This window comes from Euprymna scolopes, chromosome 46, assembly GCF_053919585.1.
Source record: "Euprymna scolopes isolate OS-2025 chromosome 46, ASM5391958v1, whole genome shotgun sequence".
Taxonomy (NCBI): domain Eukaryota; kingdom Metazoa; phylum Mollusca; class Cephalopoda; order Sepiida; family Sepiolidae; genus Euprymna; species Euprymna scolopes.
This window is the reverse complement of record NC_136527.1, coordinates 69,422,804-69,483,751: the sequence shown is the minus strand read 5'-3', so window position 1 is coordinate 69,483,751 and position 60,948 is coordinate 69,422,804. Positions and strand designations below refer to the sequence as shown.

The 60,948-nt window shown below is 31.5% G+C and overlaps 1 protein-coding gene and 1 long non-coding RNA gene across 2 annotated transcripts; one reads left to right on the top strand and one right to left on the bottom strand.

Moving 5' to 3' along the window:
- Window positions 1-1,319: 1,319 nt before the first annotated feature.
- LOC145270895 (uncharacterized) lies at window positions 1,320-17,938 on the bottom strand. Its single transcript, XM_080126447.1, has 3 exons — window positions 17,853-17,938; window positions 12,204-12,272; window positions 1,320-7,224 (listed from the first exon to the last, which is right to left on the bottom strand). The coding sequence occupies exon 3, from the start codon at window positions 6,291-6,293 to the stop codon at window positions 5,097-5,099; it is 1,197 nt and encodes a 398-aa protein (XP_079982573.1). The 5' UTR covers window positions 6,294-7,224; window positions 12,204-12,272; window positions 17,853-17,938; the 3' UTR covers window positions 1,320-5,096.
- Window positions 17,939-22,555: 4,617 nt separating this feature from the next.
- On the top strand, window positions 22,556-34,567 carry LOC145270618 (uncharacterized). The gene is made up of 3 exons (XR_013865472.1): window positions 22,556-22,640; window positions 25,592-25,654; window positions 33,772-34,567. It is a non-coding gene; the product is annotated as an uncharacterized LOC145270618 (long non-coding RNA).
- The last annotated feature ends 26,381 nt before the right edge of the window (window positions 34,568-60,948 follow it).

Below are 60,948 nucleotides of genomic sequence, written 5' to 3'. Positions count from 1 at the left end.
ATCTCTCACTCTCGTTATTTATGCAATTCAAGAAAACATGTTTTCGTCCTGAGCTTGCATTTATCGCGTCTTTTGTAACCTTAATATATTTTTACTAATACTTCAAGTCGTATTGATTGAGGAATCTATATCCTGTAACCCTTGCGAAAAATACCATTCTTTATAGAGAGCTCGTTTCTATAAGACCACTACAATTAAATGTCTTTGCGTACTTCTCTACAAGGTTCTGATATTTTTCACTTGCCGGATGTGCATTCATTTCTCAACAGTAAATCGTATGAAGTCTACGTTAATGTCTAAAGTAATTCTTTTGTTCTTTTGGTGGGGAGTCTGTATAGTCCATCTGCTCGTAGCAACTTCTTGTCTGTACGCTAGTTGATGAACATATCCTATTACTGGAGGTTTCACAGCATTCGTTGAAGTTGTGGAGGTGCAGCGGTTTGGTTCTTTAGACAGACAACTTCCAAAAATCAATGATTATTTTCAACTTCGAACGAGCAGTCGCAAATATATATGCGAAATCGTTCACATCTGAATACTACAGCTACAAACTGATGTTGGCGTAGTGTAGCATTGCCTTGCATATCAAATCATATCTTTTGCAGCAATTTCTGGTGACTATTGCTCCACTCATAGTCAGCCTCAGGGAACTTCTTTAAAAGAAGTTTCCTGAGATTGGTTGTGTTTTCGTTGAAGAAAGCACCAAAGAATTTGACTTTTTATTGACAGCACATTCATTACTGTTAAATATGAGACGTGCAGTCTATACTATCTCCATCTACATTCGAAGGTTGTGGTTCTGTTCGTCTTATTTTGTTCGAAAACAATCACATAAGTTACCAGACTTTTTTCGCATGGGAAATTTTATTGATAGTACACACATGAAACCCTTGTCCAATTCGAAGTAATCTCCTCCGTCTGCAATGCAGTAGTAGCGTTCCAACAACTTCTGGAAGGCCAATGGAAGCCCTCTCGTGTGAATGTGTCACTGACCCTCGTCACAGCCTCTTTCATCTCCTCATTTCTCTCATAACGACAGCATCAAAGGTTTTCCCCGAGATGAGGGAATACGCAAAAGTAAGAGGGAGCAAGGCCTTGGTATAGGGGGGGGTGATGAACTGTCTTGATGCTCATCTTGGTCAAATAGTCTGTGATAAGGACAAAACACGCTTGGGAAAAATTCCCCGCAAATTGCATCATCTTCCGTTCCTCAAATAGAATTGTGTGTACAATTCTTAAACTGTGCACTTATTGTCTTCATAGACATGCAACTGTTTTCATCCATGTAATTGTGGGAGCACGTATAATATCCTTGTTTTTATCATTTTGGTCTAATTTTGCTGGTTCTCTTGCGCACAAAAACAATACTGTTAACTCTGTTCGTTTGTTCATGAACACTGCGGGTTATTCCTTGGGGTAGCATTTAATCCAAATCTGTTAAATTTCCTCCCTCATGTAGCATTTCATAAGCCTATGAACTATCGGGTGATTATTGCTCGAAGCACGATGTGATATTCTTCTTTAAAGTTTCAAATGCGATGAAATTGATCCGGATATGCTTTCGTCGAGTTGATCGATTGAAAGAGTAATTGGAGTAACTACTGTATAATTGACTGGGGCACAGTTTGTTCTTTGGGTGGAAAAGTGTAGGGAAACAAGCTTCAAGTACCGAAGATAGAGTAGTCCGAGTATAGGAAGTCCCCGTGAGGAGTATATTTCCTTCCGCACTTGTGTCCACCTGAATTGTCAATTTATGCACTCATTCCAGGTTTCATCGTATTACATGCAATATGACGAATACGACTGATCGAAGGGTTACTTTACGTGTTTTAAACTGAATCAAAACATTTTCTGAAAGTCGTCATTTATCTCGTCCTGTCGGTTTATATAAGCTTGATGTGTCAGTGTGAAGTTTGTTCTTGATATTTATCCTAAACTGCCGCTAGATCGTGCCTATCAGCGTCATCTTCAGAAGATCACCTTAAACACCCTTTTCTAGATAATAAAAGGATATAGTCAACTTGCCTGTCTTCGCGGTTACGTTTTACGGAAGTATACCCTTGTTAGAAAAAAATTGAGTTTTTCCACAAAATCTGACTTTTTTGTATTGTTTTGCACAATGAAAATTCGCTAAAAGAAAAAACACAAATGCATATATAGCTTACATGGAACACATCTGAAAAACATTCAGATCAGTTTTATTTAAGTTCAAGTAACTGCTCTTTAAGGAAGAGTAAGTCATGTCATGACACACGCAACCATTGTATCATAATAGTAAAAGTATCCGTCATGAAGTATGGACAAAAAGAAAATAAATTGTATCAATGAAAGAAAATAGGAAGAAGGTGTCGTTAATGTCATTTTTTGTCATGTTTGTTTCATGTTTTTTTTTTATAGCGATCACAATTTTTTATGAGGATGTTTTAGTTCTGTTATAAATGAATCGATCGACTCAGCTTTTTGATGAAATCGGACGTCAAATCTTCCTCTCTCGTTCACTGCACTTATGATAGTTGTAAAATGTTTGTTAACCTTTATTTAACCTTTTTTGAATGTATGCAATTCCTCTGGTGAAAGATTAAAAATGTTTAGTATATCGTCCGCTTTATCACACACGCACAAGATTAATGAGTCGGTTTGCTTCCTTGTTGTTTGTCTAATCTAGACACTGTTCGGTATCTTAAAAATATTTTTATCATTTTTTTTCTTGTTCAGGGTGACCAAAGTTAAACAGTTTCGACTGAGTAATTTCGTTCAATCTTATTCCGAATGGGGTTATAGTGGGATTATTACAAAATTAATGATACCAGTGTTATGTCTTTATGTTTTCCTGTTATGTAGTGTCTGTTCTACACTTGTTGTGTTTGATGATTTTATCCATTTTGTACAGCTGTTGACGAATATGATCACAATCTCTGGTTTTTAAGATGCTGGTATCACTAGGATCACAAGGTTTGCAGGGAGTTGATTGCAGACTGTTGTGATTATAATTCCAGTAATGAACAATTAGGAAATTCGTGTAATTTTTATGTTGTTGATGATGGAATAGATTTTCTTATAATCCATTTGATTGATCTTTATATAAGGTTGCAGATTTTCTTTAGTTATTTAAAGATATCGTTGTCAATACTGACATTGTATGGCGTTATTCTTCTTCCTAAAATCTGGACGAGTAGGCTACTTACATTTCCCTATTTGATTGGACATGTTTGTTTGGACATGTTTATTTAATTACTTAACAGAAATAGTTATGCGAACTCTACTTCAATTCTAAAACCAGCGTTGATTTTTTTTTTGTCAACCAACACATAATGTTGAATATTATTTGTTCTCAAACTGTGTAACATAACAGAAATATCGTAAAACAAATCATGAAATCTTAAATCTTCAACTTTGAACACCGGAAATAATTATAGGAAATTATATTTGACAAATGTGCAATTCATTTGTTATCATTATAAAGTTAAAAGTTTGTACATTTTTATTTTTCAGAAACTTAGGATTGAAATTAGATAAATTTTATATTTTATTACCAATTATATAAAATATTAAAATATGACTATTATACGAGACAATATTTAAGTCATTGTACAGATTAATATTTATCAGGCACTGTGCAAGAATTCTAAAAATAATAAACTCAAAATTTGATAGCGTGTTTATTTGAATACTAAACAGACATCATCGGCTCGTGGAAATATTTAAGATTATATACGAGAGTACTTGAACATTTATCTATACTATTATATAAAAAAAAAATCACTGTATGCGAGTTCCATCCTCATATACTCCGAAACGGCTGAGCCTATCTTTTGCAAAGTTCACGCAAAGCTAATTTATATGTCTGGCAGTGTTCTTAGATATGCTTTTTTTTTACAGAAACTCATTCGATAAATGGTGAGAATTGAAAAAATCCGATCTTAAAAATAGCTTTTCGTTGTCAAAGATAAAAAGAATAATTTTACGGGAAATATTTTACGTTACACCGGCCAAGGAAGATAATAAAAGTTTATCAAATCATTTCTTCTTAAAAAACAGATTTATTATAATCTGGAGATATAGCCTAGTGTTAGAACATTTCATTACAGATCGAATGATCCTTTGTTCAAGTTCAGGTGTACCTCACCATTTTATTTTTATTTTTTCTTATGAGTTTAATTTACGATAAAAGAAAAAGCACCACTTAAAATCGCTGCAAATCATTTCTTCGTGTGCATATTTTAAAACTAAACAATCAGCATCGTCAAGTCCAAATATCAGCTGATGTGATATTGTAAACAAACACAGACGGAATTTGATGAACGACATTATCATTATTATTTATTTATTTGCGAATTAGTCCATCGGGTGAATCATTCTTCGTAATATATAATAATAAAAAAATGATCGAGTCTGCAATAATAGATATGTATGCAATCTGCATAAATTAAAATATCATGTTTAAGCGTATTGTACAACCGGGCAATGCCGGACTGCCAGCTAGTATAAATATAACTAAGAGCCAAATAAAACAAGTAAATGTTTGTTCATTAAAGTTAAATTCTTTGTTAAAATTATCTTTAATTTATATTGCTGGAGATGAGGCATCTCTTCGAATGACAGACATTAACCCGCTTTTTAGAGATTCCAACTGAAATATTTTAGATTATTCTAACCGTCCACTTGTGTGAAATATTTTGTATATCTCCTTTGCATTTTTAACCAGAAAGGTTTGATCTTATTTCATAGGCCAATTTGCTGTCGTACATAAAAGTTTAGTATATTGTTAGTTTGATTCAGGAGTTCGACTAGAGTTTCTACATTATCCATAACACCATATGTAATATCTGTTTGCATGTCGACGTTTAAATTATTTGTAATAATGTGTAACCAGTGTGTCTTGAATTTGTTTTTGCTGCAATGACCGAGGTATGCACTTCACAAATAGAAGGTGTTTTATGCGTGTGTGTCCGTATATGTGTTTGTAATGATGATTTCTGTGTAAATGAAGAGTTACACTCCTCACAATACGGGTTTTCCTTTTTTTTTCATTTTTCTTAAACTTTTTCTTCTAGGGGATGGGACATCCAACCAGATGTCTGACATTTACCCCTATTTTAGTGAGTCCAACCAAGAGATCTTTTCAGGATTCTAGCCGTCCCTTTCAGTGCAATCGTTTGTATTTCACTTGCACTTGGTTCACCGGGTATGCTTGCTATGTACCTTTTAAAGTTCTTTTTCATAAGCCCAGTTGCACCTATGATGACTGGTATAATTGAAACGTCTTTTAATTTCCAATTTCGTTTCATATCATACATAAGTCCTTGATACTTTGTAATCTTTTCCCTCTCAACTCTGTTAAGCCCTGTATCATTGGGTACACTGACCTCTATTACGGTCGCTTTTTTGTTTGCTCTGTCCCAAATCACTATATCTGGTTTAACAGCTGCATCTTCAAGATATGTAGCAGTAGGGATTATGTAGTCATAGTGAATAGTGTAGTTGTCATTTCCAACTGTTCGTTCGGGTATATGTTCCCAGGAGTTTTTACAACACTGAATGTTGAGTTTCTTACATATCTTCCAGTGAAGGTATTTGCAAACTCCGTTATGGCCATCTGTATAATAACCGTCTCCAAGTAGGACTTTGCAACCAGAAATCAGGTGGCCCACACTCTCAACCTCAGTGCTACAGAACCTGCATTTATTATTGTTGCTTAGACCACACATCTTTTTGAAGGCGTTTGTCATGAGGCCCTGGTCTTGTGCAGCCAATATCAATCTCTCTTGGTCGTAATGGAGGGATCCTCTTTTGAGCCAGTCCAGGGAACCATCCCTATCAATATATTCAGTCGGTAGGTATTTTGCCCGTTTATGGTTGGTCCATTCTTCTGTTTTAACACTATGGAACTGGCTAGTGTATTTTTTCCGACTTTTTTGGGCTATGTCAGTGGCAGGCTTGTTTGGGTTCTCAGTATCATTTGTAAGGCAATCTTTTCCAAAATGTGTGGCAAGTTGTGTTATAGATGTTGTGCTACTTGCTCGATTCTGATAATTGTCTTTAATTTTCATAAGCTTCGGGTTACAGGAACTTATTATGTACTGACCTATGCTGACGATTGTGGCTCTGTGTTGATGATTGACTTCCGAGGGTCCCATACCTCCTTCTCGCCTGGGTAGGTACAAACGAGGCATGCACTGATTTCGATAAATAACTCGGTACAAGGTTAGCATTTTCCTTGTCTTTGTGTCAAGCCAATTTATGTCTTTCTGAGGCCAGTCAATAATGCCAAAACTATATGTTAGTACTGGCATGGCAAGTTGGTTAATTGCCGTAATTTTGTTCTTGTTTGTGATTTCAGTTTTGCAGATTTTTTCTTACCCGGCGTAAATATTCTTGGCTTAGTTTCTCTCTCATCTTTGAATGCTGGATGGACTCATTTTCATCAATGCCAAGGTATTTGTATGTTTCCTGTTCATCCAGTTCTCTGATTACACTATTTTCATCGTGCTGTATATTTTCAGTAGATATCTTCTTGCCAGCTTTCAGAGTACACATAGCACACTTATCCTTAGTGTGTGTCCGCATGTGTTTTGTTAAATAATCTTTTCTTGCAAACGTAGAACGACACACTTCACATTCAAAAGTTCTTTTTTCGTCAGTGTGTGTCCGCATGTGTGTTGTTAAAGTAAATTTTCTTGCAAACACAGAATGGCACACTTCACATTCAAAATTTTTCATGTGTGTCCGCATGTGTGTTGTTAAAGAACTTTTTCTTGCAAACGCAGAATGGCACACTTCACATTCAAAAGGTTTAGTGTGTGTTCGCATGTGTCCTGTTAAATACTTTTTTCTTGCAAACGCGGAATGACACACTTTACAAACAAAAGGTTTTTCAATTCCGTGTGCCCTGTTACGCCTTCTTCTTAAAGTAATCAGATTTGCTGAATTACACTTTTCACGTGGATAATGACTTACGTCAGTGTTTGTGGGCATGTCCATATTTTTAATATATTTTTTATGAATGTTTTAAAGTTTACAAATTGTGATTTTTCTTGTATTTGTTGACGCGTGACTAATATTCAAATGATGAGGTATACACCTCTGAATCGTAAGTTTCTATCCGTGGTTTATTTGTATTTATCGTCAAATATCTTCTTCAGAAAAATATTTTTCTCCTTAAAAACAAAGACACCGTTTTATTCCGTAGATATTTTTTTAATCCTTTTTTCTTCATCCATGAACCTGTGAATAAAAAGGAGTTTTGTTGATGAAAAATGTTACAAATGTACGTTTTTTCATTATTTTTTAACATTTATTAAATTCATTCATTTATACAAAAAAAACTGATTTTAATAATTTTATGAATTTGTAAGACTGTAATTGTTTGCACTTTCGTGGCCTTAGGGTAAGGATCAAATTGTAGTATCTGTTCTTCAGATGCTAAACTTCAATTTCTTGTTCTGTTAATGGAGGAGAAATCATTCACGACTGAGACAATTTTTATTTTGTGTTCCTTTTCCCCACATTAAAAAAAAACGACCCTGGTATCTAACTGTCCCGTGGGGAGGCATTGTAAATAGGACTATAATTGTTTACAGTTAATTTAAATGCATTTTAATCGATACGTTTTATACAAATGTTAAATTTTATGCTATTTTTACTTATTATCACCTACTCTGAAAATTGAACTTTTAACTTGCAGATAAATCAGGGAATACATTACATAAAGAATATATTAAGTTTTTTTTTAAATTTAAAGAAACAATATATACATTTTAAAGCAAATGATGACCCTTAACTACATTCGTAATTTTTTTTTGTATTTTTTTAGATGATCACGTGTGTAAACTATGAAAACCTTGTATAATTACTTCAATATTTAGAAAAAAGTACCTGTTTCGCATGTGAACATTGCGTAAAATTAACATATTTTCGGTCGACTGCCAAAGCAAATAGTGATTTGTGTGCATTTAAAAAGAATTGATTTTTAAGAGAGAAATTTTATGTACGCTTCTTGGGGTTCGGTAGAAAGTAGTGTGGGGACGATTAATCGGAGTCTAAATAGCGAATCGGAAAAATCGGAACTTTAAGATATTGAAATCTGTAGCGGAAAACTAATTTACGATTCCGAAGCAGTTTTCTTTAAAAATAAAAGTGTTAAACTTAATTTGACATTGTTGGCACTGAAGATAAAATGATGAACATTGGTTTTAAGTACCTAGTGATATTAAAATCTATATTCATAATAACATAAAACACGATGTAAATTTATATTACTTGTGCAAAACAAAAAACAAAAATATGTTGGCTTTTTTCCCCGGTCATTGACAAACCTGACACAAAAAAGCTTTAATGAATTAATGGACTTCGAGGTTTTTCACTTCCACGTTTGAAAAATTTTGTCGCCAGCTTTACTTTGATTTCGGCATCTGTCTGTTAGTAGTGTTTACTTGTTATAAAACTATTCGATATGCTGATAAAAGTACATAAACTCAAATCAAGTAATGAATGATTCATGATTGTAAATGAAGCAATTTTATCAGTTAAGTTTATATTCTTTCCGCCGATAACAATGACGCAAATATACAGATGGAGACTGAAAATTTGTCTGACAACAAAAATGTAAGTGCGTATTTTTTTAAATTGAAAATATATTTTATTAATGTTTTTCTTATATTTCGTTTCATATTTAACTTTATTTTCATGAAAATATAAACGTTAAGTGCGTATTTTTTAAATTGAAAATATATTTTTTTAATGTTTTTCTTATATTTCGTTTCATATTTAACTTTATTTTCATGAAAATATAAACGTTAATTGCGTATTTTTTTAAATTGAAAATATATTTTTTTTAATGTTTTTCTCATATTTCGTTTCATATTAAACTTTATTTTCATGAAAATATAAACGTTAATTGCGTATTTTTTAAATTGAAAATATATTTTTTTAATGTTTTTCTTATATTTCGTTTCATATTTAACTTTATTTTCATGAAAATATAAACGTTAATTGCGTATTTTTAAATTGAAAATATATTTTTTTATGTTTTTCTTATATTTCGTTTCATATTTAACTTTATTTTCATGAAAATATAAACGTTAATTGCGTATTTTTTAAATTGAAAATATATTTTTTTATGTTTTTCTTATATTTCGTTTCATATTTAACTTTATTTTCATGAAAATATAAACGTTAATTGCGTATTTTTTAAATTGAAAATATATTTTTTTAATGTTTTTCTTATATTTCGTTTCATATTTAACTTTATTTTCATGAAAATATAAACGTTAATTGCATATTTTTTTAAATTGAAAATATATTTTTTTAATGTTTTCCTTATATTTCGTTTCATATTTAACTTTATTTTCATGAAAATATAAACGTTAATTGCGTATTTTTTAAATGGAAAATATATTTTTTTAATGTTTTTCTTATATTTCGTTTCATATTTAACTTTATTTTCATGAAAATATAAACGTTAATTGCATATTTTTTTTTAAAAAAAGTAGGTTGCTTATTTTCTTTATGGATTATACTTCCAAAATAAACTGAGAAACTTTTTTTTTCTTTTTTTTTACATGGGGGTCACCACTTATCAATGCCTGAAGGCCACTTAGGGATATGGTTTATTGCGTGTACAGTAATCAATGAGATAGTATTGCAGTAAAAATTAGTATTAGGGATTTTGATAGAGTGTCTTACTTAAGGAGGCAGTTTGTCAGGAGTTTGTTTATGTTGGACTTGAAGACGTCCAAGTTGTAGTCAGGTGGGAAACAGGCAAGCGGAAGAGAGTTCCACTGGCGTGCAGTTCTAAGGAAGAAGCTTTGTTCATGGAATCTACGTTTGGATTAGGCACAGATAAAGAGTGGGGAAAATTATTGATAGTAGTTCCAGTCAGACGGGTGTTTCTCGTGAAAGATTGTAGAGGGGGGACGAGGGATTGGAGCTCAGACGAGCATCTTCCATGGAAATAATAAAACAAAGCCAAGCTCGCAACGTCTCTTCTGTGAGAGAGAGGTTGCAGGGAAGAGAAAAGGGCATCTTCCACTAAACCACAAATTTATTTTGTACTCTGTCAAGGCAGGATAAATGTTTTAGCAGCTCCTGCCCAGATGTGGCAGCAGTACTCCATCCTTGGACGTACTTGGCTTTTATAAAGATAGAGAATTGCATCAGTAGTGAGATATCTCCTGGAGCGGTAGAAGGATCCCACAATTTTTCCAGCGTCCTGGCAACATTTCAGATCAGGAGTAAAGGTCAAATCCAGAAGCTTGTCAAAACATGGAGCCTCACCAAGACGAGAGCCATCCATTTCAATTGATGCCAGATGGGGATCAGAGCGTTGATGATGTAAAGATAGAAGCTTGGTTTTGGATGTATTAAAAGTGACCAGCAACCTCCCCCCCCACTGTACCACGCGCTGAAGATCAGAGGAGAACTTTGTCATTTACGGCCTTTGATGTGTTGCCCTAGATGGTCGTGCCATCAGCATAGATGTCAACGAATGATTAAAGTATGTGTTTTGGGAGATCATTGATGTAGATCAGGAAGAGAGTTGGGTCCAGGATGAACCCCTGGAGGACTCTAGCATTAATACTGTGGGCCTCTGATTTCTGCTCCTCAACCACTACTCTTATGAACCTATCAGAGAAAATGATTTAATGATTGAGAAAACATTTCCAGTTATACCGTAGCTGAAAATCTTGTGAAGTAGGCCCTTATGCCATACCTTGTCGAAGACCTTCGATATGTCAAGAGCAATTGCCCTGGAAAGCAAACCTTTGTCAAGAGATTCACTAATCCTATGTAATATAACCATTAGCACATCTGCTGTAGATCTTGCAGAGCGGAAACCATATTGCATGTCACTAAGAAGGTTGTTTCTGTTGAGGTGGTTGACTACTTCTTTATTCAATATGGATTCCAACAACTTACTCATGACACACAGGAGACTTATTGGTCTGTACTGAGAGGGAGATGACTTATCACCTGAATTCTTAAATACAGGGCATACTGATGAGGTTTTCCAGGGTATTGGGAAGCAATTCTCTTTAAGACAACACTGATGAGGTCTCCAGGGTGTTGAAGTGCACTTCTCCTTAAGGCAACGCTTAAACAGTTTTGTAAGTATGGGGGCAAGATCTGTGGAGCTTTTTCAGCACTATAACTGGAATGCCGTAAGGGCCAGTTGCTTTACTGGAATCAATGTTCTTGATTAACTTGGCGACCTCACGCACAGATATCTGTATGTTCCAGAGCGTGTTGTCGGTTATAGGAGGAAATACAGGGAGTTGATGGTCATTGTCGCATAGGGTAGAAGTAGCTGCAAAGTTCTTGGCAAATAGTCTGGGCTTGTCTGATGCTGAGGAGATGACCTCAGGTCTATTGATGATAGTTGGGATAGAACGCACGCTTCTGTTCAAGATCCTGTTTGCTATTTGCCAGAACTGGTGGGAACCAAGCCGCTGCTCAGCTACTTTGGATTTAACAGACTGAGCATATAACTCTCTTGCATGTTTTATTACTCTTTTACAGTGGTTGCTGGCAGTCCTGAAAGCAGTTTTAGTCTCAGTACATCTATTACGTTGGTAGCTATGGAAAAAGTGATTTCTGTGCGCGATGGCATCAGCACATTCAGGGGAGAACCATGGCTGGCTGTTAAATTTTTGGTGGGATTTTTATGCTAGTATGAATCGGTCTATGCCTACAATTAACTATTCGGTCAGGTCTGATACTATAGAGGACACATTCTTTTTAAACATGGAATGCAGAGGTAGGTCAGATATGAATGTACGGAAGCTATCCCAGTCAGCCATTGAGTATAGATATACAGTACGATGGAGAGGTACGTCTGAAGAAAAAGTAATAGAAATATTTTTTTATTTTTTTACAAAACAGTAATGAAATTAAATGAATTTTACGAATTCAGTATTTTTCAATTTTTAAACTTTAAAAATCTATCAATTTTTCTATTGATTCTATTTTTACGATATTTTCAGGGTCAATGTGAAACTTTATGCTCTTTCCAATAAACCTAATATACTATTTTAGACAAACTTGTTTTTTTAACTTCACGCCCTCCCCATTTTGAAATGTTTATTAAAAAGTAAATAATTCAATTTACTTACCAAAGTTTTATATATCACAAATTGAAGATAAAAGATCAATAAATAACATATTCAAATTTAAAACAAAAAAGAAGTGTTTTTTTAGAAATTTACCTGTAAAGTCCGTAGTTGAAAAACCTTTCTTTTTCTTTTTTTTTTTACTTGAAACCTTGGTCCTTGCTCCTTTAATTGAAAATAAAATTAGGGTTTGAATTTCATTTTTCGAGTAGTTATAAGCTTTGAAAGACAGGTGGGTGGGTCGAATTATTCAATATTTTTTACAAAGTTTCTGACACACCTAGAGTTTCACATATAAATTTAATGTAAGAGATGACCCGATTTCTGAGCTATTCTAATCTTTTAGGGTAGTTTTCTGGATATTGGGGGGGGGGCGGTAAGGTCACTATCAACTTTTTAAAATGACTGAATGTGATTTTACCATCATTCCAGTCAGACTTGGGGTTAGCGGTAAAGAATGAAATTTATAGAAGAAACTCAACCCCCTAGTCCAAATTCTAAAATATTTTTTCCGTTTTATTTTAGAATTTCCAGTCACACATAATCACTTCAAGAGTAGAAACTAATTTTAGAAGGCAATTATTTAGTTACGGGTGTTGTAGCGATTCCCGGAAAACTCGTCCATTTTTGCCGTTACATTATTGAATAAATATCGGTTGAAAACATATTTATGTACGTTCTTACAAGAGATTGTTTTTAAAAGAGTACACACCGCAAACAATTTTGAAAATTTGTTTACCGTTTATCCAAAAGAAAAAAAAAAGAGTTTTCTAAGTGTTCGTCATCTGTCTAGCTTGCCATATTTTAGTGGTTTCATTTATTTTAAAGCGTTTATTGTTAAAAACAAGTAGTGTCGAGTGTTACGCGAGAACAAAAAAAATGTCCGCCGTGAGAGGATTGTTACATGATAAGGGCTGTCCCCTTTTCATGTAAGTATAAAAATTAGAGAGATTAGTTAAAATGAAAATGAAATGAGAGAAAACAGAAATCGAACCCTGGACATAAGTTTTGAAGAACAATAGTTTTAAATTGCATGTCCAGTAAATTGGTTATTCGGATGAAATAAATAATAAATAAACTATTCAATTGTTAAAAGAATGTGGGTAATAAAATATTGGTTAAATAAATGTAGGTTGAATTCTTTTGTGAAAACAACAAAAGAAAAATAGGTTATTGGGAAATCATAATGTCGGAAACGTGCAAAGTCGCGCATGTTGGTGACACGTGAAATTTGATCACGTTGGCCGGACATGCATGGGTTTCTCAATATAGGAAGTGAGAGTTAGTTAGTTAGTTAGTTAGAGAGTCAGTGAGAAACTCAGAGAGGGTCTGGGAAGCGTCTAGGAAGCGAGACGATCACTTTGAAACTAAAATGTGAAGATTTGAATTCTTGATGATGAAAACCACGGCCGGTCGTGTGAAGAAATAAACCCATCATGTGTTTTGATAAAACGTCGTCTTGTGTTTGTGATTCTATCAAAAAGGTAAATTGAATTGTATTATATGTCTATATGTCCAGTGTTATAAAATGTCTTTTCATACACATCTCGACATCTCATATCGACAATGTAAACTCTACATCTCATATCTACACTAAGACTGTCTAACCCTAACCCTAACCTCCTCACACAAAGAGCTTATTCTCCTTCACATAGCAACACATCTAAGGAATGAACATTTAATATAGATGAATCGTTATAAACGAACAATCTCTCTTACAACAACATCGCTCTCTCTAAGATACGACAAGCCATATAATAAGACTCTCAACGACATAACTTATAATAAGACTCATACTTTTCTTACAATATGAACATTAAAATATTACAGGATGGCATTTTGGGAGTTTCGATAATAGCACAAAAATTGTAGGGTTTGTATTACTACACACAGATATGAAACACTTTTTTAAAAATATAACAATTAAATATTAGCAAAAGACAAGAAAAATTAATTCTCTACTTAACTGCGTAAGTTTTTAGTATTTTTTATTTCATGTAAAATGTTTATTCGGTTCGAAAAAAAGAGAATAAGAAAAGCTGGTCACGATGTTTTTGAATACTCAATAATCGCTCCAAAATAAGAAATAAAACAAAATGATGGTAAAACCCCACCCAATAAATATTACAGTGACATTTATTAGGTCGTTTTCTACTACAATTTTGATAACTTTTTCGAATCCATAAATTAAAATGGACCCGAAATATGTTACACATTTCAAAAACAAAACAAAAAAACATTGTTAACCAGTTTTTGTAGAAAATATCCATTGATGTCAGCCTATTGCTACGAATTGTAAATAGGAGCATGTAAGCGAGAAAAAGCTAAAGGAGAAATAAAGGAGGCATTTCCTGCAAGAGAACCGTATGTTTTAAAATAAATATTTATACTCATTTATTTGTTGTTATTTGTCTGTGTTACAGACCGATCGACTGTGTATGTTTTTCAGGTAAATGTTACAACAGAACACCGATCACTCTAATTTGTTTTATTGTTTTAGAGGTATTCGAGGTCGCTGACAACCGATCTGATAATCAAACCCGTCGCAAATTTACCGTTTGCATGGTATGAACCCCTTGACCCTGGGACTATCTTCGCCATTTCGCCGCCTTCAGTAATCATTTTCTTATAGTGAAAAGAATCTTTAGCAGACATTTGAAATAAGAAAGTTTAAAATAAATGTGGTTTATTTGTATGCGCGCGCGTGTGCGTGTGTGTGTGTGTGTTAAAGTTTTTGATACTTTTTAATTGATCTAAACAAAAATTAAGTTTTCATAAGCGGTTTGCTAAAAATATGTTTTTCGTTCTTTTTTTGGGGGGGGGGCATAAGGGCGGAGTAGTGGTGGCGGCCTCGGTCTCCCCAATGTAAACAGAATTTTTGTGAAATGTTAAACGGTATTCTACTCGGAAAAACGGTATATTAGACTGCAGAAGCACCTGTTAAACCACATAAGTTATTTAATTGAATACCGCCCCCCTTCAAAAAGGAGGGAAGACATCACCTGTTAAACTACACAAGTTATATAATTCAATACAACCTACTCACTTCCCCCTCCAAAAAAATGTTTTTGTAAACTCGTGAAAACTTTTTTTAGATCAATTAAAAAGCATTAAAAACTACATAACACACCAAAAAATGAATCATATTTTTTTGAAAACTTATTTCGAAATGTTCGCTAAAGATTCCTCCGCGATGTGATAAGTCAATTCTACGCGAGTGCGCACGTATCATGTAAGAAAACACTACTGAAGGCAGTGAAATGGCGTAAAATAGTTCCAGGATCCTGAGGTCATACCATACAAACGGTAAATCTGAACATTTTTGATCATCAGATTCGTGGTTAGCGACCTGGAATACCCCCCCCCCAAAAAAAAAAACAAATTAGAGTGGTCGGTGTTGTGTTGTAGCGTAAGGTAACATTTACCACTTTTGGAAGTCCCCCTCCAAAAAAAAAAAAAAAAGTAAATTAATGTCGGCATCCAATTTAGAATTAATTCTAAGTATAATTTCCGATAATTTGAACTATTTAAATTTAATACGGTCAGTGAGCAAAACTTTGTTTCATCTGATCGTAACTTTATTTATTATTAGGAGCAAAGTGTAGTATCTGTTCTGATACTACAGTTCACCTTTTCTGTCCTCGATCAGTGGAGGAGAAATCCTTCTTTACTGAGAATTTTTATTTTGGTTCTCATCCACAGTGTCTCCACACACACACACACACACAAAAAAACAAAAAAAAACAAAAAAAAACGACCTTGTGTCTTACTCTGCCCTCGTGGAGAGGTAAGTGAATAGGAACATGGAAATATTAAAAACTGAAAGAGGAAAAGTTATATTTGCTTATACTTTTTTTTTTTTAACAAAGCATAAAACCAACAAAAAAAATGTAAAGAATCATTAAGAAAAAACGAATCAATAAAGAAATTTAACGTAAACTCTATTACCTTTTATCAAGAATCTTTTTAATTACATTTTTTGTTGTTGTTTAACGTTTTGTTTTTTGAGGGATGTACTTTTTAAAGTCTCCCCTTCCTAAATTATATTTAAAAATATTAAAATTTATTTGCATTTGGGGGGTGGGGCCTCTTTTTGAAACTAAATCACCCTTAGTATTTTCTTTAATTGTCTATTTTTGAGTGATTATCAAGATCCCTAAGATGTGATTATTGATCCCCTCATGTCAGACATTATTTCTCGTTCTCACGCAACACTCCACGCTAATTGTTTGTTTATGTTTTACTGAATAAACGCTTGAAAATAAATTAAACCACTAACAACAAGCTAGGAAGAAAAATCGATTTTGCTCCTTTTAAAAACAGTAAATATATCTAAGTATTAACAAAAATATTATGCAGTCTGTAGTCTCGATTTTGAACTGAATAAACATTTTAAAGTAAGTGAAACCACTAACAACTTACCCAGTTAGGTAGAAAACGATTTTGTCTTTTTAAAATAAAACAGTAAACAATTGATTTTATGTAATTATTTGGACTATTATCCTAATCTTCCAGTTGTTTTTCTACGACGTTTCGGCAAATTATACCTCTGGCCTTCGTCAGGTTAACCGCAACGGGATAGGAATGGCGAATCCTGTTGCAGGCCAGAGGTATAATTGGCCGAAACGTCGTAGAAAAACAAGTAGAAGATAAGGATAATAGTCCAAATAATAAAAAAAAAAATCAATTATACAAATTTACTCATCTCCAAAATAATTTATAAATAAATAAATAATTCAAGAATATAACAGTAAAACAAGTAAAAATACTTTTTTCTAATACTATGTGTGGGAATAGTTTCTTTTAAAAACAATATCTCCTTCAATAACGGCCATAAAATGTGTTTTCCATCGATATTTATTCAGTCAATGACGAGTTTTCCATTGGCGAGTTTCCCCATGGCACCGTATTTTGTACAGAAATTATTGGTGAGATACAAAAAAAAATGAACATGTCTCTCATTTATAGATTTTGTTTCACAAATTTATTCAAGAGAAGAAAAAAAAACTGTCGCAAAGGAATTGTTAGTTGATTTTTAAATACGAAATTTGGTATAATATATTTATATCTTAAAATCATTGTTCTCTGAAATACATATTACAATATCGAACCATTAAACAAACTTAGATCGACGCCATTTAATGAAATCATTCGATAGCGACGGCGCTGGTGACCTCGTTTGCTATAGTTGGGTTTTCTTCGGCCGCTTTTGTTATTAGAATCGGAATCGTAGGGAATCGGAAAATTAGAACGGAATCGGTAATTGTATCGGAATCGGGGAATAAATTAGAATCGTCCCATCCTTAGTAAAAAGACAACTGTACGTTTACATTGCTACAGACCCTAAGTCTGGATGGCACCCAAATAAAATAAGTCTCTTAACCAAAATCAGAACATCATCACCCTCTATATTAAAAAAAAATAAGTATTTACTGTTTTAATAAAAGAAAGAAATTTGGACGAACTAAACTTCATCCTCCGTATGTTTTAAATAAGGACTAAAACATGAATTAATACAAAACAATACAATATACAACGTTTTCGTAAGATATTTTTATGTAGTACATTTTTTACAACGAAACATTTTTTAAATACATTTTGTTAAAAATTAAAATTAACCGAAGAGAAATATTTTGAAAATTTAATAAAATCATAACAAATTAGAGAATAACATGTGATAATTTGGAAAGGTTTAAAAAACATATTTACAAAATATTAAACTAATTAAAATAATGTTATACTTACTTTTATCCAATCTTATTTCGATTTGCTTGTGGGATGGAGACTCCGCCGGTTTTGCTTGCTGCGAATGACATGATTAAGTGAATCCCGTGGAGTTTATATTGAAATTGTTGGCGCATGCCCAATTGGTCAAAAAAAAAAAAGACATGTTTAAACATTAAAGAAAATCATTTATAATTATTTTCCACTGAGAAAGTTGCATGTAAACCAAATTAACAAAATGGCTGCAAGATATTAAAAAAAAAAGAACAGAGTAACCAGTAAAAAGCTAACAGTTGAACGATTGTATAAAAGACAATATACCGACCTGTATATATTTAATGTTCAGAAACCGTTTAAAAGTTTCTTTTTTATAATTTCGAAATTTTATTTCTTTACTACTCAAATGAAGAAAAAATGGCGCGGTTTGCTAAATCGTTATAAGATCTAATTCCTGAATAATTTATGTAAAAATTTACTCTCTATCCATAATTTCGCTTTGGGATGGTAATTACCATTCACACTTAACGTTATTGGTAAGGCAAGTCATTTTCCAGCCTTAGTTTCTATTTAAAACAAAGCAGAGTTTGCCTAATATCATCCTTTGCTGAACGATTTTAATTTTCTGTCACAAATTTATTTTTCCTTTGTTCCAATTTTTCTTATTCATTCACGTGCCCCATTTTTACGTGTGCAATTTTTAAGGTGCACCCTTATGTCACGTCAATATTTTTAAGTTTCAATAATTATTAAGTTTTTAAGTTTCAATAATTATTACGAAGCAAGCGACCTTTTTTGTTCCAAACTTCCATGGCAAGTGCTTGTCTGAGCTCCAATCCCTGGTACCCTCTCGCCAATCTTTCACGAAAAACACCCGTCTAGCTGAAACCACTGTCAAAAATTTCCCCACTCTTTATCTGTGCCAAAACCAAAACGTAGATTCCATGAACAAAGTTTCTTTCTTAGAAGTGCATGCCTGTGGAACTCTCTTCCTTTTGCCTGTTTCCCACCTGACTACAACTTGGATGTTTTCAAGTACAACATAAACAAATTCCTGACAAACCGCCCCCTTAAGTAAGACACTATCAAATCTCAACACTAACGTACTGTACACGCAATAGTGAATTCGGGTGTTGATAAGTGGTGACCACCTTAAAAAAAAACAACTTTTTTCTTCATAGTCACCATCATTCGAAATGTAGTTCTGCTTCCTGCTCACGTCTATCCCATTTATCTTTCTTAGAGTCTTTCGCCGTCAAGGTGAGAAAATAATTCAAATGATATGAACTTTAATAATATTTATACATGCTAAGTTTGTGAAACAATTTTAAACTAAGTAACCCTAGGTTTTAACGAACACACAAGCCCGCAATAAATCCATATTTTGTATGAAAAAAAAAACAACCAGAAGGATAAAATAAATTAGATTTGAACAAAACTAATACATTTTTTTATTTCGATTGAATTTTTTAAATAAAATAAAATTATTACATATCACAGAGTTATAAAAAGATTAAATGAATTTTATGTTACTAACAAATTAAAGACAAAATAAATCGTACATTTTATTAGTACGACGCCATTTGTATTTTGCAAATTCAATTGAAATAATATAAAGTTTTACATAAAAATTTCATTAAGCAAGAACATAGAGACAAGTATTTTAAACATTGAATTTTGTAAAAAAAAAGGGGGGAATAAGATTATGTATTAGTTTGCAGTGTGTTCCCTGACCTTCGTAGGGCCATTGTTGTGCGCACAAGCTCGAGTGTACTTCTGCTGCGTGCTTATTCATTCAACAGTGCCCACCATATATAATGAAAGGAATTACATTCCTTAATATCTCGAAAACTGTTTGTTTGCAGAAAACTTAAATGCGATATTTGTTTTCAGCATACCCAAAACCGGTAAAAGTTGTCATTTTAAAGGTGATTTTGACAGTGGAAAGTAAGTAAAATAAAAGTATCGACACAATTATATATATATATATATATATATATATATATATATATATATATATGCATATAAAAATGGTAAATCAAAGATACGGATTTGATAGTACATTTGTCAGTGGTTCAAGTACTGAACAAATCATACAAGTAGAGAAATACTAGTGTTATTTTATATCAACTGACTTACTAATTTGTGGGTGAATAATTTAGAGACAAGCATAATACATAACTTATTTGAGAGATGGTGAACCACATTCCGACCAGATAAAGTTGGAACGACATGTAACTTATTTGGAAGACGGTGTAGCAGACCAAATAGAACCTTTTTTCTTTCACGAATCAATGCCTCTCCCCTTTGCCATTTGGCCACATATCCTTTCTATCCTCTAAGCAAATCGGCCAGCATCCGGTTTGAAGGATAACAACTTAGAGAGACACCAAACAGAACGGACCCTTTTTCTTCGCTCTCTCCACCTCGGTGTTATTTCATCCGGTATTGACGATCCCACTTGGAATAACTACCGTGATAGCACCAGGTAGCCGGAGTCCAGCTTTTGACCAGGAACATATCACCCGGTGAACATTCTCCTTAATAAACCTTTTCTGTGTTACATTTTATGAAGTTGTTGCGTTCGTCATTCCAGAAGCTTGTATTGAATTATTTATTTTCTTAGGCTGTTCCCTAAAAGCATCAAACCCCTAAAATGTTCAACCACATTCTGGCCAGATAAAGTTTGAACGACATGTGACGATTTTATATGGAACAATGATTTTGTTTTATTTCTTCAAGAGAAGTACCAGTCAGACATAGATTTAAGGATACTTTTGTCCGCCCTTCCCAAAAGCGCTCAAATTATCTTCATTAATAAAAACAATATAATTTATGCCATTAAAACGTTATTTGATTAAATAACACTGTTTACAAAATTTTTTTTTTTTTTTGGTTTGAGGCAAGAATAGGGATAGTTGGATTTTTTTTTGTTAATTTTGGTGTGCTTAATTTAAATTGATAAATAGTTTTGCCCTATCACCGCTAGATTTTTGGCTTTTAACTAGTCTCATTTTTGTATAAACAGAAAATATGTGAATATTTCAAAAGTTGCAGCAGTTATAACAGATAAATCAGGATGGATAAAAACCACTGATTGAATCAATATACTTGGATGACACAATTACACAATTCAAAATACCACAGACAGTCAAAAGTCTATTTGGTGTATTTTGCCTCTGGAATGTCACGCAAGAGTATCCCAACAGAAGTTCCCCACCATGCCGGGTTTCCATTTGCCTTGATAGTTGCTCTCCATATTCGTAATGTCTTGCGGGAATCTTTCTCCTTGCTCATCACTCGCTGCTCCAAGGTTTGGCAGGAAGAAATTGAAGTAGGAATGGATAAAATGAATCTTGATTGACATTCGGCACTCCAGATCCTCATAAGACCGTAGCAACTTCTCAACACAGGCTAGGTAATCTGGTACACGTGTGTTTCCAAGGAATCGACTACAGACCGACTTGAATGCTCCCCATGCTTTCATTTCCTTTCCTTTAGGTTAAGAAGCTCCTCAAAATCAGCACTTCTCAGATCTGAGGTCCGACAAATATGACCTCTTTGAGATTAGCAGCATTAAGACATGGGGACCTATTTTACAGTCAAAATAGTGAAAGTAGGCGGTTCTGAGGAGAGAAATGATGGTTCGAGCTGTGAAACTGTTGTGAAGTCCCCATACACATAGCAGAAAGAATTGGCCTTGTTAAGGTATCCCCGATGTTTTAACGTGCTTGAAGCCATTGGCGAATCTTAAGATATAACAAAGTACAACTAAATCATATGCAAGGCAAGAAAATATGCACTCTAGCAACCCAAAAGATGTGTAACACGATAGTTTAGGGACAGCAACCTTCAGCCCCGCCTGCCAGCGAGACAAAATCTTCCAATGACTTCCAGAGCACTATTGGATGTGGAGTGAGACCTGCAGCTTTAACTGTCAAAATCCGTCTCGTGTATATATATATATATATATATATATATATATATATATATATATATATATATATATATATATATATATATATAATGTAATGCTATCACTTAGTGCATAATAACTACAAAATAAGTCAGAAGTCTCACACCATTAAAATTAACCTGAATTTTTAAATGCTTTTATGCACAAAATGCACACTATGCATCACTAGATGTGATGAGAAAAACGAATTTCAAATTTGAATTCAACCCCAAATTAAGTAAAAACGGATGTTTTTTTTACTTGCCTAAATTTCTTTGTAAACCAGTGTAATTGTTCAGAAATGTGATTATTTTATGTTAAACATTTATGCCAAATTGATCTTCTGCTTCAAAATAATTGTTTGTAGTTTGTCTCCAAGTTTTTTTTTGTATTAAGATGTAATTGGAAAAATAAGTTTTTTTAAAAAAAGTAGAATTGCACTTTTTGTGGAAGAAAAATAGCAGTTTAACATCTATAATTTCCTCTTGTTTGTAAATATCGATATAAATTTCTTTTCAATTAAAAAAAATGATTTAATGTTTTTAAGCATCTATCTTATTCCAGAATTTGTTAAAGTCATTTTTACATTTATTTCCATCTCTGCATATGCCCAGATTCCAATTTATCAATTCATTGTCTCATTTTTAAATTCTCCGTAAGAAATAATTATGAATAATTTTCTTTAATATTTAAACATGTCCTTTTTTTCTTTTCTTCTTTTTTTTTTTGGACCAGTTGGGCATGCGCCAACAAATCCAATATAAACTCCACTTGATTCACTTAATCATGTCATTCGCAGCAAGCAAAACCGACAAAGTACCCACCATACAAGCAAATCGAAATAAGATTGGATAAAAGTAAGTATAATATTATTTTAATTTGTTTAATATTTGTAAATATGTTTTTTAAACTTTTCCAAATTATCACATTTTATTCTCTAATTTGTTATGTTTTTATTAAATTTTAAAAATGTTTCTCTCCAGTTAATTTTAATTGTTAATAAAATGTATTTAAAAAAATGTTTCGTTGTAAAAAATGTACAACATGAATAAATCTTACAAAAACGTTGTATATTTTATTGTTTTGCATTAATTTACGTTTTAGTCCTTATTTAAAACATACGGAGGTTGAAGCTTAGTTTGTCCAAATCTATTTTCTGTTATTAAAAGAGTATTTATTCCCTTATTCCGATACAATTACCGATTCCGTTCTAATTTTCTGATTCCTTACGATTCCGATTCTAATAACAAAAGCGGCCGAAGAAAACCAAACTATTGCACACGAGACCACCGCCGTCGCTATCGAATGATTTCATTAAATGGCGTCGATTGAAGTTTGCTTAATGGTTCGATATTTGGAGCTTTACTCATCACAGAGAACAATGATTTTTCACTTATTTTAAAACGTTTATTCAGTTCAAAAACGAGACTACACATTGCATAATTATGCCAAATTTCTTATTTAATAATCACCTAACAATTTGTCTGCGTCAGTTTTTTTTTATCTTGAATAACGAACATTTTTTTTTTTTTATCTCACCAATAATTTCTATACAAAATTCGGTGCCCAGGAAACTCGCCAATGGAAAACTCGTCCATTACTGAATAAATATCGATGGAAAACACATTTAATGGCCGTTTTTGAAGGAGATACTGCTTTTAAAAGAGACTATTCCCACACATAGTATTAGAACAAATATATTTTTTACTTATTTGCAGTTATATTGTTGAATTATTTATTTTTAAATTATTTTGGAGATGAGTAAATTTGTATAATTGATTTTATTTAATTATTTGGACTATTATCCTTATCTTATAGTTGTTTTTATACGACGTTTCTGCTAATTATACCTCTATCCTTCGTCAGGTTAACAGCAACGGGATTTGACATGCCTATCCAGTTGCGGTAAACCTGACGAAGGCCAAAGGTGTAATTGGCCGAAACGTCGTAGAAAAACTATATGAGCATATAGTCCAAATAATAAAATAAAATTGTTTACTGTTGTTGTAAATTAAGGGTTTGTATTACTGTACACATAGACTCGAAAAAGTTGTCATCACTGCCATCCGTAGTTGTTGCCGTCTCACCACATTTTTTTTTTTTTTTTTTTTTTTTGCCAATTAACCTCTGGCACGCTTTTGAGTGGGATTGAAACCGCTATCTTCAATGTTCATCTGGAACTGTAGAGATTCAACGTCTCTATCAACTGCACCACGGGCCCCGAAGGGCGATCAAGGTTGGATTCTTTTTGATCTTATAAATCCACGTTTATTTATTATCTGATCTTCCATAGTCGGGTCCGTACCGATTGGTGTATATATATATATATATATATATATATATATTATTCCTTAATTGGAATTCATTTTTGAGATGAGCATTATATATATTAATTTATTAAAAATGTGGTGAGACGACAACTACGGATGGCAGTGATGGCTGAGAATGCAGTTAGGAGATTCGAAGTTCCTATCCGTCGCGGTTACCACCTGACGAAGGCCAGAGGAATTAGTTGGCCGAAACGTTGTGAATAAACAATCCAATAAAAAAATGGAAAACAACTAATAAAGATGAGACTAGTAGTCCGAAATAAAAATAAATCAATACTGTTAAACAGTATTCTACTCTGTAAATCCAGGCGCGTTACTTACGGAAAGACGGTTAATTAAACTGTAGAAGCGCCTGTTAAACTACACAAGTTCTATAATTTAGTATCCCCGAAAAAAGAACAAAATCAATAATATTTTTAGCAAACCGCTTGTGAAAACTTTTTTTTTTTTTAAATCAATTGAAAAGTATTAAACTATATAACACACACGCATCAATTAAAAAAAAGAACAACTTTCTTATTTCAAATGTCTGCTAAAGATTCCTCTGCGATGTGATAGGAATAAACTACTGAACTCGGCGAAATGGTGAAGATAGTCCCAGGGGTTCATACCATGCAAACGGTAAATTTGCGACGGGTTCGATTATCAGATCCGTTGTAAGCGACCTCGAATACCTCTAAAGCAACAAAACAAATTAGAGTGATCGTTGTTCTGTTGTAGCGTAGGGTAACATTTACCCGAAAAACATACACAGTCGATCATCGGTGGGTATGAACAAGAAAATGGTGGCAAAAACTGACACCCGAAATACTTGAAGTTCTAATAATGCTTTAAACAAAATACTGTAACATAGAAACGCAATATATGTTACCGTGACATATATTGTGTGAAAAATCGATTTTATCTTTTTTACAACAAATAAATGAGTATAAATATTTTTTTTTGAAAAATAAGGTTCTCTTGTAGGAAATGTCTCCTTGATTCGTACTTAAGTTTTTCTCGGTCACATGTCCCCGTTTACAATTCGTAGCGGTAGGCTGACATCAATGGATATTTTTCTATAAAAACGGTGATTAACAATATATTTTATTTTTATTTATTTTTTTTTTTTTTTGAAATGTTTAACATATTTCTGGTTTATTTTAATATACATATGGATTCGAAAAAGTTATCAATTGTAGTAGAAAGCCACCTAATAAATGTCACTGTAATTTTAATTGGGTGGGTTTTTACCATTTTGTTTTCTCTCTTATTTTGAAGTGATTATTGAGTCCTCAAAGACACCATGGCCAGCTTTTCTTTTTTTTTTTCGAATCGAATAAACATGAATAAAAATACTAAACTTAACAAGTTAGGTAGAAAACTAATTTTTCTTGTCTTTTGATATTTGTTACATTAGCTGTGTCAGGAACTGTATTTTCAAGCTTATAACTACTCGAAAAATGTAATTGTAACCCCAATTTTTTTTTCAATTAAAGGAGAAAGGACCAAGGTTTCATAAAAGTGTTTTAGAAAAAAGTTTTAAACTTCGGACTTTACAGGTAAATTTCTAAAAAAAAAAAAACACTTCTTTTTTGTTTTAAATTTGAATATATTATTTATTGATCTTTCATCTTCAATTTGTGATATATAAAACTTTAGTGAGTAAATTATTTACTTTTTAATAGGCATTTCAAAATGAGCAGCGTGAATAAAAAAAACAAACGTTTCTCTAAAATTTTATATTCGGTTTATTGGAAACAGCATAAAATTTCATTGACCCTGAAAACATCGTAAAAATTGAATCAATAGAAAAACTTTGATAGATTTTCAAATTTAAAAATTGAAAAATACTTACCTCGTAAAATTCAATTGATTTCATTACTGTTTTTAGAAAATAATATTTCTATTACTTTTTATACAACTTTAATAGTTTATTTTGCAAGTATAATCCATAAAAAAATAAACAACCCACTTTTAAAAGTGAAATTACGTGGTCTTTTTTATATTTTATTCGCAGTTTCGTGTTAGGGGTGTCAAAGATTCCCCTAAAATTCTGATACACATATTGTTACATACATTTAAAAACTTTTTCTAATCTGTGTATAGAAATACAACCCCTTCAATTTTTGTAATACTATCGAAACTCAAGGTGAGATTCTCTCACGGCGCATACATTTTGTTCTCACATAACACTCGACTGTACTTGTTTTTTAACTGAATAAACGCGTTAAAATAAGTGAAACCACTAAAGCTCGGAAACTAGGTAGATAACGAACACTTAGAAAAATCAATTTGATCTTTTCTAAAACAGTAAAGAAGTAAAAATTAAAAAAATAGTATGCGTGGTGTACTCTTTATAAAAACAATCTCTTGTAAGAACGTTCATAAATATGTTTTCAATCGATATTTATTCAATAATAGATCGGCAAAAAACGGAGTTTTCTGGGACCGCTACAACACCCATAACTAAATAATTGCATTCCAAAATGAGTTTCTACCTTTTTATGTTTGACTGAACATTCTAAAAGAAAATAGAAAAATTGAAAACATTATTTTCGAATTTAGACTAGTGGGTTCAGTTTCTTCTATGAAGTTAATTCTTTAACACTAAATCCAAGTCTGACTGGAATGATAGTCAAATCACAATCATTTTAAAAAGTTAATGACCTTGCCCCTAAAATATACAGAAAACTGTCCTAAAAGACGAGAATAGCTCAGAAATCGGGTCATCTCTTACGTTAAATTTATATGTGAAACTAAATTCTAAAAGAATTTGTTTTTTTTTCCACGAAACATTTTTCAGGCTGTTCATACGTAATTTCACTTTTGATTAGAAGATTTTTTGAAGACTTTCATATAAGATTACAACAATAATTTTTATATAGTAAAATAATCCACTTAACTTTTGATTAGAAAATTTTTTTGAAGATTTTTATATAAGATTACAACAATAATTTTTATATAGTAAAATAATCCACTTAACTTTTGATTAGAAGATTTTTTGAAGATTTTTATATAAGATTACAACAATAATTTTTATATAGTAAAATAATCCACTTAACTTTTGATTAGAAAATTTTTTTGAAGATTTTTATATAAGATTACAACAATAATTTTTATATAGTAAAATAATCCACTTAACTTTTGATTAGAAGATTTTTTTGAAGATTTTTATATAAGATTACAACAATAATTTTTATATAGTAAAATAATCCACTTAACTTTTGATTAGAAGATTTTTTTGAAGATTTTTATATAAGATTACAACAATAATTTTTATATAGTAAAATAATCCACTTAACTTTTGATTAGAAGATTTTTTGAAGATTTTTATATAAGATTACAACAATAATTTTTATATAGTAAAATAATCCACTTAACTTTTGATTAGAAAATTTTTTTGAAGATTTTTATATAAGATTACAACAATAATTTTTATATAGTAAAATAATCCACTTAACTTTTGATTAGAAGATTTTTTGAAGATTTTTATATAAGATTACAACAATAATTTTTATATAGTAAAATAATCCACTTAACTTTTGATTAGAAGATTTTTTGAAGATTTTTATATAAGATTACAACAATAATTTTTATATAGTAAAATAATCCACTTAACTTTTGATTAGAAGGATTTTTTGAAGATTTTTATATAAGATTACAACAATAATTTTTATATAGTAAAATAATCCACTTAACTTTTGATTAGAAGGATTTTTTGAAGATTTTTATATAAGATTACAACAATAATTTTTATATAGTAAAATAATCCACTTAACTTTTGATTAGAAGGATTTTTTGAAGATTTTTATATAAGATTACAACAATAATTTTTATATAGTAAAATAATCCACTTAACTTTTGATTAGAAGGATTTTTTGAAGACTTTCATATAAGATTACAACAATAATTTTTATATAGTAAAATAATCCACTTAACTTTTGATTTGAAGATTTTTTTGAAGATTTTTATATAAGATTACAACAATAATTTTTATATAGTAAAATAATCCACTTAACTTTTGATTAGAAGGATTTTTTGAAGATTTTTATATAAGATTACAACAATAATTTTTATATAGTAAAATAATCCACTTAACTTTTGATTAGAAGATTTTTTTGAAGACTTTCATATAAGATTACAACAATAATTTTTATATAGTAAAATAATCCACTTAACTTTTGATTAGAAGATTTTTTTGAAGATTTTCATATAAGATTACAACAATAATTTTTATATAGTAAAATAATCAACTTAACTTTTGATTAGAATGATTTTTTTGAAGATTTTCATATAAGATTACAACAATAATTTTTATATAGTAAAATAATCCACTTTTGATTTGAAGATTTTTTGAAGATTTTTATATAAGATTACAACAATAATTTTTATATAGTAAAATAATCCACTTAACTTTTGATTAGAAGATTTTTTGAAGATTTTTATATAAGATTACAACAATAATTTTTATATAGTAAAATAATCCACTTAACTTTTGATTAGAAGATTTTTTTGAAGATTTTTATATAAGATTACAACAATAATTTTTATATAGTAAAATAATCCACTTAACTTTTGATTAGAAGATTTTTTTGAAGATTTTTATATAAGATTACAACAATAATTTTTATATAGTAAAATAATCCACTTAACTTTTGATTAGAAGATTTTTTTGAAGATTTTCATATAAGATTACAACAATAATTTTTATATAGTAAAATAATCCACTTAACTTTTGATTAGAAGATTTTTTTGAAGATTTTCATATAAGATTACAACAATAATTTTTATATAGTAAAATAATCCACTTAACTTTTGATTAGAAGATTTTTTTGAAGATTTTCATATAAGATTACAACAATAATTTTTATATAGTAAAATAATCCACTTAACTTTTGATTAGAAGATTTTTTTGAAGATTTTTATATAAGATTACAACAATAATTTTTATATAGTAAAATAATCCACTTAACTTTTGATTAGAAGATTTTTTTGAAGATTTTTATATAAGATTACAACAATAATTTTTATATAGTAAAATAATCCACTTAACTTTTGATTAGAAGATTTTTTTGAAGATTTTCATATAAGATTACAACAATAATTTTTATATAGTAAAATAATCCACTTAACTTTTGATTAGAAGATTTTTTTGAAGATTTTCATATAAGATTACAACAATAATTTTTATATAGTAAAATAATCCACTTAACTTTTGATTAGAAGATTTTTTTGAAGATTTTTATATAAGATTACAACAATAATTTTTATATAGTAAAATAATCCACTTAACTTTTGATTAGAAGATTTTTTTGAAGATTTTCATATAAGATTACAACAATAATTTTTATATAGTAAAATAATCCACTTAACTTTTGATTAGAAGGATTTTTTTGAAGATTTTCATATAAGATTACAACAATAATTTTTATATAGTAAAATAATCCACTTAACTTTTGATTAGAAAGATTTTTTGAAGATTTTTATATAAGATTACAACAATAATTTTTATATAGTAAAATAATCCACTTAACTTTTGATTAGAAGGATTTTTTTGAAGATTTTCATATAAGATTACAACAATAATTTTTATATAGTAAAATAATCCACTTAACTTTTGATTAGAAGATTTTTTTGAAGATTTTCATATAAGATTACAACAATAATTTTTATATAGTAAAATAATCCACTTAACTTTTGATTTGAAGATTTTTTTGAAGATTTTTATATAAGATTACAACAATAATTTTTATATAGTAAAATAATCCACTTAACTTTTGATTAGAAGGATTTTTTTGAAGATTTTTATATAAGATTACAACAATAATTTTTATATAGTAAAATAATCCACTTAACTTTTGATTAGAAGATTTTTTTGATGATTTTTATATAAGATTACAACAATAATTTTTATATAGTAAAATAATCCACTTAACTTTTGATTAGAAGATTTTTTGAAGATTTTTATATAAGATTACAACAATAATTTTTATATAGTAAAATAATCCACTTAACTTTTGATTAGAAGATTTTTTTGAAGATTTTTATATAAGATTACAACAATAATTTTTATATAGTAAAATAATCCACTTAACTTTTGATTAGAAGATTTTTTGAAGATTTTTATATAAGATTACAACAATCATTTTTATATAGTAAAATAATCAACTTAACTTTTGATTAGAAGGATTTTTTTGAAGACTTTCATATAAGATTACAACAATAATTTTTATATATTAAAATAATCCACTTAACTTTTGATTAGAAGGATTTTTGAAGATTTTTATATAAGATTACAACAATAATTTTTATATAGTAAAATAATCAACTTAACTTTTGATTAGAAGGATTTTTGAAGATTTTTATATAAGATTACAACAATAATTTTTATATAGTAAAATAATCCACTTAACTTTTGATTAGAAGATTTTTTGAAGACTTTCATATAAGATTACAACAATAATTTTTATATATTAAAATAATCCACTTAACTTTTGATTAGAAGGATTTTTGAAGATTTTTATATAAGATTACAACAATAATTTTTATATAGTAAAATAATCCACTTAACTTTTGATTAGAAGGATTTTTGAAGATTTTTATATAAGATTACAACAATAATTTTTATATAGTAAAATAATCCACTTAACTTTTGATTAGAAGGATTTTTTGAAGATTTTTATATAAGATTACAACAATAATTTTTATATAGTAAAATAATCCACTTAACTTTTGATTAGAAGATTTTTTGAAGATTTTTATATAAGATTACAACAATAATTTTTATATAGTAAAATAATCCACTTAACTTTTGATTAGAAGGATTTTTTGAAGACTTTCATATAAGATTACAACAATAATTTTTATATAGTAAAATAATCAACTTAACTTTTGATTAGAAGGATTTTTTGAAGACTTTCATATAAGATTACAACAATAATTTTTATATAGTAAAATAATCCACTTAACTTTTGATTAGAAGATTTTTTGAAGATTTTTATATAAGATTACAACAATAATTTTTATATAGTAAAATAATCCACTTAACTTTTGATTAGAAGGATTTTTTGAAGACTTTCATATAAGATTACAACAATAATTTTTATATAGTAAAATAATCCACTTAACTTTTGATTAGAAGATTTTTTGAAGATTTTTATATAAGATTACAACAATAATTTTTATATAGTAAAATAATCCACTTAACTTTTGATTAGAAGGATTTTTTGAAGACTTTCATATAAGATTACAACAATAATTTTTATATAGTAAAATAATCCACTTAACTTTTGATTAGAAGATTTTTTGAAGATTTTTATATAAGATTACAACAATAATTTTTATATAGTAAAATAATCCACTTAACTTTTGATTAGAAGGATTTTTTGAAGATTTTTATATAAGATTACAACAATAATTTTTATATAGTAAAATAATCCACTTAACTTTTGATTAGAATGATTTTTTGAAGATTTTTATATAAGATTACAACAATAATTTTTATATAGTAAAATAATCAACTTAACTTTTGATTAGAAGGATTTTTTGAAGACTTTCATATAAGATTACAACAATAATTTTTATATAGTAAAATAATCCACTTAACTTTTGATTAGAAGATTTTTTGAAGATTTTTATATAAGATTACAACAATAATTTTTATATAGTAAAATAATCCACTTAACTTTTGATTAGAAGGATTTTTTGAAGATTTTTATATAAGATTACAACAATAATTTTTATATAGTAAAATAATCCACTTAACTTTTGATTAGAAGATTTTTTGAAGATTTTTATATAAGATTACAACAATAATTTTTATATAGTAAAATAATCAACTTAACTTTTGATTAGAAGGATTTTTTGAAGACTTTCATATAAGATTACAACAATAATTTTTATATAGTAAAATAATCCACTTAACTTTTGATTAGAAGATTTTTTGAAGATTTTTATATAAGATTACAACAATAATTTTTATATAGTAAAATAATCCACTTAACTTTTGATTAGAAGATTTTTTGAAGACTTTCATATAAGATTACAACAATAATTTTTATATAGTAAAATAATCCACTTAACTTTTGATTAGAATGATTTTTTGAAGACTTTCATATAAGATTACAACAATAATTTTTATATAGTAAAATAATCCACTTAACTTTTGATTAGAATGATTTTGTGAAGACTTTCATATAAGATTACAACAATAATTTTTATATAGTAAAATAATCCACTTAACTTTTGATTAGAATGATTTTGTGAAGACTTTCATATAAGATTACAACAATAATTTTTATATAGTAAAATAATCCACTTTTATATTTTCATGAAAATAATTTTACTTTTGATTAGAAGGATTTTGTGAAGACTTTCATAGAGGACTATAACAATAATTTTTATATAGTAAAATAATCCACTTAACTTTTATATTTTCATGAAAATATAAAATTTAACTATGAAACGAAATATAAGAAAAGCATTTTAATAAAATATATTTTCAATTTAAAAAATACGCACTTACATTTTTGTTAGACAAATTTTCAGTCTCCATCTGTATATTTGCGTCAGTGTTATCAGCGGGAAGAATATAAACTTAACTGATAAAATTGTTTCATTTACAATCATGGATCATTCATAACTTGATTTGAGTTTATGTACTTTTATCAGCATATCGAATAGTTGCTTTTTATGACAAGTAAACACTACTAACAGACAGAAGTTGCCGGAATCAAAGTAATCAAAATCTGTCAAGCGTAAAGTAAAAAACCTCGAAGTTCTTTAAAGCATTTTTTGTGTCAGGTTTTTCAATAACGGAAAAAAAGCCACCATATTTTTTTCCACAAGTAAAATAAATTTACATCGTGTTTTATGTTATGAATATAGATTTTAATATCACTAGGTACTTAAAATGATGAACATTTATTGGTTTTATCTTCAGTGCCAACAATGTCAAATTAAATTAAACATGTTTTTTTGAAGGAATCTACTTTGGAATCGGAAATTAGTATTTTTTCCGATAAAGATTTCGATAGCCTGAAAGTTCCGATTTTTCCGATTCCCCATTCAGGCACCGATTAATCGTCCCCAAACTACTTTTTACCGAACTTCAAGAAACGTAGGCAAAAATTCTTTCTTAAAAATCAATTCTTTTTAAATGCACACAAATCACTATTTGCTTTGGCAGTCGACCGAAAATATGTTAATTTTACGCTATCTTCATATGCGAAACAGGTACTTTCTTCTAAATATTGATGTAATTATAGAAGGTATTCATAGTTTACACACGTGATCACCTAAAAACATACAAAACAAAAAATTTAAGAATGTAGTTAAGGGTCATCATTTGCTTTAAAATGTATATATTCTTTCTTTTAATTTAAAAAAAAACTTAATATATTTATGTAATGTATTCTCTTATTTGTCTGCAAGTTAAAAGTTCAATTTTCAAAGTAGGTGATAATAAGTAAAAATAGCATAAAATTTAACATTTGTATAAAATGTATCGATTAAAATACATTTAAATTAACCGCAACACAACTATAAGTCTTACAAATTCATAAAATTATTGAAATCAGTTTTTTATAAATAAATAAATTTAATAAATGTTTTAAAATAATGATAAAAATGTACATTTATAATATTTTTCATTAATAAAACTCCTTTTTATTCACAGGTACATGGATGAACAACAAAGGATTTTTTAAAATATTTACGCAATAAAACGGTGTCTTTGTTTATAAGGAGAAAAATATTTTCCTGAACAAGTTCATTTACAAAAAAATAGAAAGAAACCCTCGATAGAAACTTAGGCTTCAGAGGTGTATACTTCATGATTTGAACATTTGTTACACGTCAACAAATACAAGAAAAATCACAATTTGTATAGTTTAAAACATTCATAAAATTATATTAAAAATATGGACATGCCGACAAAAACTGACGTAAATCATTATCCATGCGAAAAGTGTTATTTAGCAAACCTGATTGCTTCAAGAAAAAGGCGTAACAGGGCACAGGGAATTGAAAAACCTTTTGTTTGTGAAATTTGTTATTTTGGGTTTGCAAGTGAACACCATTTAACGAGCCACATGCAGACACATACTAAGGAAAAAAGCGGGGCAACGTTGGCAGCTGGTTTGGCTGCCCCATCTCCAGCATTACAATATTCAAAGGAAGAAAAATGAAAAAAAAAAAGGAAAAATCTTTTGAATGTGAAGTGTGTCGTTCTGCGTTTGCAAGAAACGATCATTTAACAGTACACATGCAAACACACACTAAAAATACTTAGAAGCAATCCCTGGAAAACTAAGCTGGAAGGAAATACAGATAGCAGCCATAAAGGGAACAGTGTCTATTCTTAAAGATGCCTCGGATATAAATGTAAATTATAATAGAATAAAGTGTTAGCCCCAGGAAGGAGCCCCTTGATCTCTTCAAACGAACAAAAGTAAAATAAATGAGAAAAAACATATTCTTGTGAGGAGTGTAACTCTTCATATTCACACAAATCCACATTACAAAAATATATACGGACACACAAGCACAAAGAACCTTCTGTTAGTGAAGTGCGTACCTCGGTCATTGCAGCAAAAACAAATTCAAGAAGGCACATAAAGAGACACACTGGTGACACAAATACTTGCTACTTAAGTACAGAGCAATCATACCCGGTGAAGCAAGTGCAAGTGAAATACAAACCATTGCAGTGAAAGGGACGACTAGAATCCTGAAAAGATCTCTTGGTTGGACTCACTAAAATAGGGGTAAATGTCAGACATCTGGTTGGATGTCCCACCCCCTAGAAGAAAAAAGTTTAAGAAAAATGAAAAAAAAAAGTGACACAAATAATTTAAACGCCGACATGCAAACAGATATTACACATGATTTTATGGCTTAATATGGATAATGTAGAAACTCTGGTCGAACTCCTCAATCAAACTAACAATATACTAAACTTTTATGTACGACAGCAAATTGGCCTATGAAATAAAATCAAACCTTTCTGGTTTAAAATGTGCAGGAGATATACTAAATATTTCACACAAGTGGACGGTTAGAATAACCTAAAATATTTCAGTTGAAATCTCTAAAAAGCGGGTTAATGTCTGTCATCCGAAGAGATGCCTCATCTCCAGCAATATAAATTCAAGATAATTTTAACAAAGAATTTAACTTTAATGAACAAACATTTACTTGTTTTGTTTGGCTCTTAGTTATATTTATACTAGCTGGCAGCCCGGCATTGCCCGGTTGTACAATACGCTTAAACATGATATTTTAATTTATGCAGATTGCATACATACATATCTATTATTGCAGACTCGATCATCCTTTTATTATTATATATTACGAAGAATGATTCACCCGATGGACTAATTCGCAAATAAATAAATAATAATGATAATGTTGTTCATCAAATTCCGTCTGCGTTTGTTTACAATATCACATCAGCTGATATTTGGACTTGACGATGCTGATTGTTTAGTTTTAAAATATGCACACGAAGAAATGATTTGCAGCGATTTTTAAATGGTGCCTTTTCTTTTATCGTAAGTTGCACTCATTGATAAGAAAAAAATAATAAAATAAAATAGTGGGGTACACCTGAACTTGGACGGGGGATCATTCGATCTGCAATCGAATTCTCTAACGATAGGCTATATCTACAGATTATAATAAATCTGTTTTTTTTTTCAGAAGAAATTTGATAAACTTTTATCTTCCTTGGCCGGTGTAACTTAAGTATTTTCCTGTAAAAATTATGATTTTTTACTAATGAGAAAGAAAAACTATTTTTAAGATCGGATTTTTTTTTCAATTCTCGCTACTTATCGGATGAGCTTCATTTAAGAACACTGCCAGACATATAAATTAGGCTTGCGTGAAATTTGCAGAAGATAGATTCAGCCGTTTCGGAGTATATAAGGAAGGAAATCGCACACATTGATTTTTTTTTAAAATATAATACTAGAGGTAAATGTTCAAGTAGTGTCGTATATAATCTGAAAAAGCTTCAAAAGCCGATAACATATGTTTTAATATTCAAATAAACACTCTATCACATTTTAAGTTTGTTATTTTTAGAATTATTTCTCAATGCCTGATAAATATTATTCTGTATTATGACTTAAATCTTGTCTTTTATAACAAATAGTCATATTTTTAATATTTTATATAGTTGATAATAAAATATAAAATTTACTCAATTTTAATTCCAAGTTTCTGAAAAGAAAATGTACAAACCTATGATTTTATAATGATCACAAATGAATTGCACATTTGTCAAATATAATTTCTTATAATTTTTCCAGTGTTCAAAGTTGAATATTTCTTAAGATTTCATGATTTGTTTTACGATATTTCTGTTATGTTACACAGTTTGAGAACAAATAATATTCAACATTATGTGTTGGCTGACAAAAACTTCAATGCTGTTTTTAGAATTGAAATAGAGTTCGCATCGCTATTTCTGTTAAGTAATTATTATTACCTGTGATTTCTACCCAACACTTTGAAACTGAGACATGTCCAAACAAAAAGGGAAATGAAAGCAGCCTACGCGTCCAGATTTTAGGAAGAAGAATAACGCCATACAATGTCAGTATTGACAACGATATCTTTATATAAGGTTCCAGATGTTCTTTAGTTATTTAAAGATCAAATAAAATGGATTATAAGAAAATCTGGAACCTTATATAAAGATCATATAAAATGGACTATAGTAAAATTATCGCATCATCAAAAACATAAACATTACACGAATTTCCTAATTGTTCTTTACTGGAATTATAATCACATCAGTCTGCAATCAACTCCCTGCAAACCTTGTGGTCCTAGTAATACAAGCATCTTAAAAATCAAAGATTGTGATCATACACTTCAACAGCTGTACAAAATGGATGCAATAATAACATTGAAGATGCATTGAAAAATATCTTTAAATCATCAAACACAACAAGAGACGCATGTGTAGATCAATCGCCAAAGAAATAACAATGGCATCATTAATTTTGTAATAACCCCTGTATAACCCCATTCGGAATAAGATTGAACGAAATTACTCAGTCGGAACTTTTTAACTTTGGTCACCCTGAACAAGAAAAAAATGATAAAAATATTTTAAGATACCGAACAGTGTCTGGATTAGACAACCAACAAGAAAGCAAATCGACTCGTTAATCTTGTGCGTGTGTGATATACTCGACATTTTTAATCTTTGACCAGAGGAATTACATACATTCAAAAAAAAAAAAAAAAAAGTTTCAATAATGGTTAACAAACATTTTGCAGCTATCATAAGTGCAGTGAACGAGAAAGATTTGACAGCCGATTTCATCAAAAAGCTGAGTCGATCGATTCATTTGTAGCATAACTAAAACATCTTCATAAAAATTGTGACCGCTATATAAAAAACAAAAAACAAAACAAAAATGACAAAAATTACATTAACGATACCTTCTTCCTATACTCTCATCTCATTGATACAATTTATTATTTTTTTGTTTAAACTTCATGACGGATACTTTTACTATTATGATACAATGGTTGCGTGTGTCATGACATGACTTGCTCTTCTTTAAAGAGTTACTTGCCCTTCAATAAAACTTGGTCTGAGTGCTTTTCAGATGTGTTTCTTGTAAGCTTTATTTGCATTTGTGTTTTCGGTTCTTTTAGTGAATTTTCATTGTGCAAAACAATTTTTAAAAAAAGTCAAATTTTGTGGAAACACAATTTTTTCTAATAGTTAGAGTTATACTTCTGTAAAACGTAACCCCGAAGACAGACAAGTTAACTATATCCTTTTATTATCTAGAAAAGGGTGTTTAAGGTGATCTTTTGAAGATGAAGCTGATAGGCACGATCCAGCGTCAATTTAGGATAAATATCGGGAACAAATAAAGCTAAGGTTTGTCACAGTAAAACGTAATAAGGAATCCTGACAGGCAGCCATATATGAATAGGATTATCAAGAACAAACTTCACAATGACACATCAAGCTTATATAAACCGACGGGACGATATAAATGACGACTTTGAGAAAATGTTTTTTATTCAGTTAAAAACACGTAAAGAAAACATTCAATCAGTTGTATTCGTCATATTGGATGTAATATTATCAAACCTGTAATGGATGCATAAATTGACAATTCAGGTGAACAAATGCGCTGAAGGAAATATACTCCCCACGGGGACTTTCTATACTCGGACTATCCTCTCTTCAGTACTTGAAGCTTGTTACCCTACACTGTTCCACCCAAAGAACAATGTATGCTTCAGTCAATTATACAGTAGGTAATCCAATTGCTCTTTCAAACGATCAACTCGACGAAAGCATATCCGGATAAATTTCATCGCATTGGAAACTTTACAGAAGAATACCACATCGTGCTTCGAGCAAATAATCACTCGATAGTTCATAGGCTTAGAAAATGCTATATGGGGGTAGGAAATTTAATTTAACAGATTTGGATTAAATGATTCCCCAAGGAATAACCCGCACTATTGATGAACCAACGAACTGTTAACAATATTTTTTATGTGAGCAATAGAACCAGCATAATACGCCAATGTTTAGATCAAAAAGACAAGAACAAGGACAGTATGCTACGACAAGACACAAATAATGATGGAAGTCACAAAATATCAAGGACAGTAAATACAAGTTTGTAGGCGTTTTTTGTACAGACATTTAAAAATGTATTCTCTTGAAAAGTCTGGATACTATTGCTATACATCTTCTGAAATGATTAAGTTTTATCATTTCAGATTCAAATAAACAGCTACAGCAGGGATTGGAATACACCCTACTAAAGCTTTATTATCACATTTTTAGTGAATTTCAAAAATACAATCTAAACATAAGGACACTTTAGGAGAACAGTATGCAATAAAATTCTGTTTTTAGACTTGAAAAAAAAACGTATAGAATGCTTCAACCTAATTTTGACCATTTTGCATGAATAGAACAGCTTTCGAGTGGCATAAGAGATTCAAGAAAGGCTGGGAGTCTGTGAGGGATGAGTGGTGTGGGAGGAATAGAGAAAGTCTGAGTTGACTGGTTAAATAAAAAAATTACAGCTATATAGCTATGCAAAAACTGCACAGTTTGTAAGTGTAGGAATTGTACACACGATTCTCTTTGAGGAACTGAAGATGCGGAAATTTTCGCGGAGTTTGTCCCAAACTATTTGATCAGACAGTTCATCGCCCTCCCTATTCCAAGGTCTTGCTCCCTGTTACTTTTGCTTATTCCCTAAGCTCGGGGAAAACCTGTGATGCTGTCATTATGAGACAATTGAGAGAAAAGAGGCCGTGACGAGGGTCAGTGACACACTCGCACGATAGGGCTTCCATCGGCCTTCCAGAAGTTGTTGGAACGGTACAACTGCAGGGAATTACTTCAAAGTTGACTAGGGTTTTAAGTGTGTAATATCAATAAAATTGTCCATACGAAAACATTATTAAATGTGTAATATCAATAAAATTGTTAATACGAAAACATTATTAAATGTAATATCAACAAAAAGTCAAATTCTTTGGTGCTATCTTCAACGAGAACACAATACACTCAGATCCACAAAATATGGAGAGAATAAAATACCCCCCACGCACAATGAACGTAGCAGAGTTACAAAATGTACTAGAAATCATTACCTATATGACATGTTCCATTCATAGACCTCACAGTCAATCTCAGGAAACTCCTTAAAAAGGAGTTTAACTATGAATGGAGCAATAGTCACCAGAAATCGTTGCAAAAGATATATGATTTGATATGCAAGGTAATGCTACTCTACGCCAACATCAGTTTGTAGGATTCAGATGTGAACGATTTCGCACATATATTTGCGACTGCTCGTTCGAATTGGAAAATATTCACTAACTTTTCGAAATTATCTAAAGAACCTAACCGCTGAACTTCCACAACTTCAACAAATGCTTTGAAAACTCCAAAAATACGATATGATCATAAAACATCGTGAAGGTAAGAAGTTTGTACTAGCATATAGATTACCAGACTCCCCAACAAAAAGCAAAAAAAAAAAAAAATACTTTAGACATTAATTTAGACTTAATAAAATTTACTGTTGAGAAATTAACGCAGATCCGACAAGAGAAGAATACCAGAACCTTGCAGAGAACGACGCAAAGACATTTAACTGTAGTGGTCTTATAGAAGCGGGCCATTCTATAGAGGATGACATTTTACGCAAAGGTTACAGGATATAGATCCTTTAATAAATGCGACCTGAAGTATTAGTAAAAATATATTATTGTTCAAAAAGACATGATAAATGCAAGCTCAAGACGAAAACCTGTTTTCTTAATAACATAAATAACGAGATTGACAGAGAAATAGAACATATGTTAAGAACAGCAGAAATCTACAATTGCCAAATCACTCATGCCTCATGCCATTGAAGCATATGTTAAGAACAGCAGATATCTATAACTGCCAAATAACTCATGTCTCATAACATATCAGTGCAACCATGGAAATTATTTAAAATATTTTTTATCCGAAAACTAAAGATATTTTCCAGTGATAAAGTTATCAGTATGACCAAACAAATCTTTGCTGAGCAAGGAGTCCCATAAAGGTTTATCAGCCACAAGGAGTTATATTTTAGCTTTCAATGTTTCCAAGAATTTGCTAAAAAATGGGATTTACAGCACATCACCTCTTCTCTTAGATTTCTAACATCGAACGGCATGAAAAACGGTGCATAAAGATCGTAAAGAGAGCTATGAAGAGTCATATTAGGCAACCGAGACATAGGCAGGATTCTACTATATATCGGATCTATCCCATTTCTCGGAGAACTAATATTCCAGCCTAAGCTGCTTGACAGTCTCCGCGCCAAATGCCTCAACAACAATACCCGGAAGAAGGTAATTCAAGAGCGCCTACTCCATAGACAGAACGCAGCTCTACTAACATGCAAAAGACTCCATGGAGTTTAGTACGAGTACAATACCAGAGTACAAGAAAATAAACTCCAGCATTCGTCAGACAAGCCTGCACTGAACCACGAATCTACTTTGTTGAAACTACAACAGGAGAGGTTTTTCGTAGAAACAGAAGGTATGTAAAGAAAGATGTAAGCAATGCCGATAAGACACAGACATTTCTTTATAAAACATTTCACATCAAACTGCTCATTTACACACTAATAATCCATACAACCTGCTAAACGCACACACACACACACACACACACACACACACACTCTCCGAATAAGTCAACAAAGCGTCAAACGAAAGTCAGTCCAGTAATAACGCACCAACCGGGACAACAACTTAGTCAGGTCGTGTCATAAGACCTCCCCCAAATATGACATTTATGAAAAATTAGTTATGGTTACATTCATTAGTTAACTCTCAAGCGGAAGAAATATAGTATGACATGTTAGTCATCCTTGGATATGAGTTGTTTGCTCTTGAATGAAACTTGCTTTTGGGATGCGTCCCTTGTTACTTGCCCTTAAATATAACTGGTGCTCATGCTTTTAGAATGTGTTCGTTGTAAGATACACATGCATGTATGTTTTCTCTTGTTACCTTACTAACCCAACCTTTAACATGGTGGCAGCGATGGGATTAAATAGAAAAAAGTGTACATAGAAGATTACGACGGACATAAACAAAGAACAGTTTTGTTTCTGGTCGTTGCGATACGTTCAGCTCGCGTGCGTTTAATAAAAATAAAGGACGTTATATGGAAAACTCGGTGAATAAAACCGTAAGTGACTTTTTCTTTAACATGGTGGCAGCGTTGGATTATATAGAAAACGATTACAGCGAATGTAAACAAGGGAACGGTTAACTTGCTCTTATATCTTGCAGTATTTTTGTTACTGGTCGTTGCAATGCGTATGGCGCACGTGTGTTTAATAACAATAAAGGACGCCATATTGAAAATCCTGTGAATAAAATTGTGACCTTTTTCTTTTCACAAATTCGTATTGTGCAAAATAATACAAGAAAACATCAAATTTGATCGAAACACTCAATTTTTTAAAATAATAATTTAAGTTGTACACAAGACGGGCAAGTGGACCATATCCTTTTATAAACGAGGCAGTAAAATAATAATCTAAATTATAACCTAGAAAACGGGGTTTAAGGCAGTAAAACTCGTAGTCATTCGAAATCGAAGCTGATAGGTGCGATCTGAGGCAATTTATGATAAATATCGAGAACAAATATAGACCCACAGACAAACTTTCGATTGCATGCTTAAACTTGCAAAATTACGCGCCGATGGAAACCGAGAACATTGGAGATGCAAGCTGCAGGCGCAAAAATGAAAGTTCAGAGACAAGCGTGAAATTGATAACTAAATAAGCGACCAGATTATTGCTGGAACAAAATATCCGGAATTACAAAAAACAGTTACGTAGCAAAATCGAGGCAAGATCTATGAAAGAAGTTCCCAGTTTCGAGGCCTCCGTAAATTATAAGAGACGAATTACAAGCAAAACGTGACAGACAAGTAAATGCAATTAAGGACAGACCCATGAACACATGTGGCAAATATGGACGTGTCCATCAAATGGAAATTGCCCGGCTCAAGATATCACGTCTTAATTATGTTCTTTGAGGAACCACTGGCCTAAAATGTGACACAGCACAAAATTAAAAAGGAACCGTGACAGGCAGTCAAAGATCAACAAGTCTAAAAGAACAAACATTTCATATCGATACAACAAACTTATAAAACCAACTAAACTCTATTGATGTGCAGGTCGGAAAAAATGACGACTTTGATAAAAAAAAAATGTTTGATTCAGTTAAAACACGTTTAAAAGAGCACAGTGGCAGTTGAATTTGTCACATTGGATGTAATACTAGCAAACAGGGAATGCTTGCATGAATTGACAATTAAGGCGAACACAAGATCTGAAGGAAATACACTTCTCCTGCAAACATTCTAGCAAATGTTTCCGGAATGTGTAGATCAAAATGGATAACCATGTTCGCACGCGACGCTGAAAGAAACTGCAGTACTCACGACTGACAACAGATCCAGTATCCCCACAAAACGGATCAGTATGGGTTCGATGCGCAAATCAGGGGGAGTGCAGGTGCATTATTTTCTATGTAGTGACCGCACAAGTATATACAATATTAGAACTAACCTCCCTCCAGGATTTGAAGCTTGTTATCCTACACTGCTCCATCCAAAGTAAAAAGTGTGCCCCCAGCACATTATGCAATAGGTGCTGCCGTTTCTCTTTCAATCAATAGCTAAATCAACTCCAGGAGATGGACGCATATTCCGATCACTAAACACAAATGAAATTACTAAACATGAATAAAATTACTATACACTAATAAAATATAACTGTGTTCCGTTACTCTTGGGCCTCTAATTCCTAAAATATTGTTAAAAAAATTGACTTAACGTACCACTAACTAGAAGTTTCTTGTTTGGGAGAGTAGTTATCAATTACACCTATTTTTTTTCAGTAAAAGTCAGTTTACACACGTTTTCATGGATAATGTCCCTAAACAAAACGTAACACAAAAAATAGAACTTCTACCCAGTCATGGTTGATGTAACAAGAACAACTTACTCACAAATTATTCAGTTTAAAATCCGTACCTGAAAAAGGTTGTAGGTTACTCGGCATAAACTTTGTGAATAGAACTATTAAAAAAACATCCATAAAAATCTAAATAAAATATCATTACTTTGAATCAATTTTTAAAAATAATCCTCAATGGATTTGTTTTATTAACTTTAAAGTCGATGCTGTAAAAATATTAATATATGCGTTGCGTTTGTGAAATGAGGTTTAATTAAGGAGTTAAATCGTAAGAAATTACCAACAAAAAGATATTTTACAAATCAACCAATAAATTAAAACTTTATTTGAACTAAACTAAAACTGTTTTCTGATTGACTAATTGTTGGATGTGAAAGTTAAAGAAATGCTAAATCCGATGCCTCCGTTCAGTCTCGAAAGACAAAGGATAACCCTTGCAGCTGCGTGTATAATTGTGAGGCAAGGATTGCGCAATCTTCAACCACACCTTTCCTGAATCGGCAAGGAAAAGTCCAGGACGACTGGAAACAATGCCGAGATAAGCGGAGAGCACATACAGCATCTGGAAGTTCCATATGGTCACCCATTTAGTACTGATCAGGTTCAACGTTACTTAACTTCATGATCCAGCGGGAACCGGTGTGTCAACGTGATTATGCCGTTCTAGTTCGAAGATGGTCAACGACTTTCTAGTCAGATAAAGTTTGAACGACATACTCTTTCTTAAATTAAGACATTTTAGGAAAGAAAAAAAGAGTACCACATAATTTTTAAAGTGTTGTACCCCCTCCCCCACCAGGAAATTGGTTCGAGTAAAAAGTAATCATTTTACAATAAAGTTTTATGCTAAAATGATTTCACACTCTAAAATAATTGCCTGATTTACGTGGGTCTTGCTCGGTAACGTTAACAAAATAAAATAAAGCAAACAACGGTAATAATTTCATATATTTTATTGTTTTATTTTTTTAATGGCAAATGTGTTTTTTCTGCTAATAAAAGTTTTGTTTCTTATAATTATTGAACAAATACATATTTTTGTGTTGTTTGTGTATGGAAAGTTATTTTGGTATTTTTTACAGACCTGTCCCAGTGTAGTATGAACACCCTCAATCTCCCATGTTAAGAACGGCTACGGAATAAACACCCCCAACCTACCCATGTTAGGGCGGCTTTCGATGTTGAGGGTGCTTATTACGATAGCCGGTCTTACCATGGAGAAGTAGAGAGTGTTCGAATTCCAGCCTTGAATTATTCATTTACTTCAATGTCAAAGATTTGTTGCTTGAAGAAGTGCAATGTTACTCTGCCGTTTCTTTTCTTCATAAATTTTTTTTTTAAAAACATTTTCCTTTTTTTTCTTTTTAAACTTTTTTAAAACTTTTTCCTTTCTTTTATTTTTAAGCTTTTTTTTTTGTAAACTTTTTCCTTTTTTTTTTCTTTCAATTTTTATCCTCTGTTCGCTCACGTATCTTTTCGCTCAATTGGTATAATGCGACAGTTTCCGTCGTTCGTCGGGCGTTGTTGAGTGTGACTCGGGGAAAAACGGGCTTTAAATTGCAGAAGTACCGATAGGATTTTAAAATTGAATTCAATTTTTGCGAAATCATTTTTTTTTTTAAATTGTTATGTGATTGGTTGGTTGGTTGTTTTTGTTTTACGTCATATCAACCCTTTTCAGGTTATTTAATGCCAAACCCAGTGATTTTGAAGAAAAGTTTTTCAAGTCAGTTTCTATTTAACCCATAGTGTGGACCCTAACAGGTACTACCACTCTGGGTCAGAGTGGACCTGGGAGCAATGGCAATTAAAGGGTGGCTCCACACTCCCCAAAGCCAGCAAACTGGGGCCTCACAATCGGATATAGTTTAAGGTCATATCCAGGACCAAAATTGTTATGTGAATTTACAGATTATTAAACAAAGCTACTTTCTCTTTGTTTGGTGTCCGTTTTAATTTGTATGTTTGGTTGTCCGTTTTTATTTGTATGTTTGGTTGTCCGTTTTTATTTGTATATTTGGTTGTCCGTTTTTATTTGTATATTTGGTTGTCCGTTTTTATTTGTATATTTGGTTGTCCGTTTTTATTTGTATATTTGGTTGTCCGTTTTTATTTGTATGTTTGGTTGTCCGTTTTTATTTTTATGTTTGGTTGTCCGTTTTATTTTTATGTTTGGTTGTCCGTTTTTATTTTTATGTTTGGTTGTCCGTTTTTATTTTTATGTTTGGTTGTCCGTTTTTATTTTTATGTTTGGTTGTCCGTTTTTATTTTTATGTTTGGTTGTCCGTTTTAATTTGTATGTTTGGTTGTCCGTTTTAATTTGTATGTTTGGTTGTCCGTTTTAATTTGTATGTTTGGTTGTCCGTTTTAATTTGTATGTTTGGTTGTCCGTTTTAATTTGTATGTTTGGTTGTCCGTTTTAATTTGTATGTTTGGTTGTCCGTTTTAATTTGTATGTTTGGTTGTCCGTTTTAATTTGTATGTTTGGTTGTCCGTTTTAATTTGTATGTTTGCTTGTCCGCTTTTTCTTTGTATGTTTGGTTGTCCGTTTTAATTTGTATGTTTGGTTGTCCGTTTTTTCTTTGTATGTTTGGTTGTCCGTTTTTTATTTGTATGTTTGGTTGTCCGTTTTTTCTTTGTATGTTTGGTTGTCCGTTTTTTCTTTGTATGTTTGGTTGTCCGTTTTTTCTTTGTATGTTTGCTTGTTCGTTTTTTCTTTGTATGTTTGCTTGTTCGTTTTTTCTTTGTATGTTTGCTTGTTCGTTTTTTCTTTGTATGTTTGCTTGTTCGTTTTTTCTTTGTATGTTTGGTTGTCCGTTTTAATTTGTATGTTTGCTTGTCCGTTTTAATTTGTATGTTTGCTTGTCCGTTTTAATTTGTCTCGTAAATTATTGGGCCGATATGACTGAAATGTTGCATAAACATTTGTTATCATAACGTGCAGTGACATAAATGTTTTGTTATCCGTTCGCTGCACAATCACTAATAGGGTGTTTGTATTTAATGCAAAATACGTGCAAAATTAATGTCGATGTTCAAAATGGATAAACATTTGGATCATCATTTTATTTAAAAATTCAACAAAAAATCAAGAAATTAACCAATTTTAATGACATTTTCATTATTTACAAATAATGAACACAGTATATAATGAACCCATTATTTTTATTTAAATCTTAGTGAAGATGTATTTTGTGTAAATAAAAAATACGTTTACTTAAGTTACGGTATTCAGTTAAAAAAAAAAAATAAATTTACTTTTACTTTTTTATGAAAATAAATCGTAACATCAATAAATGCAGAGTTAAAAATTTGACAAAATATCATCATTAGAATTAAATTTAATTTTGTAATTTTAAACACATTCAAATATTAATGGAAATTTCATAAAAACATATTTAGAAAAAAACTAATTCAAGTCATGTTTCACTTAATTTTACTTGAATTGCTGATGGAGACTTGCAACATGGTTTCTATTTTACATATTTTTACAAATATTAATTAAACATATTTGAAAAAAAACATTCTAATAATAATCTTACTTTTAACCAAGATATGTTCAGTTATTTGTAGACATTTATGCTGACGACACTACCATTTATGGTAGCACATCAAAGATAGTAAACGACCAAGTTCTCTCCGATTCTCTCTCCTGATCTTGAGCACGTAGTACAATGGGGAAAGGAGTGGCTGGTTACTTTTAATGCATCTAAAACCAAGCTTCTCTCCTTACATCATCAACATTCTAATCCAGTTCTGGCATCAATTGAAATGAATGGCTCTCATCTTCATGAGGTCTCAAGTTTTGACAAGCTTATGGACTTGACCATTACTCCTGATCTTAAATGGAACACGTACATCAAATCTGTTGCCAAGGCCGCTGGAAAAATGGTGAGATCTTTTTATCGATCTGGTAGATATCTCACTGCTGATGCAATTTTCTATCTATATAAGAGCCAGGTACGTCCAAGGATGGAATATTGTTGCCACATCTGGGCAGGAGCTGCTAGAAAGGACTTGTCCTGCCTTGATAGAGTTCAAAATAGACTTCGTAGCCTCGTAGATGTCCTTTTCTCTTCCCTGCAACCTCTATCTCACAGAAGAGATGTTGCGAGTTTGTCTCTGATGTATCGTTATTTTCACGGAAAGTGTTCGACTGAGCTTCAATCTATGCCGCCCCCTTGCCTAACTTTCACAAGAAACACTCGTCTAGCTGTAAATACTATCAATAATTCCCCCCACTCTTTATCTGTGCCTAAACCTAAACGTAGATTCCATGCTTCTTTCTTAGAACTGCACAGCTGTGGAATTGTCTTCCGTTTTCCTGCTTTCCGGCTGACTACAATATGGTTGTCTTCAAGTCTAACGTAAATAAGTTCCTGATGAGCCGTTCCATATAAGTTAACAAATTTACCGAATTTTCATTACTAATGATTACTATACTGTCCAATTTCTACTGTACACTCTTTAACCCTTATCCTTGAGTGCCCTCTTGGCCTCGATGATGTGGTGGTGCCTATGTAAAAAAAAAGTTAGATTGTCGTTGAGACTTTGTCGGTTTACTGGTCGCTCGTGTGTTTTGCCTGTTGTGAATGACATGATGAAGTTAATCTCATCGATTTTATATGAAAAATAGATGACGCAACTCCATCGGTCAAAATGAAACATTTTATTTCGTTCCCTCTCTCTCTCTCTCTCGCTCTCTCTCTCTCTCTCTCTCAGTGAATGCTTAATAACAAAACCGTTTTATTATTTAACAAATAAAAGTGACTTCCATTTTTATTTCTGTTCATTTCCTCATTTTTCTTCAAGCATTTAATTCCGATATAAACAAAATGTTTCAAAGAAAACAATTAGCTTACCCAAAATAATAACTCGAAACCGAATCCACAAACAATTCCCTCCAAAATGTTTCATTACACACTTGAAGACCTTATCATCACTCATAGGATATAAAAACATTTTCACTCATTCTTTTATAGTACCAAATAGTTGACCATTGTCCTATCAACACTTTACAATAAAGTAGATTCTTGCTTCCAAAATTATTAGACAATAGATTCTGTATTCCAAATTGCGTGTGAAAGTTCAATCCTTCAACATTATTACCATATCAGTCTCCTTTCTAAAACCCTTGAATTACTAATTTTTTGTGTTAAATTTCTTTTTACCATAATTATGAATTTACACAATTCTTTCTAATGTGGATATCCTAACCGCCATTGTTTAACTCATAAAAATACAAAGAAGCTAAAGAAAAAATAGAATAATTAAAAATCACATAATGTATATGCAACAGAAAGATGCAGGTTGTCATCTATACACCGTAAATTTAAACAACATGACACTAATTCGAGTGAACTCCAGGGGGCGTATCTAGGAACTTTATTATTCCGGGTCTTAATAAACGATATTTCTGATGCAATTGTGTCAGAATAAATTATGTTTGTCCACCACACTCTATTCTCAATATGTAGGCAAAACAACAACACAAACATCAAGTCAATCGTTGAATCCTAAATAATGACCTAAATTAATGGTAACATTGTATGTCACCAGGACAAAAACATTTTTGTTTAACAATTATAAAAAAACCTTTTCAAGTACAAAGTGGCATACTCTAGCTTTGTCCCCAACATTCAAACTCCTCCCTATAATATTCACAGATAACATGAATTTGAACAAATACATATACGATACAACGAAGATTGCCGCAAGAAAGTAAACTTCATTTATCGTGTTAGAAAACATATCACACCTGCAAGTCCTCTATATTATTACAATGCTATCATTTATCCATGTATGGCGGATCGTTTGTAAATCTGGGATCGTGCACTAACAACTAGTTTCTTCCTCTTAGAAAACACCCAAAAGGAATCTTTAATTTAATGGGTGTCACTATCTATCATGCTCCAGCACCTGTATCATCACCGCAATGACGCATGCATGTTCTTATTTTACAAATGATTTAATAAAATGTGTTTCGTAAAATCACTACCTTTAATGTCTACTCGACGAAAATTATCTTGACTAATCTGATAGTCAGCTACACCTCATTCATTCACTGGCGAGATACCCATATATTTCAAAGCTTTCAACTTTAAAATCTGCCATCCTCGAATCGTTGGCTATTGAAATTTCATCCTGTATCTCTGTTTTTCCAACCATACTGACATTCACAAATTTGAAATCGCTTGAGGATCCTTCTCATATCTAGGCTGGTGCACCAATAACTATTCTCTCTCTCTTACACAGTCCAAAAAAAAGAGTCTCTAATCTAATAGGTTCCAACCGTCTATCAAGCTTCAACCGCTGTACCATCACCGTCAATGATATTAACCTATCCGACAGTAAGCTACATTCCATTCATGCACTGTCGAGGCACCCATATATTGGAAAGCTTCCAACTCTAAAAGCTTCTATCCTCGAATCGCAAGCTTTTGGAAATTCTCATTGAATCTGTTTTCCCACCTATAGCGACATACATAAATGATTAAGTATACTGCAAGATTACTGAGGATTAAACTGAATACGTTTCTTTGGCTTTATTGAAACGCTTGTTAGTTTTATCAGATGTTGAGCATTTTGGCCTTTTTAAATTGCCTGGGCAGCCATGTCGGCATTCCCGGGTCGGGGTGCCTTATGCAGTAGGCAAGAAACTTTATTTACTCGAGACGAAGGCAATACCTGAGAGGGTGGACCTCCTAAAATTGCGCAGGACAAAAGATATTCCCTAGTTAACAAAGAACAAGCCATCTCAATAATAAAGCAGAAGTTGCGAGACGAATTAGAAATCGTATTTTGGACCAGTCGGGCATGCGCTGACTATTCCAATATAAACTCGACAAGATTCACTTAATCATGCCATTCACAGCAAGCAAAACCGGCGAAGTCACCACCACACAAGCAAATCGGAAATATGATTGGATAAATCTAAGTATAATATTATATGAATTAGTTTAATATTTTGTAAAATGTTTTATTAACTTTTCAAAATGATTACATTTTATTCTCTAATTGTGAAATTTGGCGTTGAAAAAGCGAAAAAAAACAAAAACACCGGCAACAAACTAAACCTTTTAATATGTATAATATTAAATTGTTAATTTAATTCTAATAATAGCATGTTGTTAATTGTTGAATAATGAATTGGTTGAATGTTTCTGCCGTTTTAAAAAAAAGTAAAATTTTCCTTGTGAAAAATACAGAATAATTAAAAGCCCTTAGCTTTGCACGTTAGTTTATTGAGGGTAAAAATACACGCATGAAAAATAAATTCTTAACTTTTATAATGTGTAATTCATCAAACCATTCATTTTATTTGCATGTCAAAAAAAAAAGAGTAGGATGAAAATCAGATATAAGTAAAAATATTAATTCTCATAAAATATTAATTCTCATAAAATATTAATTCTCTTTTATAATAATAAAACCGAATAAAAATAATGTAACACTCTGCAATAGCAAAACTATTAAATGCAAACTTTCAAAATAATTTCCTTTTTAATTTAACTTTGAATTTGAATTTCTTACGAATTAAAAAAAAAGACACGTAATTAATGAATTGACGAAATGGTTTTAGGACATAAATCAGAATTTAATTTTATGAATGAAGATAATTTGTGTGCTTCTATGAAGGGAGTAACAAGTCCCCTTATATCAATATCTGACTGGTGGTACTTCTGAATAAATCAAACAAAATCCTTGTTCCATATAAAATCGTTACATGTCATTCAAACTTTATCTGGTCGGAATGCGGTTGACCATCTTCCAAATAAGTTATGTTATACTTGTCTCTAACTGATTCACCCCAAAGTTATTAAGTCGGTTGATATAAAATAACACAATTATTTCTCTAGTTGTATGATTTGTTCAGTAATTGAACCACTGTCAAATGAACTAATGAATCGCCATCGTTGATTTCCCCCCCCCCATTTTTATTTGAATACCCGTGTGTGTATTCATATACATTGTTTCCGTAAATTTTTATTTATTTTCCACCTTAATAATCAACTTTAAACTGACAACTGTTACAGATTTACGGGTATGCTGAAACAAATATCGCATTTAAATGTTCTGGATATTAAGCAATGTAATTCCTTATGTTATAAGTGGATGCCATTGTTGTACGCAGAAGCATGCGCCCAAATATACTCATACTACAATGGCCACTACTTAAAACATAAGGTATTACATTATTTATTGATTAATATCCGGAAAACTCTTTGTTTATGAAATATTTGAATGCGATATTCATATTCAGCATACCCCAAAACCCATATAAATCGTAATTTAAAATGTGAAAGTAACAAAAAAAAACTTTGTTTTCCTTTGCTATGGCCTAACTTTTAACTACTGATTATAATTGTTGTTCTTTTTTACTTTGCCTCCCTACGAGGGCAGAGTTAGACATTAATGTCGTTTTTAATGTGGCTAAAAGGAACAAACATTAAAAATTGTCTCAGTCGTGAAGGATTACTCCGCCACTGAGAACAAAAGAATTGAAGTATAGCATCAAAACAGATACTACACTTTAATCTTGGCCCGCTGGCGTTGTGCAACCGGCTATTGTCATTCAAACTGGCCCTACAAACGACGGTGAACAAACCACAAACTAATACTATTTTATTTAAAATTTTATATTATTTCATTTAAATTCGAAAATGCAAATGGCGTCGTACTAATAAAATATATGATTTATTTTGCCTTTAATTTGTTTGTAACATAAAATTCATTTAATCTTTTTATAACTCTGTGATATGTACTATGTAATAATTTAATTTTATTAAAAAAAAAAATTCATTGAAATAAGTGTCTTAGCTTAGTTCAAATTTAATTTATTTAATCCTTTTGGTGTTTTTTCATTGCGGGCTTTTGTATTACTTAATACTTAGGCTACCTTAGTTAGAAATTGTTTCACAAACTCAACACACATTAATATTATTGCAATCCAAATTTAAACCTTATTAAAAATGAACAATATTTCAATAGAGAAGAAAATTACGACGAGAATTTAAAAAGAAAATGAATTCACTTTAACAAACACTAGTTATTCAGATCATTTGAATTATTTTCTCATCTTGGTTATTATATTAACGATGTTTAGCCCGATTTTACCTCCGACCTTATTCAAGTAAATCTTTTGGAATAGGCGGGGGAATTAATAGGGGAACTCTAAAGAAAAAAATACAAGGATTTCGGGCTGATCATTTTATCTAATTACGAATGTAGATTTTCCTTATTCCATCAGCCATAACCGGGTTGAAGTGCTACTTTAGTGTTATTCTTACTTAATATCGCTTATACAAGAAATGTTCTAAATGTAATGCCTCCTATTTTTATTCCGCCCAAATGGATCGGAGGGGGATTGCAAATTGTTTTATGATGACTGAACTCGTGCATTAATTACATGAAAGTGTTATCTTTGTTGCAGATATTGACGGTGTGAAACTCTAAAAAAGCAAATCATGGGAGATACGTGCGCCGTAAGCAGAAATGCGTTATTGAATTACTGGGAAAATGCATTTCCAATGGTAGTGACTATGAAGAAAAGTTTTGACCACAAAATGTTTGTTTTAATGCAACCAAGCTTGTCTTCATAGCGTTTAAAATTTTTTAGTTACAAAAACAGAACGACGCTAGTAATAAGGATTGAAACTGCAAAATCTTGATACGTGGCATAAAAATCGCACATGTAAAATGGGACACGTGGATGACTAGAAAAAGTTGGAAGAAAGTTCAGGAGGGGATGGTACTTGGCAAACTTCGATCTGTTTAAAATCTATATTTCTATAAAAGTTGAATTGTGTTTGTGTGTGCATTTCCCTGCCAAACTACTCTGTCAATTTTCAGTCTACAGACTCGAGATTTAACATAAGGAGTATTGATATTTAGGAAAATCTTTTTAATGACTTTCCGACCAGAAATTTGGCTGTCAAAGTTCAAGAATAAACTCCTCCGTAACTGGAAATTTTAGATATAGGTTACTTAAACATTGATTAAACTTTTAATTTGATTTGAGCCCAAAACAAATGGTAAGGGGTCATGATTGGGGTCAAAGTTTTAAAATTTGACCTCTGTGGTTTCTACCAAATTACTCAATTTTTGGTCTAAACATTTGAAAATTTGCATAAAGTGTATTCAGACGTAACGCAATTTTTTTCTCGTTTTTTGTTGTCGAAATGTGGCTGCCAAGGGTCGAAAATTCAAAAGATTTTACCTTTACGGTCTCTAGCAAACTATTCAGCCAATTTTTAGTGTAAACATTTTAAATTTTAGATTTGGGTTATCTGGACACGAGTCAAACCTTTTAATATATTTATATATACATATGCGCATAAGTTCTGAACGATACATAGGGTCCGAGCAAAGCCGGGTTGAACTGCTGGTAGGGATTAAATTTTAAGACTGAAAAGGACTTGTTTTACAACTAACCTTTAGTGAAACTGTGAATGGCAACCACCATCCCAAATCGAAATTATAGAGAGTAAGTAATTTTTAAAAAAAGTCTCATAACGATTTAGAAAATTGCTCCAATTTTCTCGTTTGAGTAAAAAAAATTTCAAAATATTGAATTGATTAAAAGAAAAAAAAAATTTAAAACAGTTTATGAACGTCGGTATATCGTCCTTTTAACAATCACACGACTGTTAGCTTTTTACCAATTAATCCGTTCTCAAGAAGAAACAATTGATTTTCCCCCCAAGATTCGGAAAAGAGGTAGCCTCTTTCCCTTAATTTTACATATGGACAAGACTAACTCCAAAATAATAGCGTATCTTTATTCTTATATTTTTTTTTTTTTAAATATATTGTAGCCTTTTCTACTGTTTATTTTGTGTCCATGTAACTTTCTCGGTGGAAAACAATTAAAAATAAGAATTATATTGCTGTAAAAACACCAGGCTCGGTAATTCAATTAAATTTACTATGATTGTTCATAATTAATAACTAAAATTAGGATTGGATTAGTTTGCATTAATGTTTAAACATGTCGGTTTTTATTTTGCAAAAAAAAAAAAAAAAAATGTTAATTCTCGGTTATTTTTTTAACTAAATATAATATTTAAAATAATTGTTTCGTTGTAAAAATTTGAAAGATCAATGAATTTTACGACAACTTCGTTAATTGTATTGTGTTTGTATTAATCTCTGTTTTATTTAAAACATACGGATGATGAAGTTTAGTTCGTCAGAATTTATTTTCTTTACTTCAAACAGTAAATACGTGTACTTATTTTTAAATATGGAGGCGATGTTCTAACTTGGGTTAAGAGACGTATTTTATTTGGCTACAACAAAACTAAGGGATTGTAGTAATGTAAAAGTGCGATTGTCTTTCTACCGAACCCCAAGAAACTTGCACAAAATTAATCTCTTAAAAGTAAATTCTTGATAAATGCACACACATCACTATTTGCTTTGACATTCAACCGAAAAAAATGTGGTAATTTAACGTTATGTTCACATGCGAAACGGATATCTTCGTCTTAATATTAAAATAATTATACAAGGTTTTAACACGTAATCATCTTTAAAAAGAACTGAGGAACGTAGTTAATAGTAATCATCTGCTTTTAAATGAATATATTTTTTCTTTCATTTTACAATGTTAATATATTCTTAATGTATTGCATCACTTATTTTTCTGCAAATTAAAAATCTAATTTTCAAAGTAGATGATAATAACTAATAACATAAAATGTAACATTTGTATGAATTTATCGATTAAAACAAATTTCTTTTAACTACGAAATTAATTCTTGTGCATGATTATCAGTTATTTCCAATCTGCTGTTGGGACATGCTAACTTGAAAGTTCATGCAATCATTTCTTTTGTTTTGCAACGATTATCAATCAGAATGAAGCAACTTTCACTTGTTGGGTTTAAACTTATTCATAATTAGCGGGGGTACCCGGCGTTGCCCGAGTGTTTGTTTCCGGGACGGGGGTGGAGTTTTAAAAAATGTTATGGTAGGTAAGTAGGAAGGATCAAACCCGGAGTCATGAGTAAAAGTAGGAAAATAAAGTGTGAAAAAAAAACAAAAAAAAAAAACATCTGCAACGTTAACAGTTTGGCCACCAAGAAAAGTCCATTCCAGTTGTTTAGGAAAAAAAACCCAAAAAAAACGACTACGGTAGGTCGGCGCGAACGTGAAAATATAATGTGAATTGTCCAGCACGCTAACCACTACGCCACAGAGCACTGCAGCTTAGTTTAGTGATTTTAAATAACTTCACATGAAAGAACTACGAAGCCAAACCGGTATTCTCTTCTCAACTGTTCCTTGTGAACGATCCCCAAACGGTGTTAAGTGGTGGCAGGGGGAGGAGGAATTTATTAGAGAGAAAATATTTTACCACTTCCATTGATCTTAACCGATTTTGGCCGTGACTTCTCAGCAGAAAAAGTATAGAAATCTAAGATTATCGAGGAATTTGAGAAATAATAAGCCTATAACACACCTCAGATATTGTTCTGTCGTTTGTGCATATTATATTTGCATGAAATATCTTTATTTTTAATCCTATTAATGTCAAAATCAGACGGGGAAAAATGAGTTCATTTTATTTATATAGAGAAGATTACGAAATAAGTCAGGCAAGACATTAAATTCGTTTAGTATTTATGAAATAAGTTAGGATATACATTAATAGATGAGGTAGATATAGCAGTCGTTTTGCATTTATGAAATAAGTTAGGATATTCAGTAATAGATGAGTTAGATATTGCATTCGTTTAGTATTTATTAAATAACGGATTAATATTTATTAAATAAGCCCTTAGATAATATATATATATATATATATATATATATATATATATACTTCTAGCTTTTCATAAAACATGTGCAAAATCCATATGCAAACAACAGAGTTTCTTAATCCACTTACACCTGATTATTTTTTACATTACTTAATTTTTTTAAAGCATTTTTTATTAAAAACAAGTCATATCAAATCAAATTGAAAAATGTTTTATTTTTTTTATGAAATCACAATATAAAAAGAGTAAAAGTAAATAACGTTTTCGATGAGTTATATTTATTCTGCTTTTGAAAAGTGAGAAATTGTACTAAAATATATTCAAATAAAATTAATTTGATTTTCGATGAGTTATATTTATTCTGCTTTTGAAAAGTGAGAAATTATACTAAAATATATTCAAATAAAATTAATTTGATTTAAAACATAACTTCCAAAAACCTACAAAATTTACTTTTTTTACAAATTCGTAAAATTATTGAAATCAGTTTTTTAATGACTACGTTTTATAAATGTTGAAAGATAACGAGAAACATGTATAATATTGTTCATCAACAAAACTTCTATTTATTCACAGGTCCATGGATGAACAACAAAGGATTGTTTTTAAAATACATACGGAACAAAACGGTCTCTTAGTTTTAAGGAGAAAAATATTTTTCTGAACAAGTTCATTTACAAAATAAAAGAAAACCTCGATAGAATTTTACGCTTCAAAGGTGTACACCTCTTGATTCTAAATATTTCTCACACGCCAACAAATACAAGAAAAAGCCCAATTTGTAAAGTGTATAATTTCAATTATCCAGAAAAATATATTTAAAATATGCACAAGCCGACAAACACTGGCGTAAATCCTTTTTCATGTAAAATGTGCAATTTATCATTTTCAAAGCAATCCCATTTGATAATCCATAAGATGACACACACAGTTGAGAGTAGGCATTCAAGTTCGCTCCTTGACAAACCTTTTGTTTGTGAATTTTGTCATTCTTCGTTTGCAAAAAAATATAATTTAACGAGACACAGACGGATACACACAGGTGAAAAACCTTATCATTGTGACAGATGTCCCTCTGTATTTTCACATAAATGCTCTTTAGATAGTCACATGCGAACACACACTGGCGAAAAACCTTTTGTTTGTGAAGTGTGCCACGCTGCATTTTCAGAGAAATCCAATTTACAAAAGCACATACGGATACACAGTGGCGAAAAACCTTATCTTTGTGACAGATGTCCCTCTTTATTTTCACATAAACAGTCTTTAGACAGTCACATGCGAACACACACTGGCGAAAAACCTTTTGTTTGTGAAGTGTGCCATATTGCATTTTCAGAGAAATCCAATTTACAACAGCACATACGGACACACACCGGCGAAAAACCTTTTGTTTGTGAAGTGTGCCACGCTGCGTTTGCAAGAAAATATCGTTTAACGAGTCACCTGCAGACACGCAAGCATGAAAACCCTTTTGTTTGTGAAGTGTGCCCCTCAACTTTTTCAGCAAAAGAAGGTTTAAGAAGGCACATGAAGAGACACTCTGACACGTTTTTACAAATAATTTAAACATTCACATGCAGTCAGACACTGTACATGGTTTTATGGCATAATACGGGTAAAGTAGCAACCCTAGTTTAAGTCAAAATATCAATATACCAAACTTGTCTGTCCGACAGCAACGGGGCCAATGAAAACGATTTAAAAACAAACCTGGTGAAAATGTGCAGGAGATATATAAAATAGTTCGCACAAGAGGACGGTTTGAATAAACTGAAATAATTCAGTTGGAGTTTATAAAAAGCGGGTTAATGTCTGCCAACCGAAGAGATGCTTCATCTCCAGCAATATAAATAAAAGTTAATTTAAACAAGATATTAGTTTTCGTGAACAAACAATTATAGGTTGGTTGTTAAATCGTTTTCATGGACCCCGTTGCTGTCGGACAGACAAGTTTGGTATATTGGTATTTTGACTAAAACTACGGTTGTTAATTTGGTTCTTAGTTATATTTATATAAATGTCCAAGTACTCTGCTATATCATCTTAAATATTTCCACGGGCATGCGAGCATTTTTAATAAATCTGTTTTACATTTATATATGCACGCCATAAAAATGTAGGTTTGTTTTATCGGAATTATTGCACAATGCCCAATAAATATTATTCTGCACAACGACTTCCATGTTGCCTTACACAATAAATATTCATATTTAAAATATTTTATATAGTTAATAATAAAATACAAAATTTACCCAATTTTAATTTAAAGTTTCTGAAAAATAAAAATGTACGAATCTATCATTTTTTATGATCACAAACGAATCACACATTTCAATTTTTAATCCTTTGTTTATAATTTTCTGTGATTTCCAATCTACAATGGTTAATATCTTTTAAGGAAAATGTTTTCATGAATCATTTACAATATTTCTGTTGTGTTTCATTGAGTTGCAAGAAAATAATGTCCAGCTTATTTTAGAGGCTTAGATTACTCTGAAAAACTCTGACGCTTTTTTAGTTAGACTTGATGTAAAATAATTGGTGTCACCATTTCTGTTAAGTAATTATTACCTGCGAATTCTACCCAACACTTTAAAACTGATACATGTCAAAAGATCGGGGAATGCATGTAGCCTGCGCGTCTAGATTTTAGAAAGGAGCTCAACGCCCTCCATTGTTGGCATTGACAATAATATCTTTACAAAACTCAAACTCTACATCTTTTTCTTTCTTCATTGTTATAACAACCGAGAAACAGTCGAAAAATGTGTTTCTTATATTTGCAATTGTTGTATTCGACTAAAAACTTAGAGTAACATCATCTGACGTCATTTTCTTCTTTATATGAAATCATCAGGCAGTCGTTATGTTGGTTGCAATACAAAGTCGATGTTTTTCAAGATTACAAAGACAATATGGTGTAAGAAACGATATTAAAAAGGCAAGACACTACACACCGAAACGTTAAAAACCATAACAAGTCAAGATGAAAACAAAATAGTACAGAACGATAAAATGAGTAGAAATGAACTCACCCAGCACGAAAAGTTAAACTTCGGCCAACGTGAACAAGTTGAAAAACTAAAAGAATTATTTTTATTCTATGAATTTAAAAATAATGAGTTTAAGATTTTAAAAGCCAAACTCCTAAAAGTATTACAAACTCTTAAAAATCATGTGAATTTAAATAACTTAAATAATTATCAAATAGAAATTAAAATAATTGGAAAAAGGGCAAATACAATTTTTGAAGTTCATACTTCAAAGAAATTCAAATGTAGTCAAATGTTACCTGATAAAAGTTTGTATGAGCTACTGCTACCCTCTTTCCTTCTCCATTCTTAAGCTTACTTTTCCCTGTAGTATTAATTCTTCTAATGTACTCACCTCCAAAAGACAGTCTGCTTTGTTTGTTGTCAACACACAGGGGCTGGGAGAGGAAAAGAGAAGCATTAGACGTTGGTGCTTTTATGGGAAAGAGGGCGAGACTAACCGCGAGAATTCCCGAGATTTGAAAGCAATAAAAGACCGAACTCAGATGGATAGACGACCGTGCTTTTGCTCAAGCAGTGAAAACAGTGAGAGGAGAAAAATGTTCCTTCCGCAAATAAGTTCCAGCTCGAAGTGAGGCTGAAGGACCCAGCAGATTTCAAGCTATTTCGGCTTACAAATGGCAGGCAAAGCATTTGATATCCGTCTTATCCCTGAATTTCATGGCATCTCACCTGATCACACTGTGTCCAAATGGTTGAAACAGGTGGAACTGGTGTGTGAAATGTGTGGGGTTGACAATATGGGTTAAGCAAGTAAAACGGAGATTGGTCATGGGTTTGAAGCAAGTAAAACGAGCCCTATTCGTGGCTTTTGCCGGATCCTTTTGTGACATATGACAAGTTTGTCTCTCGCCATTTGCGCCCTGGGGAAACTGTCGATTAATACATGGGTGACCTGCAGTATCTTGCACTGTTAATAGAAGAAACCCCCTCTGATCGATGGCTTAGTTGCGCTTTGGGGTCAGGACTCCCAATTTCTGTTAGCCAACAGTTGCGGAGATCTTTCAGAATGAAACGGATGGCCCTGGAGCAGATTCTTGGGAATACCTGGGCTCTTATCACGGAGGAAGCAGGAGTGGAGGAACCCGTCGCTGCAGCAATATGGAGACGCAGAATTCTTCCTCATGGACCAGTGGACCAAACTTCGACCATGACCAGCAGGATCCGGTTACCGCGCAGTGCCACAAGTGTGAAGATCCCAATCAATTTGCCAGAAACTGCCAACAGCCCGGGGCAAAGCAGGCTGGATGCTTCCAGGGATATACTGTTATCGATGCAAAAATCAAGAACATGTGGCATCAAGTTGTCCGGGAAACGAGGCAAGGGGCGAGAGGCCAGCACCACTTTCTCTTCACATAAACTAGAGGAGGTGCTCCCCGTGATAAAGGTAAAGATACACGAGCTAGATAGGATAGCGCTTGTGGATTCCGGCAGCTCATCATCGGTTGTGAGTGGGTCTTTATGTCAACCTATG

Coding starts and splice junctions, on each gene's coding strand:
- LOC145270895 (XM_080126447.1), bottom strand. CDS start 6,293: ATGCCAGTACTAACATATAGTTTTGGCATTATTGACTGGCCTCAGAAA.